The sequence below is a fragment of the Pinus tabuliformis genome, chromosome 4_2 (genome assembly GCF_031772625.1).
Source record: "Pinus tabuliformis cultivar Carrire ecotype Pingquan chromosome 4_2, CPIR1, whole genome shotgun sequence".
NCBI lineage: Eukaryota > Viridiplantae > Streptophyta > Pinopsida > Pinales > Pinaceae > Pinus > Pinus tabuliformis.
The window spans coordinates 1,177,056,737-1,177,128,825 of NC_142304.1; the positions used below are offsets into that span (position 1 = coordinate 1,177,056,737).

General features: G+C 38.2%; 2 protein-coding genes across 2 annotated transcripts; one reads left to right on the forward strand and one right to left on the reverse strand.

Annotated features, from left to right (window-relative positions):
* Window positions 1–3,953: 3,953 nt before the first annotated feature.
* LOC149173863 (uncharacterized) lies at window positions 3,954–4,523 on the reverse strand. The gene has a single exon (XM_089426853.1). The coding sequence runs from the start codon at window positions 4,521–4,523 to the stop codon at window positions 3,954–3,956; it is 570 nt and encodes a 189-aa protein (XP_089282979.1).
* A 22,869-nt stretch (window positions 4,524–27,392) lies between these two features.
* On the forward strand, window positions 27,393–31,253 carry LOC149173864 (peroxidase 51-like). Its single transcript, XM_089428023.1, has 4 exons — window positions 27,393–27,622; window positions 27,712–27,906; window positions 29,848–30,013; window positions 30,827–31,253. The coding sequence occupies exons 1-4, from the start codon at window positions 27,407–27,409 to the stop codon at window positions 31,234–31,236; spliced, it is 987 nt and encodes a 328-aa protein (XP_089284149.1). The 5' UTR covers window positions 27,393–27,406; the 3' UTR covers window positions 31,237–31,253.
* The last annotated feature ends 40,836 nt before the right edge of the window (window positions 31,254–72,089 follow it).

Genomic DNA, 72,089 nt, shown 5'->3' on the forward strand with positions numbered 1-72,089 from the left:
CCTTTCAATTTTACTGCCCAAGACCTGGAAAGAAGCATACTGAATCAGGGAGGGATGTCAGCCACAACAATATCCATCAAAAAATTCTTCATTGGGATTTGATCCAGACTTACGACCAAGTCTTTGATGAGCCCGATACATCTTACTCTGCTGGAATCAAATGAATAGAGATCATGGTAATTCCTGGTGATGTCCAAACCCAGCTTATCCATGATCGCCTTTGGCATAAGATTGTGTGAAGCTCCGGAATCGAACATGGCGTTATGTAACACAAAATCATGCAATCTTAAACTGATATAAAAAGGTGGCACATCACTCTCTGGAGACTCACCATTCAATGCTGGTCCAAAAATCATTTCAGGTTGATCATCTTCGACATTCACCATATCAGACATGGGATCAAAATTCAAAATTTTAGAAACTTTCCCTCTATAACTGTTGTTCCTCATTATTTCAGTCAAGGGAATGGATACCTTCAGTTTAGAAATTTCATTCTCTAAACTAAAGGCTGAAGTCTTTTCTACCTCTTTGGCTAGGACATCTTTCTTCTCCTTCTCTTTCGATACACCTTGCTGATTCGATTGTTCTGCTGATGGTGATTTGCTGCTAACAAGATCAACTGCCTCCTTTCCTTTCTTTTGTGCAACTGATGAATCATTCTTTGATGTTGAAACTTCCTTCCTCTTCTGAATTGGGTTAGCCGACACATCTCTGTTTCTAAGTGAATATCGCTACTGCTAAGCGGACATAGCATTCATATAGCCTATTTGATACTCATCTAATTCTTCTTCCAAAACTGTGTCATTTGTGTAAGAACTGTGCTTAAACTGCTCTTTTTGGTGTTGTATTTCAATTTCTGCCACCAAGGGAAAAAACAAATGCAACAGGGACTATTAGGGATTGTTAGGAAGGGGAAACAATATTGAGGAATGAGAGTTATTGGGATAATTTTATTTAGGGAGAGGAGGGGGATTTTATAGATAGGAATAAGGTTTAGGGTTTGGGATTAGTCACATAGGGTTGAGGAGATTTTAGTAAGGGCTAGGGTTTTGGGATGTTTAGTGTAATGTAGGATTGATAAACTTGGTGGGGGGATAGGAAATGAGGCAACAAGGGAGAATGGGGAAGGAGGAGAGTCCTTGGTGACAAAACTGTGAGCTCTGAAAACACTGGCAGCAAATTTGTTTGTGTTGGGTATGAATTTTTTGCTTCAACCTTTATCACCTTTACACCACCATCTCTTATCATAAAATCTGAAGCAATGTCAAAATAGAGGGCCCTACCTGACAACTCCAAGCAAGGGATGAAAAATTTGAAAATATTTGACACAATTTCGGGCTCTGAACTGTGTGTGCCGCGCCAAGAACTCAGTGCGCCGCGCTCTCTATATGTGTCGCGCCCATTCAAATTAACACTAGGCGGACATCCCCAGTGTGCCACGCTCTCTATATGCATCGCGCCACTCCACCTGTGTGCCGTGCTCCAACCTTTGACACGGTCACGACCTTTCACACCACAGTTTGTTCTTCAACCTCCAAATTCAACTTTTGCTATAAGATTTCATGAATGTAACTTGATGCAAATGATTTATAAACTTGTAGAAATATCTTGTAAGAGTTGGATTTGATTTTTTCTTTCTCCAAAACCCATTTTGTATTGTTTTCACTTTGGCACTTCTTCACAATTAATACAACTCTACTTTTCACACTTCCTTTTGATTTTCTTTGACCAAAATGATGAAATTTTTGGCAATTTTTTTGCAGGGGTAGTCTACATGGAATTTGGCTAAGGAGACCAGGGCTGCGCTTGGAGAAATCCACTAAGAAACTTTTGAAAATTATTACAAATGACGAAATGTTGACATTTCTTCAAAACAGAGTTTTGAAGAACAGTCGTAATCTATCAATATGATGATGAAAATATTTGAATCACAACTTTATAAGAGCCTCCCTCTGGCCTTGCTGGCTTTGTTGGACATTGTTTGAATACCAAATGACTAATCCCTAGACTTAATGACCGAACTGAATCTTGTCCATTAAAAGATCGAACATTGACTGTTATGGACTTTAATACATATTGATGAAAAGACCTAAGCCAGCAGGTACAAGACATGAGGGGAATGAATGATAAGGCCCTTTCGTCAGATCATGGCATGCCCCTAGCGGAATGCAACTGAGTGAATGGAGCAAGACACCTAAAAATGAAATGCAGAAAAAGTTTTGATCTCTGACGGAGGACTGACAAGACTGACTCTAACACCAGCCACAGACTATTATTCCTCAACAAAGGATTTTGGCAGGCTTCATAAGCCTCCTTGAAATCCACATCTGTCTGATATAAGTCTGTCAGGTGCTCGAAACCCAACACTTGTATTGTGCTCTCCTGTAAGAGAAAAGATCGTCTGCTTAATGCATCGTTACCTTGTTGGCCTATCCACTGATATGATTCAAGACAAATGTGAAACTTTGCAAGTACTCAACCCATTTTTCATGCTTGTGGTTCAACTTATGCTGCTACATAACGTATTGTAATGCAGAATTATCAGAAAACAAAACAAATTTCTTTGGGTCCATCTTCAGCTCATTTTCTGCAATCACAAAACCCAAATAGACTAATTCCCTTTGAAAACAAGAACATTTTTTCAGATTTATCAACAACTTGTTTTGTTATAACTTCTCCAGCACACTTCGAACGTGTCGAAAATGTTCTCCTCTAGTCTTACTAAAAATCAGTATATCATCAAGATATACAATCACAAACTTTCCAATGAATTCTTTAACATCTCATTCATTAAGCGCATAAAGCTACTAGGGGAATTGCTTAACCCGAATGGTATCATATAAACCTTCATCGGTCTTAAAGGCTGTCTTCCATTCATCCCCTTCCCTGATTCGAATCTGGTGGTATCCACTCTTTAGATCGATTTTCGAGAAATATGCTGCCCCGCTCAAGCAGTCCATCATGTCATCCATCCGCAGTAGTGGGAACCTGTACCTAATGGTAATCTTATTGATGGCTCTCGAATCGGTGCACATTCGCCACTCTCCTCCTTTTTTTGGAGCTAAAACTATTGGAACTGCATAGGGACTTAAAATCTTCCTTATCAACCCTTTATCCAGCAATTCCTGTACCTATTTCCTAATCTCCTCGTTGTCTTTAGGACTCAGTCGGTACGCTGCCTTGTTTGATAGACTAGCTCCGAGTATAAATTCTATGTAATGACTGATGCTTCTCTTAGGAGGCAGTTTATCCGACAAATTGTCCACTACAATGTCACTGAACTCCTGCAACATGTTCTGAATTTCTTCAGGCAAATCTGCAATTTCGGTGTGCAACAACACTGTTTTTGGCCTCCTCACAACAACATATTTTATCTCACTGTCTTCGATCTGTTTCAAAAATTCCTTTCCTCCCACCAACAACACTTTGGTTCTGCTAGTTTCTGCTACTTCCTCCTCCTTGATGGGTACAAGCATGTGCTTAATCCCATCCTTGACAAACTTGTAACAGTTTGTCTTTCCATCATGAACTACCTTCCTGTCATACTGCCATGGCCTTCCTAGTAGTATATGACATACGTCCATAGGCATAATATCACAAATAACCTTGTCCTTATACCTGCCAATATGGAACTCAACTTCACACTGTTCGTCAACCAACAGTTGATGGCCTTTCTGCAACCACGACACCTTATAGGGAGTGGGGTGCTTCAGCCACTTCAAACCCAACTTCTCCACCATCTCTGTGGCAACCAGATTATCCATACTCCCACTGTCGATAATCAACTTGCAGCATTTTCCGTGTGACTTACAAACTGTCCAGAATAATGCCTTCCTTTGAGTTTGTTCAGCTGTCTCCTTTGCTGGCTTCAGTAGTACTTTATTCAAAATTAAGGCTTCCCCTATTTCCGACACATTCTCTACTTCTTGGGGTGGTGCCTCTGCCTCACCAGGCTATGCAACATACGCTCCTTTGGGACCAGCTTGTTCTCCTTTAGGACACTCAAAAGACCTGTTCCCCCACTTGTGACACTTGTAGCATTGGTAAGCAGCTTCTCTGCCTCTTCCATTTCCCCTTCCTCTCTGATATGGCCTTCCTCCTCTAGTGTTGTCTCCTTTTTCTACTGTCCCTGAAGTCTTGGAACTGTTGCCCTCTTCATTATTGTTGGCAATTTGTCCTCTGCTATAGGATTGTCCTTTTCCCCTACCAGTTCCTCGTCCTCTCATAGCATTTTGTTTTCTTGTGATCTTCTCTTGTGCCTTTATGGCACTCTGGTATGCTTCTTCAATGTTCCTTGGGGAGAGAATGCTTATCTCATCCAATATTTCTAGCCTTAAGCCATTCACATACCTTGCTATCTTTTTTGGGGTGTCTTCCATGTACCCAACTCTCAAATTCACCCAGTAGAATTCTTCAGTATATTCTTTCACTGTCATTCCTCTTTGCTTCAAATTCTGCACTTGTCGATGTAGGGCAATCTGGTAATCTTCGGGAAAAAATCTGCCCTTCATCTTGGCCACCATTCTCGGCCATTCCTTAATTGGCAACTTATTGATCCTCTTTCTTTCTGCTTGGATACTGTCCCGTCACAAGGCTGCGTGTCCTTTCAGCTTGGTTGCAACAAATTTAACTCTTCAATCTTCGCTGACCTCTTCACATTCGAAATATTTGTCCAACTCACTGATCCAGTCCAACAGAACTTTTGTGGACAAGCTGCCATCGTAATTTGGAATCTCTGGCTTTGGATTACTGCTAGCCAACAAGACTAACCTCAACAACCTGATTTCAGGTCCTTCCTCATCTGATCCATCTATCACCACTATAGCTTCCTCTTCACTGTCATCTCCTACCTCTGGATCCCTTCTCCTTCCTACATCTACTGCCGCCAAACATGCATTAAGGGTCCTGATCTCTTCCCGTAATCCTTCCTTTGCTACTCTCTGACATCTCTCCCATGACCTCGTCTTCCAACCTCCATTTCTTAGGAAAACTCAAAACCTAGCTCTGATACCACAATATGATGGGACCAACCCCTTTAGCTTGCGGATTAACAAAAATTTAAAACTGTGATTAGCACTAAGACAAGGTCAGCGCAAACATGATTAACATTATAACAATAATCAATACAAATATTTTTGTTTTTTTGGTTTGATGGCACAGTTAATTGGTGAGTACGGAGTAGGTGTGAGGGGAAACCTATCCCTGCCTCGGACTTCACCCTCCCACTCTTCGACTATGCTCTAACCCTCGTCACTTTTCACTTTGGTACTTTGGCTCTTCTTTGCTTGCAGTGAGGGTTTATTGTTACTATGTTTGTGACTGTGTCAAGTATTGCAATGGTGCTCTGTCCGCACCTGGTTATGGACTCCTCCGCCTGGTGGCTTGGTAACTCTGCCCGCACTTCCTCTTTTTCTACCCGGTGGGTCTCACCTGGGCACTGTATTGATGGCTTCGTCGGTTTGTGAGAGAGTTTTCTTCATTCCTCTGTTGGCTTATTATTCTTCTTCGTGGACGCTGCTATTTCTATTGTTATCTTAACTCTCTCTGTATATATTCTCTGGTTGAGTTTCTGGTTACCCGCTTGATTATTTCTCCAGTTGATCTGTTGGTAATTCTCTATGGCTTGTAGGTTGCGGTCACAATGGACCCTGTCCTTGGCTTCACTCAGCTTTGGCAAGGTAAGTACTTCTCTCCATGCTATAGTTCATTTACACAGTTTTTCTTCGGTGCTAAGGGTAGCCGCTCCTTGTGAGCAGGGCTCCCTCTTGTGGTTTCGACCTGGTTATGGACTCGTTCCTCTAGCGCTGTTTGCTCCTTTTGTAAGTCAAGCTACGAAACCTTACGTTCACTGCCCATTACTTTTCCTTCTGGGTCTTGGAAAGCAAACAACTGACACACCCCTGGTTTTTTCCTATTGCAAGTTGGGGTTGGCTCTAGATTCGGTTGTTGAGCTGGTTGCTACTTAATGGTTCTGGTAGGGTCGCTCCTTACTATGGTTTCTTTTTTTGTAGTCTTCTTTTCTCGGTTCCTACACTGGCGTGGTCCATTATTAGGCTAGGGCTCAAGAGCTTCGGCTCCTCTATCTCTTATCGGGTGTCGAGTGACCTTCGGGCTTTGGCTGTATGTAACTTTTTCTTTTCAACAGTTTTGTAGCCAACTGGGTTTTCAAACCCTGGCCTCACAGTTTGTTTTTCCTGCAGGTGTAGTCGTCCTGCCTTGTTGTGGTTGTCTAAGCACTTTATGATTATTTTTTTGTAAACCAGTATTACATTGTTTATAAAGAGAAAGAGAATTTATATGTGCATGGATTACCACTGTTGTGAATGTATCTCACAGTAACTAGGACTATTGGTCTGTTGAGAATTCTTCCACGACTGTTGTTTGCGCCCGTCTGTCTTGAATTTGTGCCGCTACTGGAACTATGTAATTGGGCCTTCAGTTAATACAATACTTCTTGTTTCGTCCTTCGAATTTAGGAACTGTGTCTCTGTCTGTTAGGAAAGATTGTTGGGAATAGAGAAACGCATTGTTTTGACTAGTTATTACATTCAGTAATTAAGGGGGAAAAGAAAATAAATCATAAAATCATTTGTTACAGATGGATTCAGATGCTCAGGTTTTTTAAAATGATTTTCTTTTGTATGCTATTACTGTTTTGGTGTATCGAACCTCTACAAAATATGATATGCCTTCTTTTGTGCTATTTTGAGACAGTTTCTCACAACTGCTTGCAGTTACATCGGTAGTTACATAGTTGATAACTTTTTTTGGGTTTTCTTGCTCTTTGGAATATATTATATTTTTTTATATGAAAGACAGTTGTTAAATAAAAATAGAACAAAGAATTGTGGTTGTAACAACCTTCATCTAACCGTCATGTTCCTAAATGCCACTTAACTAATAACTCTTAAAAAAAATGCAAACTCCTAAATACTGTTCTAATCAACAAATGTAAAGGAAACCAAACGATAAATGTTAACTTGTTCTCCTTAGCTGAGACCAAACACCCAAGCCATGATACCCTTAGCTGGATGCTCCTACATCATGTTTTCATCTTCGATGTTCATATTCTCATAGAGATGGTAGATCCTTTCCATTCATGGTGTTTTAGGAACTGCCCCATGACCCGTTTCACTTTGGAGGTCATGAGAGTTCGTTCTAATATCGAGTATATTAATTTTCTTCTTTGAGCTAGTTAAAACATAGAGATACTTTTGATCTTCCAGGGTGGGGTTGATGACCTCATAATATCTTAATTTTATTTTAGTTGCTAAATCTTAGAGAAGCCTAGTCATAGCTAGGCTCTTGATAGGGGAAATACCCATTTCTATAAAGAGAATAAGATAGGGTGTATTGCTTTTATATATATATATATATATATATATATATATATATATATATATATATAATAATGTTAGAAGATGCTGAGATTTTTAATACTTGCATTTTTTTTAGTAAACCAAAGGTTTAAAAAATAAATGGAGGAAAAAATATGATGGCAAATTGAGTATAAATAGCGAGATTAAACACACACACACACACACATATATTAAAAATGTACTAAAGGAAAAATATAAAAATGTTATTATAAAAAAGATATTGAATAGTGAAAGTATTTGATATCATTTTTTGGGATTCAACTGCGTTAAGTAAGTCATTCATCCATGACCATTTCCATGAGAGGTAGTCGTAACTGACTAATATCTTATGATTTTTTAATAGTCCACTTAGCACTCATGGCATCAGGTGATACTCACAAGGGTGAAGAAGTGGGATTGAAACTAGTGAAATAATCACATAGTGTCAATCATCACTTCTGGGGCTTGCACTCAGTAACCAGGACTTCCCAAGAGGTCACCCATCCCAGATTGCCTCTGGCTCTAGCGCGCTTAACTGTGGAGTTTTCCCCACAACCAAGCCCACTTAGCTTGCCCTCCTGGGAAGTCCTGGTTATCGGCTGCAAGCCCCAGAAGTGATGATTGATGCTACGTGATTTATTTCACTAGTTTCAATCCCACTTCTTCACCCCTGTGAGCATCACCTGATGCAATGAGTGCTAAGTGGATTATTTAAAAATCATGAGATATTAGTCAATTATGACTACCTCTCATGGAAATTGTCATAGATGAATGACTTACTTAACGCAGTTGAATCCCAAAAAATGATATCTAATATAATGCACTGCGAAAAGCCCCAGTACTTAAGTGAAAATATTTATTTATTTATTTTTAAATTTGAAATATGTATAAAGAATTTAATAAATATATATTAGGAAATTAAAAATGAATTAATATATTCTAATAGCAATTTTATTAGTCTTATGACCTCAAGGTTTGTTAGGTTTCAAAGTGAATTTAATAAAATCTTAATTAATATTAAATTTCAAAATAAACTTAATAAAATCTTGATTAATATTAGGTTTCAAAATAAACTCAATAAAATGTTGATTAATATTATTCCTGAATGTTGCTTCTTTTAAACGATACAACCCAAACTAACAAAGTCATACATAATTGCTTTGATAGAACTAAAATGAAACCCCATCTAATTTAGATGGCTTTTAGTTAACTATCTTCATTAATATTATTGTTAACTCATTCAAATTCTAGATGGCTTTTGGTTGACCATCTTCATCAATATTGTTATTAACTCAAAAATATTCAAGGCAAGTTCACATGTTCTCATGTATTCATCCCAGAGATATCATCAATTAGATATGCTCCACCTTGATCTTTTTATATATTGATTAGTGACAAATTAACTAAAAATTTATTTAATTTAAAGAATAACATATATATATATATATATATAATAATTTTAAAATCACAAAACCAATTTGTAATAGTTAGCAAACTTTTCTTTGACAATGTCTTAACAAACCATTATTTTAAATTAAAACATTTTTTCTTAACATTTAAAAAAATCTTAATAATTTAAAAACAAATATTTAAATTATTTTTTAAATCATATTCAAATTTTATAATAATAATCTATTTAATTCTACACAACTTTCTAAGTTTGATTTCTTTTTAACATTAAATTAAACGCATTTTCACCCAACTAAGATATCAAAATAATATATTAACTTAATTCAAAACATAAATATAAAAATTAATTTTAAATAAATATTAACATAATATTTTATATTTTTAAATTAAAAAAATTAATTTAAATAAACATTAATACAATATTTTATACCTGAAAATAATTAAAAAGAAAATTTTCGTTAGTAGATCTCATATTATTCTGATAAAAAAAATAGTGACCAATATTGAAAGTGATTGGCAAAGACTATTCTATAAGATGGTTTCTGACCATATATTGCATTTGTACAAGGAAATAAAAACATCCCCAGTTTCTCACACAAAAAAAATATTATGATAATAATAATATAAACTCTAATTTAATAAAGTCACCGCTGACCACCCGAACTTCGGTTTAGAAGCAAATTTTAATGCAACGTTTTATTAATGTTTATTATGACCGTCTCGCTGGATATGGATGTCAGTCGCTTGGAAGTATTTCGAAATCCGCTTTCACTGGATTTCCAATGGATTTGATTCTTTTTCGCCTTTGATTTCATTGTTTTTCTTTGGTTTATTATTCATTATTTCCTGTGAAGTTGATAGTATTTGAAATTTTTTAAAGTTAGGATAAGTTATCGTCAAAGATTTTAGTTTATTGGTTTTACGAATAATTTGTATCTTAGTGATGCAGGATTAGTGTTTAGAGATATGTTAAGAAAATGATTGAATTGTAAAAATTGAAAAATATGGAACCATTGGTTTTATAGACTATTTTTAGTCCAATGGACCTTAAAATATCATTTCATTTATTGTAACTTATATATTAGTATACAAGCAATAAGAATGCAAGTCTCACCACCAACTCTGGCTTCTAGAATTTTGGTGTTTGGAATCGATTTGCAAGTAATTCTACCTGTATTCAAATCCCCTTAGCTGAGACCAAACACCCCAGCCATGATACCCTTAGTTGGATGCTCCTGCATCAAGCTCCCGGGGTAAGAAAAATTCATGGCTCCGGTCCATGAGGTCCTCGACTGAATAGCCTGCCCGTTGTATTTGTCTCGCGTCAAGCCAGGAACTGTCCTCAATGGGACGGTTCTTGCATTTGACAAGATACTGTAGGTACTCCTTCCGTCGAGTTCGCCTGGTCACCTGAGTGTCGAGGATCCTCTTGATCTCAAGGGGTTGAGCTGAAGGCATTTGCCTCATCCAAGTGTCTCTTCCTTCCTGTGTGTCCCGTGTAGGCCGTGCTGTATTGTCGTCTTCAGGACTGGCAGTATATGGAAACAAGTCTGCCACGTTGAAGATGGGCGATATGCCTATCCTTGGAGGCAGCTGTAATTCATAAGCATTGGCTAAAAAATTATGCAGAATTTTGCATGGGCCAATCTTTTTGTATTTCAGTTTGTTGTATTCTCCCCTAGGAAACCGTTCTCTATGTAAATGTGTGAGGACTTCATCCCCCACATTAAATTGTACCTCTCACCATTTCAGATCTGCCCACTGCTTATACTTTTAACTGTTGTCCTGCAACTTCATCTTTACCTGCTCGTGTAGATCATTCATTGCTTTGGTGAAATCCTCCCCATCCACACTCTATCTTTCCCGCTATCCTAGATCTCGTAATTCATGCACTCCGTGGGGATGCATGCCATATAAGATTTGAAAAGGACTATATCTCGTGCTGCGATTTGGGGAGTCGTTGTAAGAGAACTCCGCCTGGGCAAGTACACGATCCCATATCCGTGAATTTTGTTGGCATTATGTTTTCTGGTATGACTGTATGTTACAGATGTTGTACTTGATGGCAACTCCAGTGGTAAAGCTCTCAGTTTGATGAAAATTAAGAAGGACGCAGGCAATCGGTTCAGAAAGTGCGTCCCCGCAGGTATACCATGCAGAACCCGCGTCCAAGGACGCAGGCCAACCGTTCAGGGGGTGCGTCCACCTAGTGCACACATTTCAAGGCAGAGAAAAAGCACGTGGGGGCTTCTTGTGTGGTATCTAGCCGACGGTTTTGTGTTTCTATGGTGTCGGCTCGTGGTATTGTTCCATGTTTTGAGGAGAAGCTTGCCTATATAAAGCAAAGGAATTCATTTGGATGATTCATTGTCTTTGGTTGAATATCTTATTTGGTGAGATCTAGTCCAGATCTAAGAGGGCGAATCTTCTAATGGACTGTGATCTCTATGGCGCATGATCAGATCTGTAGATCTGACTGTTTGGGTTAGTCCTGAAGTCTTCATATCATTTATATCTGAAAGGACGCAGGTTCAGTGAAGGGCAAGTGCGCCGGGACGCAGCGCAGCAGAGAGAGACCTGCGTGGGGACGCAGGGCAGACGTGGCTCAGGTGCGTCTGGGACGCAGCTCAGTAACGGGAGATCTGCGTGGGGACGCAGGAAAGACGAGGTTCAGGTGCGTCCCTGAGGTAAAAGGCGCGGCGCGATAGTATCTCTGGGTGCGTCTTTGGGTTAACAGGACGCGGCGCGATAGTATTTTTGGGTGCGTCCCTGCAGAAAAAGACGCAGTACAGTTGAAGGAACAGTGCGTGGGCACGCAGGGCAGCGGAAGGTTAACTGCGTCTGGTCGCAGACCACAGAAGGGAAAACTGCGTCTCTGTTCTGTTGATTATATTTCTCTGTTGATAAGGTGTTCTGGGTTAATTCTGTTATTGCTGATCTGATATCTGTAGTAATTTGTAACTATTATGTACTTGTTGATCATCTGATGCTTTATGAAAAGAAGTAGGGGGTTGTAGCTCCCTTCCAGGAGTAGACTGGAAAACGAGAGAGAGTTGTAGCTCTCTGCAGGTTGCAGCCTGCGTACTGGTAAAGGACTGCACCAGTACAAAATCATTGTAAAAGAAGTTTCTAAATTGAAAGAAGATAGAGACATATTGCAGCAGGTGGTTTTCACCCACATTGGGTTTCCACCTTACATCTTGTGTTCTTTGGTGTGACTATCTGTTTTTCATGCTCATTATTTTATGGTACTAACATGCAAACATAATTCAAAGATCAAATAAGGAAGATTTATTAATTTGCTAGATAATACTGATTCACCCCCCCTCTCAGTATTATTTCCAACAATTGGTATCAGAGCAGGTCCTTCAGAGAAGCTTGATCGCTTGAAGGTAGATCGTTCATCATGAGCAACTACGAGAGAGAAGCATCAATCAGGCCACCGATTTTTGATGGGACAAACTTCAATTATTGGAAGGTAAGAGTTACTGCATATCTTCAATCCCTTGGTACAGAAGTTTGGGACATTGTAGAAACAGGCTATGCTTTTCCTTCAGCTACTCCTACAGATCCTGCTGAGAAAAAGAAGTATGAAACAAATGCAAAAGCAGTCAGTACTCTATTAGGAAGTATATCCCAAACAGAATTCATGAAGGTAATGCACTTCAAATCAGCAAAAGAGATATGGGACAAAATGGTCACGAGCTATGAAGGAGATGAACAGGTAAAACAAGCTAAACTTCAAACTCTCAGGATTCAATATGAGACTCTCAAGATGTATAATGATGAAAGTGTGGCTAATTATTTTCTTCGGGTAGATGAGATTGTTAATTGTATGAAAAATTTGGGTGAAGAAATAAAAGAGACTATAGTAGTTCAAAAGATTCTAAGATCATTATCCCCCAAGTTTGAATCTAAAGTATCTGCAATAGAAGAAAAGGAAAATCTCCGTGTTCTCACTATGTCTCAGCTACATGGAATTCTAACTGCTTATGAAATGAGAAAGGGAGGTCCATCAGACAGAAGGGAAGCTGCTTTTAAGGCATCAGGCAAAGAAGATTACTATGAAGCAAGACATGTTCCAGAAGAAGAGGAAGAAGAATCAAATTTTGTTAGAAATCTTCAAAGGGGTTCTGGAAGGTTCAGAGGTAAGCTACCTTTCAAATGCTTTGCTTGTGGAAGAGTAGGTCATTATGCTGCAAAATGTCCTTATAAGGATAAAGGAAAGGAACCTGCTAGATGGAACAAGAAACAAAGTGCAAATAAGAAAAGCTACTACACCCATGAAGATAGTGATGGCTTATCAAACAGTGATGAAGATGAACAAGGTAATAAATATACGCTGTTAATGGCATTTGAAGATGATGATTATGAGGATGTTGTAGATGTGGATAATCTCTATGATGAAATTACTAGACTCAAGAGATGTATAGAAGAAAAGAATGTGATCATTGATACTCTACAATTTCAAATTGATGAAAAGGAAAAACATCTTGAAAAACTAGAAGGTGAAATTGTTGGTCTCAGAAAAGAAATTGAGAAAACAAAAGCTATTAATCTTAAGTTTGTCAAAGGATCTGAAACTTTGGATGAGATTATCAATGTGCAGCGGTCTCCTCTAAACAAGACAGGTTTGGGCTATAATGGAGAAACCTCTCAAGCATCCACCTCAAAAAGTTATCTTGATGCAGCAAGAAGAAATGAGCAAAAGAACAATGAAGATAATCAGGTAAAGCAGGGACGAATTACAAACAGAAACTATCAAGGGCAATCCATCTTAAGGGTGAACAAAAGCTACAACCAGCCACAGGTAAAATCTTCTCAGTTTGGTTCAAGAATAGATGAAAATAGAAATTACAATCAGTTGGCTGGTAGATTCAATAACCGCAGAAGCTTCTTCAATGGACAATGCTTTTCTTGCCATAACTTTGGTCACAAAGCAGCTCAATGTGTTGCATATAAAACAATCATGACTAGGGAAGCTCAAAAACAAAGAAGTATGATTACAAAAAGGACCTATAACAACTTTTCGGCCCTTGAAAATGAAGTTGAATGTGTTATTTGCAGTAATTTTGGTCATGAAGACTCTGAATGCAGGAGCAGGTTTCAGGAGAAAAAGGAACAAGAAGGGAAAAAGGAACAAGCCACAAGCACCAAAACATGGAGAATAAAGGAACCTCAAACAGAAAGATGTGGGATAGCATTTTATGCAGAAGGACAGGAAAATCTATGGTACATTGACAGTGGATGTTCGAAACATATGACAGGTGATAAAGAAAAACTTGAATCTTATTCTACTTTAGGAAAAGGAAAGAAAGTTTCTTTTGGAAATGATACTCCTGCAACTATAAAAGGAAAAGGTATTGCTCCTTTAAAAGAAAAGGTCAAGGCTGGAAATGTTTTGTATGTTGATGGATTGAAGCATAATCTACTAAGTGTCAGCCAGATGTGTGATCAAAGAACCGAGGTTATTTTCAGATCAGATGGATGTCTCGTTCGTAATCTTGATACAGGTAAAATAGTACTCAAAGGCAAAAGAACTCCAAATAATCTGTACATATTTGAAGAAGGACAACAACAATGCTATCTAAGCAAGGATGAAGAGCACTGGTTATGGCATCGAAGGTTGGGACATCTAAGCTTCTCACAAATAAGGAAAGCATGCAAATATCAGGCAGTTCGCGATCTTCCAGATATCAAAATTCCTGACAACACCATATGCAGATCATGTCAGTTTGGAAAACAAACCAGGACTAACTTTCCAGAGAAAGAAGGATCAGCTAGCATGCCTCTTGAGCTAGTACATACAGATACATGTGGTCCATTCAGGAAAAGAACACCTAGAGGAGAGGAATACTTGATATTATTTATTGACGATTTCTCCAGGTTTGTCTGGTTAGGACTTATGAAGCACAAAGATGAAGCATTCGAAAAATTCAAGTCCTTCAAAGCCTTGGTTGAAAATGAATCAGGTCACAAAATTAAGTGCCTCAGATCCGACAGAGGTGGGGAATTTACTTCAAATGAATTTTTCGATTTCTGTGATGAACATGGGATAAGGAGAGAATTCTCTACAGCTAGAACTCCTCAGCAAAATGGAGTTGTTGAAAGAATGAACAGAACAATCCAACAAATGGCTCGTGCTATGCTTGATGAATCAAGAACTCCCGCAACTTTCTGGGGTGAAGCTGCACATGCTGCGGTTATTATTCTCAACAAGACAAATGTCCGCGTGAACAGCACTCAAACTCCTCATGAGCTCTGGAGTGGTAAAACTCCTTCGGTAAAGCACTTCAAAATCTTTGGGAGAAAATGCTATATCAAGAATACTGATGAGCAGCTTGGCAAACTTGAACCTAGAGTAGATGAAGGCATTCTTCTTGGCTATTCTCCACATAGCAAAGCATACAAATGCTACAATAAAAGACTTGGCAGAATTGTTGACAGCATTGATGTAGTGGTTGATGAGAAGGGATATATTCCTAGACAAGTACATCATGAAGATATAGAAGAAGATGAAGGCTACCCTCAAAGACAGAATGATGAAGAAGAAGAACCTCAAGAAGAACCAGAGGAGCAGACAAGAATAGAAGAAAAAACTCCATCCAGATATGTTCAGAAGAATCATCCAGAATCTCAGATTGTGGGGCAGAAAGAAGCAGGTGTACAAACAAGAAGAACAGTTGCAGAAGCCTCAAGCTATTTGGCATTACTCTCCTCTACTGAACCACAAAATGTGAAAGAAGCATGCAAAGATGAATGTTGGGTGAAAGCAATGAATGAAGAACTTGAGCAAATCGAAAAGAACAACACTTGGGAGCTGGTTCCTAGACCAAAGGATAAAAATGTTATCGGAACAAAATGGGTCTTCAAAAATAAATTGAATGAAAATGGAGAAGTAATTAGAAACAAAGCCAGACTTGTTTGTAAAGGGTATGCGCAGCAAGAAGGAATAGACTTTGAAGAAACTTTTGCTCCTGTTCCAAGACTTGAGGCCATTCAAATGTTCCTTGCTCTCTCAAGTTTTCAAAACTTCAAAGTATTTCAAATGGACGTGAAATCAGCCTTTCTGAATGGAGACTTGGAAGAAGAAGTGTACATTGAACAGCCAGATGGGTTCATTCTTGGAAATGATCCAAATCTTGTATGCCGATTGAAAAAGGCTCTCTATGGTCTCAAACAAGCTCCAAGGGCTTGGTACTACCGGTTGGACAAATATCTTCATCAACAAGGTTTCTCAAAAGGTTCAGCAGATAGCAATCTGTATATAAAAGTTGAAAATGACAAATTGCTAATACTTGTTGTGTATGTAGATGACATTATTTTTGGCAGCAATGAAGAAGCTATGAGTCAAAGCTTTGCCTCGATCATGCAGAAAGAATTTGAAATGTCCTTGCTAGGAGAACTGACATATTTCCTTGGTTTACAAATCCAACAAAAGGAAGGAGGAATCTTTTTATCTCAAACCAAGTATCTCAAGCAGATTTTGAAGAAATATGGCATGGAAGATGCAAAACCAGTATGTACACCCATGGTCACAGGATGTAGTCTCAGTGCAAATGATGAATCTACAGCAGTACATCAACCAACCTACAGATCTATGATTGGAAGTTTACTATATTTGACAGGTACCCGACCGGACATCATGCATGCAGTTGGAATAGTTGGAAGATTTCAGGCAAATCCGAAGGAGACTCATCTTCAGGCAGTAAAGAGAATTTTCAAATATCTTCAAGGGACTCAAAATTATGGCTTATGGTATCCTAGAGATACAGATCTTACTCTTCATGCTTATACAGATGCAGATTGGGCCGGAAGCGTGGATGACAGGAAAAGCACAAGTGGTGGTGCATTCTTTATGGGTTCCAGACTGGTATCTTGGTTCAGCAAGAAACAGAGTTCGATTGCCTTGTCTACAGCTGAAGCGGAATATGTTGCTGCTGCATCTTGTTGCACTCAACTCCTTTGGATGATGCAGACTTTGCAGGATTTTCAAATCACTTGTACACCACCTATTCCCATCTTATGTGATAACACAAGTGCAATCAGCATATCAAAGAATCCGGTTATGCATTCAAAAACCAAGCACATACCAATCAAGTACCATTTTCTCCGGGAACAAGTGCTTGAACAAAAAGTCAAGTTGGAGTATGTTCCTTCCAAGGAACAAGTTGCTGATATTCTTACCAAACCATTGCCCAGGGACACGTTTGAATACCTCAGGCAAAAGTTGGGGGTTGTTGATGCATCATCTTGTTGAACCTCTTCTTATTGGTGGTACAGGCTCAGGGGGAGCACATAATGCATTGTTGGCATTATGAGAAGGAGATCTTGGAAATAGCTGCAATATGTCTCTATCTCTTTCATGGTGGTGCGTTGCTGCAGATCTGGTTCATATTCAGGGGGAGCATGAGCTTAGGGGGAGCATACCCTTTGCCCTTGATGTCAAAGGGGGAGAATGAAGCTGACGTTTGTGAGGTTGCCATCAAGTCCAAAGGGGGAGATTGTTGGCATTATGTTTTCTGGTATGACTGTATGTTACAGATGTTGTACTTGATGGAAACTCCAGTGGTAAAGCTCTCAGTTTGATGAAAATTAAGAAGGACGCAGGCAATCGGTTCAGAAAGTGCGTCCCTGCAGGTATACCATGCAGAACCCGCGTCCAAGGACGCAGGCCAACCGTTCAGGGGGTGCGTCCACCCAGTGCACACATTTCAAGGCAGAGAAAAAGCACGTGGGGGCTTCTTGTGTGGTATCTAGCCGACGGTTTTGTGTTTCTATGGTGTCGGCTCGTGGTATTGTTCCATGTTTTGAGGAGGAGCTTGCCTATATAAAGCAAAGGAATTCATTTGGATGATTCATTGTCTTTGGTTGAATATCTTATTTGGTGAGATCTAGTCCAGATCTAAGAGGGCGAATCTTCTAATGGACTGTGATCTCTATGGCGCATGATCAGATCTGTAGATCTGACTGTTTGGGTTAGTCCTGAAGTCTTCATATCATTTATATCTGAAAGGACGCAGGTTCAGTGAAGGGCAAGTGCGCCGGGACGCAGCGCAGCAGAGAGAGACCTGCGTGGGGACGCAGGGCAGACGTGGCTTAGGTGCGTCTGGGACGCAGCTCAGTAACGGGAGATCTGCGTGGGGATGCAGGAAAGACGAGGTTCAGGTGCGTCCCTGAGGTAAAAGGCGCGGCGCGATAGTATCTCTGGGTGCGTCTTTGGGTTAACAGGACGCGGCGCGATAGTATTTTTGGGTGCGTCCCTGCAGAAAAAGACGCAGTACAGTTGAAGGAACAGTGCGTGGGCACGCAGGGCAGCGGAAGGTTAACTGCGTCTAGTCGTAGACCACAGAAGGGAAAACTGCGTCTCTGTTCTGTTGATTATATTTCTCTGTTGATAAGGTGTTCTGGGTTAATTCTGTTATTGCTGATCTGATATCTGTAGTAATCTGTAACTGTTATGTACTTGTTGATCATCTGATGCTTTATGAAAAGAAGTAGGGGGTTGTAGCTCCCTTCCAGGAGTAGACTGGAAAACGAGAGAGAGTTGTAGCTCTCTGCAGGTTGCAGCCTGCGTACTGGTAAAGGACTGCACCAGTACAAAATCATTGTAAAAGAAGTTTCTAAATTGAAAGAAGATAGAGACATATTGCAGCAGGTGGTTTTCACCCACATTGGGTTTCCACCTTACATCTTGTGTTCTTTGGTGTGACTATCTGTTTTTCATGCTCATTATTTTATGGTACTAACATGCAAAAATAATTCAAAGATCAAATAAGGAAGATTTATTAATTTGCTAGATAATACTGATTCACCCCCCCTCTCAGTATTATTTCCAACAAATTTTCCCTGATCAAGCTTCATAGTAGGTCTCCCAATCTCCTGTTTACCACCTATGTTTGTCCGTCGGTCTGTGGGTGATGAGCAGAGCTATAACTTAACTGTGTTTCCATCTTCTTCCACAAGGTGTGCCAGAAGTGTCCTATAAATTTCATGTCCCTGTTGGAAACAATGGACTTAGGAAAGCCATGTAGCCTGACTATCTCTCTGAAAAACAAGTGGGTCACGTGAGTTGCATCGCTTGTTTTTTTGCAAGGGATAAAATGTGCCATTTTTTATAACCGGTCTACTACCAACATCACAAAATCGTAACCCCACTGCATTCTGGGTAGACCCAAGACAAAGTCCAAGCTAACTGAGTCCCACAATCTACTCGGGATAGGTGGTGGTGAGTAGAGTCTTGTATTTTGATTGTGTCCTTTCGCCCACTGACACACTTTACATCTGGTTACAAATCGCTACACATCCCTCCGCATCTCTGGCTAGTAATAAAAATGGTTGAGCTGGTCTAAGGTCTTATCAATGCTGAAATGTCTAGCTAGACCTCCGTTGTGCTTCTCCCTGATGATGTTCTCCCTCATCAAACAGTTAGGAATGCATAGCTGTCCCCCTTTAAACAAAAACTTCTCCAGTAAATTATAATCTAGCCACAGACTATTATTCCTCAACAAAGGATTTTGGCAGGCTTCATAAGCCTCCTTGAAATCTGCATTTGTTTGATATAAGTCTATCAGGTACTCGAAACCCAACACTTGTATCATGCTCTCTTGTAAGAGAAAATCTCTTTTGCTCAATGCATTTGCTACCTTGTTGGCCTGTCCACTGATATGTTTCAAGACAAACGTGAAACTCTGTAAGTACTCAAACCATTTTGCATGCTTTTGGTTCAGCTTATGCTGCTGCATAACGTACTGTAATGCAGAATTATCAGAAAACAAAACAAATTCGTTCCCCAGCAAATAGTGTCTCCAAAACTTCAATGCTTAGACAATAGCATAGAACTCCTTGTCGTAAGATGAGTAATTCTACCTGCTTTCGTTCAGTTTTTCACTAAAATAAGCAACAGGTTTATCTTCTTGGCTGAGTACAACCCTAATGCCTGTACCACTAGCATCACAACGAACCTGGAAAAGCTTGTTAAAATCTGGCAATCTCAGGATTGGTCTTTCGGTGATCTTCTTCTTCAGCATTTGAAATCTTTTCTCTGCTGCCTCAGTCCAATGGAAAGGCCGACTTGTCTTTTTTATGGTATCCAACATAGGTGCACAAATCTCACTAAAATTTCTTATAAACTTACGATAAAAACTTGCCAACCCATGAAAAATACGTACCTCAAACAGACTTTTTGGGGATGGCCAACTAATGATTGCTGCAATTTTCTCTAGGTCCATCTTCAGCTCATTTTCTGCAATCACAAAACCCAAATAGACTAATTCCCTTTGAAAAAAAGAACATTTTTCCAAATTTATCAACAACTTGTTTTGTTGTCACTTCTCCATCACACTTCGAATGTGTCAAAAATGTTCTCCTCTAGTCTTACTAAAAGTCAGTATATCATCAAGATATACAATCACGAACTTTCGAATGAATTCTTTTAACATCTCATTCATTAAGCGCATAAAGCTACTAGGGGAATTTCTTAACCCAAATGGCATCATATAAACCTTCATTGGTCTTAAAGGTTGTCTTCCATTCGTCCCCTTCCCTGATTCGAATCTGGTGGTATCCACTCTTTAGATCGATTTTCGAGAGATATGCTGCCCCGCTCAAGCAGTCCATCATGTCATCTATCTGCGGTAGTGGGAACTTGTACCTAATGGTAATCTTATTGATGGCTCTCGAACCAGTGTACATTCTCCACTCTCCTCCTTTTTTTGGAGCTAAAACTGTTGGAATTACACAGGGACTTAAACTCTTCCTTATCAACCCTTTATCCAACAATTCCTGTACTTGTTTCCTAATCTCCTCATTGTCCTTAGAACTCATTCGGTACGCTGCCTTGTTTGGTAGACTAGCTCTGTCTATAAAGTCTATGTAATGACTGATGCTTCTCTTAGGAGGCAGTTTATCCAGCAAATCATCCACTACAATGTCACTGAACTCCTGCAACATGTTCTGAATTTCTTCAGGCAAATCTGCAATTTCGGTGTGCAATAGCACAGTTTTTGGCCTCCTCACAACAACATATTTTATCTCACTGTCTTCAATCTATTTCAAAAATTCCTTTCCTCCCACCAGCAACACTTTGGTTCCACTAGTTTTTGTTGCTTCCTCCTCCTTGATGGGTACAAGCATGTGCTTAATCCCATCCTTGACAAACTTGTAACAGTTTGTCTTTCCATCATGAACTACCTTCCTGTCATACTGCCATGGCCTTCCTAGCAGTATATGACATACGTCCATAGGCATAATATCGCAAATAACCTTGTCCTTATACCTACCAATATGGAACTCAACTTCACACTGTTCGTCAACCAATAGCTGATGGCCTTTCTGCAACCATGACACCTTATAGGGAGTGGGGTGCTTCAGCCACTTCAAACCCAACTTCTCCACCATCTCTGTGGCAACCAGATTATCCGTACTCCCACTGTTGATAATCAACTTGCAGCATTTTCTGTGTGACTTACAAACTGTCCTAAATAATGCCTTCCTTTGAGTTTGTTTAGTTGTCTCCTTTGTTGGCTTCAATAGTACTTTATTCAAAATTAAGGCTTCCCCTGTTTCCAGCACATTCTCTACTTCTTGGGGTGGTGCCTCTACCTCCTCGGGTTGTGCAACATATACTCCTCTGGGACCAGCTTGTTCTCCTTTAGGACACTCAAAAGACCTGTGCCCCCACTTGTGACACTTGTAGCACTGGTAGGTAGCTTCTCTGCCTCTTCCATTTCCCCTTCCTCTCTGATATGGCCTTCCTCCTCTAGTGTTGTCTCCTTTTTCTACTGTCCCTGAAGTCTTGGAACTGTTGCCCTCTTCATTATTGTTGGCAATTTGTCCTCTACTATAGGATTGTCCTTTTCCCCTACCAGTTCCTCGTCCTCTCATAGCATTTTTTTTTCTTGTGATCTTCTCCTCTGCCTTTATGGCACTCTGGTATCCTTCTTCTATATTCCTTGGGGAGAGAATGCTTATCTCATCCAATATTTCTAGCCTTAGGCCATTCACATACCTTTTTCTACTGTCCCTGAAGTGTTGGAACTGCTGCCCTCTTCACTATTGTTGGTAGTTCGTCCTCTGCTATAGGATTGTCCTTTTCCCCTGCCAGTTCCTCGTCCTCTCCTAGCATTCTGTTTTCTTGTGATCTTCTCTTCTGCCTTTATGGCACTTTGGTATCCTTCTTCTATATTCCTTGGGGAGAGAATGCTTATCTCATCCAATATTTCTAGCCTTAGGCCATTCACATACCTTGCTGTCTTTTCCGGGATGTCTTCCATGTACCCAACTCTCAAATTCACCTAGTAGAATTCTTCAGTATATTCTTTCACTGTCATTCCTCTCTGCTTCAAATTCTGCACTTGCCAATGTAGGGCAATCTGGTAATCTTTGGGAAAAAATCTGCCCTTCATCTTGGCCACCATTCTCGGCCATTTCTTAATTAGAAACTTATTCATTCTCCTTCTTTCTGCTTGGATACTGTCCCATCACAAGGCCACGTGTCCTTTCAGCTTGGTTGCAGCAAATTTAACTCTCTGATCTTCGTTGACCTCTTCACATTCGAAATATTTGTCCAATTCGCTGATCCAGTCCAACAGAACTTCTGTGGACAAGCTGCCATCGTAATTTGGAATCTTTGGCTTTGGCTTACTACTAGCCAACAAGACTGACCTCAACAACCTAATTTCAGGCCCTTCCTCATCCGATCCATCTGCCACCACTACAACTTCTTCTTCACTGTCATCTCCTACCTTTGGATCCCTTCTCCTTCCCTCATCTACTGCCGCCAAACGTGCATTAAGGATCCTGATCTCTTTCCGTAATCCTTCCTTTGCTACTCTTCGAACACCTCTCCCACAACCTTGTCTTCCAACCTCTATTTCTTAGGAAAACTCAAAACCTGGCTCTGATACCACAATATGATGGGACCAACCCCTTTAGCTTGTGGATTAACAATAATTTAAAACTGTGATTAGCACTAAGACAAGGTCAGCGCAAACATGATTAACATTATAACAATAATCAACACATATATTTTTGTTTTTTGATTTGATGGTGCAGTTAATTTTTGAGTACAGAGTAGGTGTGAGGGGACACTTGTCCCTGCCTCGGACTTCACCCTCCCACTCTTCGACTATGCTCTAACCCTCGTCACTTGTCACTTTAGTGCTTTGGCTCTTCTTTGCTTATGGTGAGGGCTTATCGTTACTCTGTCTGTGACTGTGTCAAGTATTGCAATGGTGCTTTGTCCGCACCTGGTTATGGATTCCTCCACCTGGTGGCTTGGTAACTCAACCCGCGCTTCCTCTTTTGCTACTTGGTGGGTCTCCCCTGGGCACTGTATTGATGGCTTCATCGGCTTTGTGAGAGAGTTTTCTTCGTTCCTTTGTTGGCTTATTATTCTTCTTCATGGACACTGCTATTTCTACTATTATCTTAACTCTCTGTATATATTCTCTAGTTGAGTTTCTGGTTACTCGCTTGATTATTTCTCTGGTTGATCTGTTGGTAATTCTCTGTGGCTTGTAGGTTGTGGTCACAACAAACCCTGTCCTTGGCTTCGCTCGGCACTGGCAAGGTAAGTCCTTCTCTCCATGCTATAGTTCGTTCACACAATTTTTCTTCGGTACTAAGGGTAGCCGCTCCTTGTGAGCAGGGCTCCCTCTTCTGTCTGCGACCTAGTTATGGACTCATTCCTCTAGCGTTGTCTGCTCCTCTGGTATGTCAAGCTATGGACCCTTACCTTCACTGCTCATTACTTTTCCTTTTGGGTCTTCGAAAAGAAACAACTGACACACCACTAGTTTTTTCCTATTGCAAGTTGGGGTTGGCTCCAGATTCGGTTGCTGAGCTGGTTGCTACCTAATGGTTCTGGTAGGGTTGCTCCTTGCTACAATTTCTTTTTTCTGTAGTCTTCTTTTCTCGATTCCTACACTGGCGTGGTCCACTATTAGGCTAGGGCTCGAGAGCTTCGGCTCCTCTGTCTCTTATCAGGTGTCGAGTGAGCTTCGGGCTTCGGCTATATGTAACTTTTTCTTTTCAACAGTTTTGTAGCCAACTGGGTTTTCAAACCCTGGCCTCGCAGTTTGCTTTTCTTGCAGATGTAGTCATCCTGCCTTGCTGTGGTTGTCTAAGCACTTTATGATTTTTTTTTGGTAAACCAATATTACATTGTTTATAAAGAGAAAGAGAATTTATATGTGCATGGATTACCTCTGTTGTGAATGTATCTCATAGTAACTGGGACTATTGGTCTGTTGAGAATTCTTCTGTCGCTGTTGTTTGCGCCCGTATGTCTGGAATTTGTGCTGCTACTTGAACTATGTAATTGGGCCTTCAGTTAATAAAATACTTCTTGTTTCGTCCTTCGAATTTAGGAACCGTGTCTCTTTCTGTTAGGAAATATTGTTGGGAATAGAGAAATCTACTGTTTTAACTAGTTATTAAATTCAGTAATTAAGGGGGGAAAGAAAAAGAAAACAGAAAATCATTTGTTACGGATGGATTCAGATGCTCAGGTTTTTTAAAATTATTTTCTTCTATATGCTATTACTATTTTGGTGTATCGAACCTCTACAAAATATGATATGCCTTATTTTGTGCTATTTCGAGACAGTTTCTCACAACTGCTCGCAGTTACATTGGTAGTTACATAGTTGATAACTATTTTTGGGTTTTCTTTCTCTTTGGAATATATTATATTTTTTTTTATATGAAAGACAGTTGTTAAAAGAAAACAAAGAAGTGTGGTTGTAACAACCTTCATCTAACCGTGGTGTTCCTTAATGCCACTTAGCTAATAACTTAAAAAAAAAATGCAAGTTCCTAAATATTGTTCTAATCAACAAATGTAAATGAAACCAAACAATAAATGTGAACCTGTTCTCCTTAGCTGAGACCAAGCACTCCAGCCATGATACCCTCAGTTGGATGCTCCTACATCAGGTTTTCATCTTCGATGTTCATATTCTCATAGAGATGGTATATCCTTTCCATCCATGGTGTTTTAGGAACTGCCCAACGACCCGTTTCACTTTGGAGCTCATGAGAGTTCGTTCTAATATTGAGTATATTAATTTTCTTCTTTGAGCTAGTTAAAACATAGAGATACTTTTGATCTTCTAGGGTGGGGTTGATGACCTCATAATATCTTGATTTTATTTTAGTTGCTAAATCTTAGAGAAGCCTAGTCATAGCTAGGCTCTCATAGGGGAAAGACCAATTTCTATAAAGAGAATAAGATAGGGTGTATTGCTTTTATATATATATATATATATATATATATATATATATATATATATATATATATATATATATATATATATATATATATAGATATAGATATATAATGTTAGAAGATGTTGAGATTTTGAATACTTGCATGCTTTTTTAGTAAAACAAAGTTTAAGCATGTTTTAGTAAACCGAAGGTTTAAAAAATTAACGGAGGAAAAAATATGATGGCAAAATGAGTATAAATAGTGAAATTAAACATACACACACACACATATATATTAAAAATGTAATAAAGGAAAAATATAAAAATGTTATTATAAAAAATATATTGAATAGTGAAAATATTTGATATCATTTTTTGGGGTTCAACTGCGTTAAGTAAGTCATTCATCCATGACCATTTCCATGAGAGGTAGTCGTAACTGACTAATATCTTATGATTTTTTAATAGTCCACTTAGCACTCATGGCATCAGGTGATGCTCACAAGGGTGAAGAAGTGAGATTGAAACTAGTGAAATAAATCACATAGTGTCAATCATCACTTTCGGGGCTTGCACCCGGTAACCAGGACTTCCCGGGAGGTCACCCATCCCAGATCGCCTTTGGCTCAAGCGCGCTTAACTGTGGAGTTTTCCCCACAACCAAGCCCACTTAGCTTGCCCTCCCGGGAAGTCCTGGTTACCGGGTGCAAGCCCCAGAAGTGATGATTGACGCTATGTGATTTATTTCACTAGTTTCAATCCCACTTCTTCACCCTTGTGAGTATCACTTGATGCAATGAGTGCTAAGTGGATTATTCAAAAATCATGAGATATTAGTCAGTTATGACTACCTCTCATGGAAATGGTTATAGATGAATGACTTACTTAACGCAGTTGAATCCCAAAAAATGATATCTAATATAATGCACTATGAAAACCTCCAATACTTAAGTGAAAATATTTATTTATTTATTTTAAAATTTGAAATATGTATAATGAATTTAATAAATATATATTAGGAAATTAAAAATGAATTAATATATTTTGATAATAATTTTATTAGTTTTATTCATATTTAATTTAGAACGATCTCAAGGTTTGTTAGGTTTCAAAGTGAATTTAATAAAATCTTAATTAATATTAAATTTCAAAATAAACTTAATAAAATCTTGATTAATATTAGGTTTCAAAATGAACTCAATAAAATCTTGATTAATATTATTCCTGAATGTTGCTACTTCTAAATGATACAACCCAAACTAACAAAGTCATACATAATTGCTTTGATAGAACTAACATGAAACCCCATCTAATTTAGATGGCTTTTAGTTAACTATCTTCATTAATATTGTTGTTAACTCATTTAAGTTCTAGATGGCTTTTGGTTGACCATCTTCATCAATATTGTTATTAACTCAAAAATATTCAATGCAAGTTCACATGCTCTCATGTATTCATCCCAGAGATGTCATCAATTAGATATGCTCCACCTTGATCTTTTTATATATTGATTAGTGACAAATTAACTAAAGATTTATTTAATTTAGAGAGTAATATATATATATATATATATATATATATATATATATATATATAATAATTTTAAAATCACAAACCATTATTTTAAATTAAAACATTTTTACTTAACATTTAAAAAAAACTTAATAATTTAACAACAAATATTTAAATATTTTTTAAATCATATTCAAATTTTATAATAATAATTTATTTAATTGTACACAACTGTCTGAATTTGATTTCTTTTTAACATTAAATTAAACGCATTTTCACCAAATAAGATATCAAGATAAAATATATTAACTTAATTCAAAACATAAATATAAAATTAATTTTAAATAAATATTAATATAATATTTTATATTTTTAAATTAAAAAAAAACTAATTTAAATAAACATTAGTACAATATTTTATACTTGAAAATAATTAAAAAGAAAATTTTCCTCAGTAGATCTCATATTATTCTGATAAAAAAAAATAGTGACCAATCTTGAAAGTGATTGGCAAAGACTATTCTATAAGATGGTTTCTGACCATTTATTGCATTTGTACTAGGAAATAAAACCCTCCCCAGTTTCTCACACAAAAAAATATTATGATAATAATAATATAAATTCTAATTTAATAAAGTCACCGCTGACCACCCGAACATTCATGCAACGTTTTATTAATGTTTATTATGACCGTCTGGCTGGATATGGATGTCAGTCGCTTGGAAGTATTTCGAAATGCAGTTGTCATTTGAATTATTCAATTTTTTGTTTTTTTCGGTGACGGTGAAGATAGGAAATCGATAGCAGCTCCATCTCTAACATTTTCCTTGACTGGTCTATTTCCTGCTATAAATTTGAGAGCTCTGAGAGTCCGGACCTGACTGGCATTAGCGTTGATAATGGCCTCACGAAATATGAGGGCAGAGATGCATTGTGCTTTCAGTTTTATATCGCTCCTGATGGGTCTTTATTTTGGCCATGCGAGAGCTCAACTGAGCGAGACTTTCTACGACCAGACGTGCCCAAATCTGCAAACCATAGTTACGAAAACAGTCACAGCTCAATTTCAGTCGAATTTTGCTACAGGCCCTGCAACTCTGAGGCTCCTCTTTCATGATTGCTTTGTTCGGGTAAACAAAAATGGAGTTCATATAAAGAGTATACGTGAAATGCTTCCTGGGAATTATTTAATTTTATGGTTTTGTTGTCATGTTTGCAGGGATGTGATGCATCGGTCCTTATTGACAGTACTTCCACCAACACAGCTGAGAAAGATGCCACGGAGAACTTGACGCTCAACCCGGCTGGAACTAACACTGTTGTCGCCGCAAAGGCCGCTGTGGAGGCAGTCTGTCCCAACCTGGTCTCTTGTGCAGATATTTTAGCATTGGCTACCAGAGATGTTGTTGGGTTGGTAAGTTTAATGTCAGCCATTTTTATAGGCAGATATTTTAGCGTTGGGTACTAGAAAATGTTATTGTGTTGGTAAGTGGGATATTAGTCGCAGATTTTGAAAATGTTTTGGAATCTAGTTATATTAATTAGTTGAATATTTCACAATATTTTCAAAATCTGCAGTTCAATAATAATCATCTATATCCAAGGAATCTATCCGATCTAGCTTTTTAAAAATTAAATTTCTTAACATGTAAACTGAGTGCAAAATTCGAACAAAAAATTGTGCAAGTTGAAAGATTATATATATATATATATATTAAATCATATACACATGGATAACCATATATATAATTTAGAAAAAAAATAATTATAAATATTGAAATTTAATAAGTTTATTATAGAAATTTATGATGATGATGATGGTGGTGGTTAACGTTTGCTGAGACCAAATAATGGTCTATCGAACGTAAAGAAGTAAATTATCTATTTTGATTTAAGATTTTATTCCTATGCTCAAAAAGCTTGGAGAGAAGCCTCCCAAGGTCACTATAATTTTGACATTGTAAAAGGCTAGGAAGGTCAATATTGTAACAAAGATTGTGAAACTGAGATCTAATGTGGTTATATGTGGCGCACTCTAAGAGGAAGTGCTTTTCATCCTCGATGTTTCTATTCTCACATATATGGCAGATCCTTTCCGTCCATGGCGTTTTAGGAACTGCCCAAGGACCTATTTCACTATGGAGCTCATGAGAATTCATTCTAATCTTTGCTATATTAATTTTCTTCTTTGAGCTAGTTAAAATAGAGAGATACTTTTGATCTTCTAAGGTGGGGTTGATGACCTTCATATAATAACTTAATTTTCTTTTAGCCGCTAAGTCTTTCTCACACCACATTTTTTCTTTCAACTTAGAAGTAACAATATCTTTAATGTTATATATATATATATATATATATATATATATATATATAAATATAATAATTTAAAAAATAATAATAATATATATTTTTAATTAAATTTATTGAGTTTTTATATATTTATTAATTATGTTGATAAGTATTGTTTTTGTTATTGGTAGATTCAAATTAAGATGGATGTTTTGAAAAATAATATATTATTTCATAATTGGAAAGTTTTTTTTTTAATAATTATATGTTTATTAATTAAAATTTTAAATTTCATATAATTATATGTTATGAAATATGAATAATTATAAATAATTATTATTTAATTGTGATTAATATATTATGATTAAAGAAAATGTTTATAATTTTATTAATAAAGAAATTCCAATATAATAAAATGAATTTAATGATTTATAATTTTTATTATTTTTTTAATTGACTTTGTATATTATGGTGCAGTGAAATAGGAAAAACATTTCACTTCGGAATGTGATGTATTCAAAGATATGAGAGAAAGTTAAGGAAATATATTAGAATGAGTTTCATGGCATTCTTTTTTTAGCTAGAAGATTGTTGGAAGGTTGAGTCAACTCATCATCAATCTGAATAAGAAAATGATTGATTGAATTGCAAAAAGCTAAAAACAAGAAACTACTAGTCTTATAAATTATTTTTAATTTGATGAACATTAAAATATCATTTATTTTATTTCATTTCATTATATATTTATACTCATTTACAACCACCACAACTTATCTCAATATACTACTATAGATATGATATTAAACTATTAAAATACTGTATTACATAAAATAAATAAACATGAAATTCAACCCAACTTAATTTACACTCATTTAAAATACTACTATAGATATGGTATTAAACTATTAAAAGCTGGTGTTACATCAAATGAATAAACATGGAATTCAACCCAACTTAATTTTTATATATTGAATCAATATGAGCGCTTCTTGGTGCAGAAAATGAATCAGATTCAACGACACTTAATTTTTATATATATTGAATGGTATAGTATTTTTGGTTGCAGACAGGAGGTCCTTCCTATAGCGTGGAGTTGGGCCGTAGAGATGGATTAGTATCTCTAGCCTCTGAAGTGGCGGCCAATATACCTCCACCGACCTTCGATTTGGACCAGTTGAATGCTTTCTTTTCTGTAAAGGGCCTCTCACAAATAGACATGATTGCTCTTTCAGGTAACAATTTTGAATTATACCTATCTTATAGGAGGTTCATAAGTACGTAGTTTTCAGTTTTCACTGTGAGGTTCATGGGAATGTCAGATCAAGTTTCTTTATGAGTTTATTTCAATGAAATCTTTTTATGAGCTTATTTCAATAGCAGATTTTGGAAACATGATGAATAGGAAAAAGTCAATAGTTTTTTTAATTTTTATTTGTATTTTCAGATCAAGTTTCTTTATGAGTTTATTTCAATGAAATCTTTTTATGAGCTTATTTTAATAGCAGATTTTGGAAACATGATGAATAGGAAAAAGTCAATAGTTTTTTCAATTTTTATTTGTATTTTGAAATTTTTAAAAGTTAAGTTCAAGATATAATGTTAATGTTATTTTTGTTAAACATTAAAATTATATTGGTTTATTAAATTTAATTTTAAAATACTGTTTATTTGAGCAACATTTGACTGTTTTCTTTATCTGTTATCTTTTAAAAAAATTTCAAAATTTATCATCAATTTTGTTGGAAAAGTAAAGAGAAGAAACACAAAAATTAACACACACTAGACTCTTCTCTATTGATCACACAAATTTGATTATTTAACTTTTTTTAAACTTTAACTTAACTAAAACTCACCTTAGTTGACTCAGTTAACTAACTCTCTAAATTTAACTAATTCTGACATGCCCAAGTAATTACAATTCTAACCAACCCAATAAACCTAAATTACATTTCAAAAATATTTCAAATTCTACCATCAACCAAATAAATCTAAATGCAGATAGTTAAGCTTTACATGCTAATAGTTGCTTTGTTTGTCTTGTGAAGGAGCTCATACTATGGGAGTTAGTCACTGCAGCGGATTTTCCAACAGACTATATAACTTTTCATCCTCAAATCAAGTTGATCCCACGCTGGATCCTTCTTATGCCACGCAACTGCAACAGGAATGTCCCGTGAACGCAAATTCTAGCATCTTCGTATCCATGGATCCACGAACGCCCACACAGTTTGATAATGTTTACTACAAACTTCTACAATCTTCTGAAGGTCTGTTCAGTTCTGATGAAATCCTGTTCACTGATTCGCGTTCTTCAAGTACTGTGAAAAGGTTTGCAGCGAGTGCGCATTCTTTTCAAACTGCTTTTGTGACTGCCATTACGAATATGGGTCGAGTAGGAGTTAAGACGGGCAGCGATGGCGAAATAAGGGTGGATTGCACTGCCTTCAATTCATAGTTTGATGTTCTCTGGATTTCCCGTTTCATAGTGATTTTTTTATGTGAATAAGAAATTTTACATAATCACAACAGAGTGCAGGGAGACATATATGTCCACCCTTATCTTTATGGGAGATTGTGTCAATTTTAATTTTAATTAAGGTTTTTCAAATTTAGTTCACAAATAGTTTGTGTGAAATTGTAATAAAGTTAGGGAGACATATATGTCCATCCTTATTTTTCTTGTAGATTGTGTCAATTTTAATTAAGATTTTTCAAATTCATTTCACAACTAGTTTGTGTGAAATTGTAATAAAGTTGTGTAATTTGAAATTTGATATCAGTGAACATGTTATTATGTGTTTAGGAGAGTGGTTTTTGAAATTATTATATTTTATTTTCATATTTGTGAACATTTATATAAAAATAATATATTAGAGTCGTTGTAGTTAAAAGAAATCTGGTTTTCTAATCAATGTTTATTTACAAGTTTAACTAAATAGACATTTACAAAATTCTCGCTCTTTAAAAATTGGAAACCTTGTGTCCTCCCTATGGAAAGTGAGACTTCTTCTAAGGATGAGGGTCTTGATGATGTTATGGTTTTAGGAGATCAAGATTTGACATGAGGACTCAATAGGAACCCAATAACCAATGCAAACACATAGTTAGTAAATAGAGAAGTATCCTTGAGTATTTCCAAGCATGCTTATGAATAGACATCTTCTGACACCTATAAGGGGTCTCTTTCAGCTCTCTTGGCATTCCACATACCACTGGAATCAGTTCCACGAGGAGAATCCAACAAGGATGATCCGACTCAAGACACCATGATTTTCCATGTTATTTAAGTTAACAAAGGAGGGGCATCTCCTGGTGTTGCTTGGGTTGACATATAACCACATTCCAACATGAACCAATGATGTTTTCACCACAAAGTGCCTTAACAGGATACCTGTCACTTCTACTCTACACCTAGGCAACATGAAATAATATACTTGTTTAATATTAAAAATTTAATTAAAACACTCAGAAAGATAACCACATATAAAGACAATGTACACAATTATTTAATTAATATATAAAATCTCAATTACAATTAGAAACAAAATATATATATTTTATTTCTAAATTATAGAAAAATAAAAAAAATGACTCATTGACCTATTGTGCTATTTTGATTAGTGTGGTCCTTGTGAATGCCAAGACAAACTCATTGTTGCTAGGACAATAATCAATTGTCATATTGATAATATCAATCCTTAATATGTTTGTTCCATGCATGAACACAAGAAGAGTATTAATCATCATTTAAAACTTTTAAACAAATGTCTAATATTTTAAGATACTTAAAATATCCTTCACAAAGCCCATCCTTGGCATATAAATTTTGCATGAATATTTTCAAAAAATTTCACCAGATTTTATATTTGTTGTCAAACACTTTCAATTCTCTTGGAATGGAAATTTTATCAAATAATTCCTTAACCTTTTTCACAAAATCTATCAAATAAAAACTTTTGGTGCATTTATGAACATAGAAAGTGACATGCTAGTTATTGTTGTAACTCCCCATAAAAATCAAAGGACATGTACCCAACATCAACAACCTTAATTGTAACATTGAAATAATAACATGTAACCAAACATGAATTCACACTATAGCAATAACTTATACAAAGTCAACCATTCATGTCAGAGCAATAACTTATACTAAATTAACAGATCATTACTATATCAATTAGTTATCTTAAAGTAATAATTCATATGAAAAAAAGGAAATTTTTTATTTAGGAAACTGTTGTAACCACTATGGATTTATTAGATCCATAAGTAGATTGCACTCTAAAACCACATTCAGAATGAGATTCTCCCTACTCGGGGTTCATGGTGGATGCTCAAATCTTGCCTTCTGACTCTCCTCGATTTCTTGTTCATTCCAAGCCCTCCTTGGTTGAGCATTCTTAGCTGCATCTCAACCCAAGGAGGAGGGGCCATAGGTCCCTCCAACCCCTTGAATAAATATACCTTGTCTGTCAACTCTGGCCCATGCCGATTGATAGATCTGCACTCCTCTACCAACCCTAACCCTAATAACACCAAATTTGTTGATGTCATCGAGTCTAGCACGATGAAAATCAATGGCCAAGAACAAATCACATCCCCAACACAAAGGAACACCAATACATGCATAATGAAATCAACAAATACTCCACGGGTGCATGTCCCCCCAAGAAGATTGAATGGCAATATGCAATTAATACAACTTTGATTTGTAAGTTCATTGGAATTTGGCCAACCAAAAAATCCCTTCTTCACTGGATTTTGTAGCACTAGAAACCCAAAGCTCACTTTGAGGTCAAACTTGGTTCCAAGAGTTTCTTCATTGTGATCTTATCCCGTCAAGAAGATCAAAAAGATGTTATGGATTTAGGTCCATATTTTTAAAAATCAATATGTTTTTACATGCACCAATGGATGGCACACTTTAATCCAAGTCAGGAATATTTCTCATGGGTCTTGTTTGGATACGCATGTACTCCCTCCCATTGAATAATTTAACCCAAAAACTTTGCAAGACATGGGTAACAAGTTGGGAAAATTTTTCTACTTGTCAGAGAAAAAAAAGCATAACTTTTACACATCCTACACTTGAATCTACATCTATATGAACATATCAAGCTCCCTTCTTGAAGCAATAGCTTTTGAATCTGAAGATAGGGACTAGTTATAGACACTTGAATATGAGCACGTTCCTTTTCATTGTAGGAAATGCCACAAGAATGGGTACCTCTACTAGGAATGCCCACTTAATGAACTTGAGAAAGACTCTAGAGATTCTAGAGCCACAGATGGAGAAGGATTCACTAATATTCCCTCCAAAAAGCACCACAATTTTTTTTTGGCCCCTTGTAGCCCCCAAATTCAAAGTTACCAACAACAAATTTGAAATGTTGGGACACCTTCTAGAGGAATTAACCAACCTAGAGCAAGAGCCCATTGTGGAAGGCCATCCTGAATTTTTTTCCAAAAATTCCATTGAAGAACATAGGAAAGGAAAATTCGAGTCCAACCTAGATGATGATCAGGTGCATATGAATCCACATCCAGAGGAGGACACACCTATGACAAAGGAGAGGGAAATTTAATAACATTGAAGGGTTAGATCTAATGGCCTTCAAAGGTGCATGTGGTCATAACGAATTGAACACCATCCCCCCTTAGCATATCAATCTCCTGGCCATAATGCTTTAAAAGACTAAAGAATTATAACAGTTAGGCATCCAAACCATCACCACCAAATATGTGAAGAAAATCAATAAATAATTCAAGAAGGGAGGTAGAAAATATGCGCTTACACCTATTGATACCGTAGGAATGAAGCTAGTAGTATCCGAGTAGTGTAAGAATATCTTTGAGATCTACAATCCCAAAGCATTGTTTCATCATGAAGGTAATTTCCTAGAACATAAGGGGCCTGAAAAACCCCTCAAAGCAACACATTCTTCTTGGGAAGATCCAAAAAGATCTCTTGACAGTTATGCTTATTCAAGAAACTAAATGCTCATGCTTATATTTTAAATCTATCATGTCTATATTATGGAAGAAGGAAAAAACCATAGCCGTCTATGCTAAAGGTGCATGTGGAGGCCTTGGGATTACCTAGGATCTCACACAACCCAACATATAATTTATTTTCAGAATACTTATGTTCTCTTAGTCACCTTCCACCTACTGGGCACAAAATTGCATAGATTCCTCTCCAACGTGTATGGACCTCATACCTCAGCCAAGAAACATGGAATGCTTAGGTATCTCCACTCCCTACAGAACATGGTGTATACACACAAATGGTTATTACGTGGATATTTCAACATAATCACCTCGCTAAGCAAGAAGAAATGAGGAATAAGGCATCTAAAGATCAAGTCAGAGGATCTTCAAAATTTTATTGATGAGACAAACATGGTGGGCATGAAAACCATCAATGGCCTTTTCATATGGAATAACAAGAGAGGAGATACTACACAAATCTCCTTGCATCTAGAATGCTTTTTGGTAGTAGAACAACTCCTCACTAGAGGCCATGAACTCATCATAAGTCCTCCCATTAGAAGGATTAGATATTTGACCCATCTATCTCTCATGGAAAACCTTTAGCAAGCCACTCAAACATCCTTTCAGGTTTGTGAAATTATGTACGTCTTTAAAAAAATCTCAAACAAATAAAACTTCTCCTAAAACAATGGAACAAAACTAAATCCGATAATATTTTATACGAGAAACATACTCTAGAGAAGGAGGTTTCCATCCTCCAATATGATATCATCAACAATGGTCATTTAAGGGAGCTAGAGGAAACACAAGCCACTCTCACTAAGCTATTGGAGGATCACTATAAACAAGAGGAGAGCCACTGGAAACAAAAATATAGAACTGAATGGTTGAAGGAAGGAGAGAAAAAAACATCTTTCTTTCATTGATCTACCATCCAACATCACTCCAACATTCACATCAACTACCTTTGAATGATGCCAAGGAAACCTTACATAAATATGAGGACATTGAAGCATTGTTGATAAGGTACTTATTGGGTCTATTAGATATTCCTCAACCACAACACAAAGAGGCCATAAATTAGATATAACCAACATCCCTAAATTAATTACAGAAAATCAAAACACCACTCTCATCAAACACATCAACATAACAAAGGTCAATGAAGCTCTCCACTAGATGAGCATGGAAAATCCCTAGGGCTTGATGGATTCATAATAGCTTTCTTCAAGTAATGTTGACATTTTATTCACAAGGATGTCCTATAAATCATATAGGGCACAAGAACCGGCCGATGTATCCTTAAGGCCTTCAATGCCACTTTTCTTTCTCTGGTGCCCAAGGAGGACAATGTTGCTTCTGTAGGTAAATATCGTCCCATTGTTCTATGCAATGTTATTTACAAAATTATAAATAAAGTAATTTCCAATTGCCTTAATACCATTATCCCTATCCTCATTTTCATGGAGCAGTCTAGTTATGTGGAAGGAAGACATATCCTATATGGTATCATTCTAGCTCATAAAACCATCCACTCCCTCAAGACCCTCAAAAATATGGTTATTCTCATCAAGGTCGATATGTCCAAGGCATTTGATAAGCTTAACTAGGAATACATGGAAATCATCCTTCTTTCCTTTGGCTTCAAAACTCACTAGACTCAATGGGTTATGTCTATATTCTCCTCGACTTTATTCTCCATCCTAGTTAATGGTTCCCCTTCTGAAAAATTTAAACCATCTCGAGGTATTATATAGGGTGATTCCTCTTGCCACTTTCTCTTTATCCTCATGGCAGAAGGCTTGAGAAGATCCATTAAGATAACTTTACAATAGGCCATTATGATTGACATAATCTTGCATGATAATTGACCTTATCTCACAAGAAATTTGTTGATGACACCCTTCTTATGAATCACCCATTAGTCAAAGAAGCTAAAACTGTGAAATCCATCCTTGATTTTTTCTCAAAATCCTTAGGCACTTCCATCTACTTAGAAAAGTAAAAAATATTCTTCTTTAACACCTCTCTCATCGCCCAAAGAAACTTCAAACAAATTTGAGGCTTATCCTCTACCTCTCTCCCTTCCAAGTACTTTGAAGCTCCCCTCGTTGACTCTTCCATTAAGAACTCTTCATGGAAATTCCTTCTTGACAAACTCAATAATATGTTAACTTGTTAGACCTTCATATCCTTAAACATTTCCAACTGCCTTGTTCTCTTTAAATTGGCCCTTTAATCCATGCGGACTTACCTCTTTTTCATCCTCGTGGCTCCTAAAAGGGTCCTCAAAAGCATTAGAAACATCCAAAGAACCTTCTTATGGGGGGATCCCACATGTTGTCGCTGCAACAATGACCCTCCAAAAAATTTTCCTATCTCAATTTTGGAGCCTACGTGAAATATCATTCCAAGCTACCTAGCATCGTCACATTGTTTTCTTGAATATCCCAGTGCTTTCCCCAATTTTCATTTCATCGTAAGTCAATGTTTTCTAAGTGTTGTCACCTTGTCTTTAGGAGCACTTGTGTTATCTTATTCAAGGATAGCGTAAGGCATACATTTTCTTGACTTAGTAACTAGCTTTGTTCAACATGCATCACACACACAAACTTCAGGAAAAGGAACATCTTTTTCACAACTATATTTGTTAGGGGCACTGTTTATGGAAATTTTTCCCTCCTTGGGTAAAAGCGCACTCCAAGATGACTAAGAACCACACCCTTGTTGAGCGCACTCCTTTTGGGATGAGAAACTACACCCTAGTGGAGTGAAATCCTTTAGGATCAGTGAGTGTGCTCTCCAGTTGAGCGCACTTTTTCATCATAAAGAACTATGCTATCTTCATCCTCATGAATGCAATTTTCTTGTTGCATGTGGGCGCACTCCTAGAAAATAGGAGTGCACTTCACTTCAGTTAACTAAATCACTTATATGTCGACAAGTGGAAAGCATGCATGGATTTGTTTTGCATGTAATATCTTTATAATCAACGCATTTAATCATTCCTTCACGTAATAATTCTCATCTTGGCTTAGTACACTTCTTTGAATCAAGGAGCTCTTCTCTTTCCAAGTAATTTTTGCATGTCAATTCTATTTCTTTCCTTTGATGTTTTTGCTATCGATCTTGCTTTCTTTGTTGGTGTTTCACTTCTTTTTAGCTTCTTTACTGGAGTTTTATTCCTTTTTTCCTAGTACAAGTGTCAATATGCTATCCTAAGTTGTGACTCTTCGCAATCTATAACTCTTCACATTTTGGTCATGATTTCTATAGAACCTATAATAATTTGTAGATCCTTCCTCAAAATTCCAATCATTTAATCTTTTTGTTGGACTTTTTCTCAAGCCATTTCAAGCAAGAGTGCACTTCTGGAAATCAAGGCATGATTGTCCCAAAAAACTACGCCCAAAAATCAAGTTTTCCTCTTGAGCACACTCCTATGACTCGAAGAACTTCACCCTCCTTTAGTGCACAAGTGCACCTTGAACCAAATAGTTATTTCACCTTCATGCTTCGACTATGTTCCCTGTGCCCTCCTAGTTCCTCTTGAGTGCAAAAGCACACTGGGAAGGCTCAAATCCTGATCCCTTGTTCCTTCAGTGTGTGCCCTTGCACCCACCTTAGTCCCTTTGAGAGCATAAGCGCACCCGAACCCACAAATGACTTCACTTTGTGCTTTCACAATGCACCCTACACCCTTGAGATCTCTCTCTCTCTTTCTTGAGCACACAACCACACCTTGAAGGCCTCTTGTGAGCCTTGACCTTTCACTATTGCTCCAAAAGGCACCCTCCTTTTTTTTGAAGCAGTTTTCTTTCCTAAACAACGACCATGTCCTATCTTTGATAGGCTTACAATATTAACTCCATTGGATGGCTCTTTGAACATGATCTACTGAGTTATTGTTTATTATAGATAGAGGATTTCTTGAATCTATTTTGTGTTGCCATGAATGTGCTTCCATGTGCACGTGTCAGAGCTAGTAGTCTTATTACTCTTTCATCATTCGTTGGAACAATGCCTCCCACTACCCATCGAGTGGCCTCAAAAGAAGCTTTAGAAGCAAGTACTAAAGAATTAGTGGAAGTTACAAAGCCTACCATTCCTGTTCTTACATACACACAATGTTTTATAGACAAATCTTCCAAGTTCACGTGGAAGGATATTAAAGACACTTTCATGTAGCAATGAGTGCTTGAGAATTTAGAAGACAAGCAAGTCTACATCAACATAAAGCAGTCCATGATACATAATATTTCATGCAAGTTCCAAATCATACCTTGATTAGAGGAAATTGAATGAATCCTATCACATATGAATGATTTAGATCTGGTGTTGCATATTGAAAGTGGTGGCCAACTTGCCACCTACCATGGAGAGGACATGCATACTTATTAGATGATGCTGAAATCCACATAGTATGCCAATAAAAAATTATGCACTAGATGGGACAATCTCCACACAAGTGATATCATCAAGTCCTAGTGTCAAGAGCCTACCAAATTCTGACACTTCTTGAGTGCATTTTTCCCAACTAGGATTTTGATGGAGGTTTACTAGTATCATTTTGTTATGTTTTGTAGGTTGCATGGGTGAAAGAATGTAGAATGGTATCATTCTAGCTCATAAAACCATCCACTCCCTTAGGACCCTCAAAACGATGGGTATGCTCATCAAGGTCGATATGCCCAAGGCATTTGAAAAGCTTAACTAGGAATACATGGAAACCATCCTTCTTTCCTTTGGCTTCAACACTCACTGGACTCAATGGGTTATGTCTATATTCTCCTCGACTTCATTCTCCATCCTAGTCTATGGTTCCCCTTCTGACAAATTTAAACCATCTCGAGGTATTAGATAGGGTGATTCCTCTTCCCCCTTTCTTTATCCTCGTGGTAGAAGGTTTGATAAGATCCATTAAGATAAATTTACAATAGGCCATTATGATTGACCTAGTCTTGCATGGTAATTGACCTTATCTCAAAAGAAATTTGTGTATGAAGCCCTTCTTATGAATCACCCATTAGTCAAAGAAGCTAAAACAGTGAAATCCATCCTTGATTTTTTCTCAAAATCCTTAGGCACTTCCATTTACTTTGAAAATTCAAAACCTCTCTCATTTCCCAAAGAAAATTAAAATTTGTTTGAGGCTTATCCTCTACCTCTCTCCCTTCCAAGTACTTTGATGCTCCCGTCGTTGACTCTTCCATTAAGAACTCTTCATGGAAATACCTTCTTGACAAACTCAATAATATGTTAACTTGTTAGACCTTCATATCCTTAAACATTTCCAATCACCTTGTTCTCTTTAAATTGGCCCTTTAATCCATGAAAACTTACCTCTTTTTCATCCTTGTGGCTCTTAAAAGGGTCCTCAAAAGCATTAGAAACATCCAAAGAAATTTCTTATGGGCGGATCCCACATGTTGTCGCTGCGACAATGACCCTCCAAAAAATTTTCCTATCTCAATTTTGGAGCCTACGTGAAATATCATTCGAAGCTACCGAGCATCATCACATTGTTTTCTTGACTATCCTAGTGCTTTCCCCAATTTTCGTTTCCTTGTAGGTCAATGTTTTCTAAGTGTCTTCACCTTATCTTTAGGACCACGTGCGTTATCTTATTCAAGGATAGGGTAAGGCATACATTTTCTTGACTTAGTAACTAGCTTTGTTCAACATGCATCACACACACAAACTTCAGGAAAAGGCACATCTTTTTCACAACTATAGTTTTTAGAGGCACTGTTGATGAAAATTGTTCCCTCCTTGGTTAAAAGTGCACTCCAAGATGACTAAGAACCACACCCTTGTTGAGCGCACTCCTTTCAGGCTGAGCAACTACACCCTACTAGAGTGCACTCCTTTAGGATCAGTGAGTGCACTCTTCAGTTCAACGCACTCTTTCGACACAAAGAACTGTGTTATCTTCATCCCCATGCATGCAATTTTCTTGTTGCATGTGGGCGCACTCCTAGAAAATAGGAGCGCACTTCATTTCACTTAACTAAATCACTTATATGTCAACAAGTGGAAAGCATGCATGGATTTGTTTTGCATGTAATATCTTTATAATCAACCCATTTAATCATTCCTTCACATAATCATTCTCATCTCAGCTTAGTGCACTTCTTTAAATCAAGGAGCTCTTCTCTTTCCAAGTAAGTTTTGCATGTCAATTCTATTTCTTTCCTTTGATGTTTTTGCTATCGATCTTGCTTTATTTGTTGGTGTTTCACTTATTTTTAGTTTCTTTACTATAGTTTCTTTACTATAGTTTTATTCTTTTTTTCCTAGTACAAGTGTCAATATGCTATCATAAGTTGTGACTCTTCGCAATCTATAACTCTTCACATTTTGGTCATGATTTTGATAGAATCTATAATAATTTGTAGATCCTTCCTCAAAATTCCAATCATTTAATCTTTTTTTTGGACTTGTTCTCGAGCCATCTCAAGCAAGAGTGCACTTCTCAAAATGAAGGCCTGATTGTCCCAGAAAACTATGCCAAAAAAATCAAGTTTTCCTCTTGAGCACACTCCTATGACTTGAAGAACTGCTCCCTCCTTTAGTGCACAAGTGCACCTTGAACCAACGAGTGATTTCACCTTCGTGATTAGACTGTGTTCCATGTTTCCTCCTAGTTCCTCTTGAGTGCGAAAGCACACTGGGAAGGCTCAAATCCTGATCCCTTGTTCCTTGCTCAAACTTACCTCTTTTTCATCCTCGTGGCTCCTAAAAGGGTCCTCAAAAGCATTAGAAACATCCAAAGAACCTTCTTATGGGGGGATCCCACATGTTTTCATTGCAACAATGACCCTCCAAAAAAATTTCCTATCTCAATTTTGGAGCCTACGTGAACTGTCATTCCAATCTACCTAGCATCGTCACATTTTTTTCTTGACTATCCCAGTGCTTTCCCCAATTTTCATTTCCTTGTAAGTCAATGTTTCTAAGTGTCATCAACTTATCATTAGGAGCACTTGTGTTATATTATTCAAGGATAGGGTAAGGCATACATTTTCTTGACTTAGTAACTAGCTTTGTTCAACATGCATCACACACAAACTTCAGGAAAAGGCACATCGTTTTCACAACTATAGTTTTTAGAGGCACTGCTGATGAAAATTGTTCCCTCCTTGGGTAAAAGTGCACTCCAAGATGACTAAGAAACACACCCTTTTTGATCGCACTCCTTTCAAGCTGAGCAACTACACCCTAGTGGAGTGCACTCCTTTAGGATCAGTAAGTGTGCTCTCTAGTTGAGTGCACTCTTTTGACACAAAGAACTGTGCTATCTTCATCCTCATGCATGCAATTTTATTGTTGCATGTGGGCACACTCCTAGAAAATAGGAGTGCACTTCACTTCACTTAAACTAACTCACTTATATGTCGACAAGTGGAAAGCATGCATGGATTTGTTTTGCATGTAATAACTTATAATCAACCTAGTTAATCATTCCTTCACATAATCATTCTCATCTCAGCTTAGTGCACTTCTTTGAATCAAGGAGCTCTTCTCTTTCCAAGTAAGTTTTGCATGTCAATTCTATTTCTTTCCTTTGATGTTTTTGCTATCTATCTTTCTTTCTTTGTTGGTGTTTCACTTCTTTTTAGTTTCTTTACTGGAGTTTTATTCCCTTTTTCCTACTACAAGTGTCAATATGCTATCGTAAGTTGTGACTCTTCGCAATCTATAACTCTTCACATTTTGGTCATGATTTTGACCGAATCTATAATAATTTGTAGATCCTTCCTCAAAATTCCAATCATTTAATCTTTTTGTTGGACTTTTTCTCAAGCCATTTCAAGCAAGAGTGAACTTATGGAAATGAAGGCCTAATTGTCCCAAAAAAATATGCCCAAAAAATCAAGTTTTCCTCTTTAGTGTGCTCCTATGACTCGAGGAAATGCACCCTCCTTTAATGCACAAGTACACCTTGAACCAAAAAGTGATTTCCCCTTCGTGCTTCGACTGTGTTCCATGTGCCCTCCTAGTCCTCTTGAGTGAAAAAGCACACTGGGAAAACTCAAAGCTTGATCCCCTATTCCTTTGGTGTGTGCCCTTCTGCCCTCCCTAGTTCCTTTGAGCACATAAGCGCACCTCGGACCCATCAATGACTTCACTTTGTGCTTTCATAATGCACCCTGCACCCTTGAGATCTCTCTCTCTGTTGCTTGAGCATACAACTGCATCTTGAAGGCCTCTTATGAGCCTTGACCTTCCACTATTGCTCTTAAAGGAACCCTCCTTTGTTTTGATGGAGTTTTCTTGCCTAAATAATGACCTTGTCTTGTCTTTGATAGGATTACAATATTTAATCCATTGGATGGCTCTTTAAACATGATCTATTGAGTTATTGTTTATAATACATAGAGGATTTCTTGAATCTATTTTGTGTTGCCATGAATGTGCTTCCATGTGCACTTGTCCCATCTAGTAGTCTTATTACACCTTCATCATCTGTTGGAACAATTCCTCCCACTACCCATCGAGTGGCCTCAAAATAAGCTTTAGAATCAAGTACTAAAGAAGTAGTGGAAGTTACAAAGCCTACCATTCAAGTTCTTACCTACACACAATGTTTTATAGACAAATCTTCCAAGGTCACGTGGAAGGATATTAAAGACACTTTCATGTAGCAACGATTCCTTGAGAATTTAAAAGACAATCAAGTCTACATCAGCATAAAGCAGTCCATGATACATAATATTGCATGCAAGTTCCAAATCATACCTTGATAAGAGGAAATTGAATGGATCCTATCACATATGAATGATTTAGATCTTGTGTTGCATAGTGAAAGTGGTGGTTAACTTGCCACGTGCCATGGAGAGGACATGCATACTTATTACATGATGCTAAAATCCACAGAGTATGCCAATAAAAAATTCCGCACTAGATGGGACAATCTCAACACTAGTGATATCATCAAGTCTTGGTGTCAAGAGCCTACCAAATTTTAATATTGCTTAAGTGCAGTTTTCCTGACTAGGATTTTGAGGGAGGTTTACCAGTATATTTTTGTTATGTGTTGTAGGTTACATGGGTGAAAGAATGCAGAATTATTTGAAGAGAATTAGATATTCATTCTCAACTTGGTTGTTTCCCGAGGCAAAATCTTTAAGTAGGTAGATATACTTTCTTTTGAATTGTAGCTTCATGCTGGGTAGGCCAAAGCAGCTTTAAGAGAAAACCAAGCACTAGAATTTTATATGTCAACATATCTATTAGATGGGATTTGTGCCCGATATGAATTCACACAAATGTATTAGAACTGGACGCCACAAGACAAGTTTCCAATCTACTTCCATTGCAGGGTGTTGTTAGAATTAATTTTTAGATGAGCATATGACAAATTGGAAAATAATTTATTTGTAGACATATTTCAGATGATTTATGAGATTGACCCTCCTTGCATGACTGACCAAGTGAAATAGGCATTGCATGATATCACATATTGGTTTGCTGCACTAGACAATACATATATTAGATGCTTCAAAAGTCAAATTTCTCCCCATGTTATGCCATGATATGTGACTAACAAGGTGGTCTTGCAAGAAGTTGTTTATCAGTTAAATAAACAGTTGTCAAGAGTTTTTCATAGAAGGAAGAAGGCTCCTTGGCCCACTTTCCCTTTGAGGATTGGAATGTACGAGCTGAAGAGACTCAAGGTGACAAATGCTGAAATACAAGAGCTAGACTGCTTGCACTTTGTAGTCAAGGACTTTCACGGGTATGACCCTAGGAAAGTGTGCAAGCAACATTGTGACAGGATTGGATTTTCTTGGTGATATACATCAATGAATACTATAGAGGATGAAAAGGTGAACAACTAGTACAATGCATGATCCAAACTTTCTCAGATACCATAATTAACCAGGATCTTTAACTTCTGTGATGTTAGCAGAATTGCATATGAAAGAGTATGAAAAACCACATGTGCATATTTTAAAGAAGAGGAAACATAACAACAACCATCAAATCAAAGAAAATGCATAAGTTGATAACGGAGTTCACCCAATGTGGGTTACGTCTCCGGGCCTGGTGTCAGGAGTAGGGAGGCTGCTTCATTAAACACTATTAGATGATGATGAGTACATGATGTATTCTTTGTCAATATAGGGAAGAACTCCCTTAGCTAAAGTGGCATGTATATCCACGAGACACTCTTATATAATAACTCTCACTCATAAAATCTCTCCTTTAGCATGAAAAAATATGAAACCCTCACATAAAGTGTCATACAAGGATCCTCCAACAAAATGGCAAACAAGGATATCAACATCAAATGATCAACTCAAAAAGAATCAAAAGAAGACATGGCATCAATGGATATTATATCTCCACTTATGGGGATAGCCTAAAAATGCACACCTATACTGAATAAGCAAACTGTGTGGTTGAATTCCTAGTGAAAAATCATGAATTATGGTTGTAAACTCAACTCCCTTCTGACTCAGTCAAATTTGGGTTCCCAAGAATATCAAAGATTCTCTTGTGTGGGCTGACTAAAATTTGATTGTTAGATGAAGAAAATGATCACACCATCATGTTCCTTATGAAAAACTAAGAAAAATGAGTATAAAGCTGGCATGGTTCTGAAACTACCATTTTTAGGCCTCTACATCATCTTTCAGATTCCTCATGTAATCCCTACGTTAGGGTTTTTCTCCTCGATTTGCATGTCGGATCAAGGTTTTTCCCCTTGGAATGCGTTTTGGCTTCCACAATGTGTCATTGTTCTACTGCTTGACTTCCATTGTTGGGCGATTGAGAAAATGCCTAGTTTTTTACATGTGTTAGGTAGCATGACTTTCAATTCTAGACTAGCTGGCGATTTGATTGGTGGTACCCCATTTAAAAAATGGTTGGGGGTTGGGATGGGTTCAAAACCTACAAAACACAATTTTCGTTATCGTTTTTATTTTGGTTGGGCACCATATGTTAGATGGGGTCACCTATTGGCAGATTGACCAATGGCCGGCGGGTTCAAATCCCACTGGCCCTGAATTATCGGTGGTCAAACAAGGTCGTTGGCCCATATTTTATTTTTAATATATATATGTGTGTGTGCGTGTGTGTGTGTGTGTGTATGTGTGTGTGTGTGTGTGTGTATGTATATATATGTATATATAGATATGTATATATATATATGTATATGTATATATATATATATATATATATATATATATATATATATATATATATATATATATATATATATATATATATATATATATATATATATATATATATATATATATTCAAAATAAATTGGTGAAAATTCATTGGTGGAATTTTTGGGGTTACCAGAAAAATTAAGTAGGCGAAAATTTCGCGAGTTCCGGCTAATGGAAATAGTTGCCATAAAGTGTCAATTTCTCGCCTTGTTAGTGTCTGCCAAATTTTGTGGACCTCCAGATTTGGCAAGCCTTCAAATTTAGTTGGCTCTCTACTAACTTTAGCCAATGGGCCAAGTTGACCAAAACTTTGACTAGCCATAACTTTGTATACGAACTCGTATTAAGTTGTCATTTGTGTCATTGGAAATACTGCGATGAGCTCTTTGATCCGACACAAGTTTCATTGTAATCCAAGTATTTTTACTTTTGAGCCTTTCTTGAGTCATCTTTGATTTATGAGCATTTCTAGAGCCACTCGGATCATTCCTCCCCACTGAAGAGCTTTTAGTCCTCCAAAAGCATGAAAACTATCTATAGTATGATGTACTCCTTCATTTGGAAAACAAGTTCCCTAACATGCCACACTTCCTTCTCCTTCACCTTTGTTCTTCAGAGCCATACATGATGAACCAACACTTGCCCCCATGCAAACCTATAGTATAACTCACAACATACATGTTCTTTTACAAGAAAAATCATGACCCAAGTAACCCCATACTTTCTAAGATTTTATAACACACTCTTTGGTCAAGTTTACAATAGAAACATAACAAAAACCAATAACCCAACTATCAAAAAAAGAGCCAAAATCATCATCATGTTGCATTCATAAGTGATGTAAAACACTTCATCACTTTTACATTCATTTCACAATGTGTGATTTACGAAAATGCAGCCATGACAAGCTGCTATATCTAATAAAACCATCTCTCACTCAAAAAAGTTAATAGGTCATCATTCTGGGGTTGATTCGCTTGTTGAACAAATTTAGCGGTTGGTTCCTTTGTAGGTGCTTTGTCCTTCTCGAGACATTGCTTTGGATGGAGCCTACAACATGTGGATCTCTGATGTCCATGCTTGTTACAATGGATGAAAAAATTATTCTTCCTCCAGACCTGTTTCACCTTCTTCCTTCCTTGATGTGGAGAAGGCCTTTCACGTCTTTTCCTCTTTCGTGTTGCCATTATTTTCCAACACTTGGCAACAACATGGTTATACAAGCCACAAAAACTACATGGTTTTCTATGCCATGATTTCTGCTCATCAGTAACAATATGCCTATAATCAAAAGGAACATTAGCATATTGAGATTTTTATACCTTGCTTGGTTGTCTTTGGTGCAATCTTGGCGATGAGGGCTTGCCTTAGCTCTTCCTATGCAATGTGCACTATCATGGGAAGATTGTGATGTGTTCCCATCATTTTATTTCCTTGATGATTTCAAAAATGGCTTGGATTCTTTGAATGAAGAACTCTTAAAAATAACAACAGTAAAAACTGACTTAGTTGGCTCATTAAATTCGAGTTGGAAGTCTATCTAGAGTTGTGTAGAGTAATTCCTAAATTTTAGGGGTCCAAGTTGATTTCTTATTGAGTTTGAATTATTTAATTTAGTTTAACTGAGTTAAATTCAGTTAAACTAGTTCTATCTGTTGGAGGAACTAGTGAGTGGTTAAGTGAATTAAATTGGATTTAATTCACATGTAGTGATCAATCAGATAAATGATAATTCACTCAAAAATAACTCGTGCATGCCATTTAAGAGGAAGACCTAGTTTAGATTAGAGTTCAAGTACAATGTACTATGAGTTTTAAAATCATCTAAATTAAATCGATGGTGCATGCAACCAGAGGAATGCCTATGGATGGATTGTGCAGTTATGAGTGAGGAATTTCCCAATTAAATATGGGCTAGTTCCAAGGGAACAACACAAGAAAAGAGGATCTCGGTAGGCAACAGATTTGGCTAAGTATTGGCTTGAGTTAGTTTGTCAATTAGTGATTGAGATTGTACTTGTGAAAAGATTGTTCAGATTGAACAAGCATTGTATTTTCTTCTCAGATATTCTGGTTCATGCAATATATATACAGTAGGGGTTTTTAGCTAAGGCTTTCCCTAGAAAATTAGTGTGTTATGTATGATTGAAATTCTTCCTTTTCTACTTCATGATTTCATTGATCAATTTTTGTTTCCGCTGATGAGTAGAGTATATTCAAGTCAATTATTTTAGAATACGACAATATACAGTTTGAATCTACAATAAAAATATTCATGGTATCGAAGCTAAAATCACTATAGAAGAGGAGAATATGAGTTTGTTGTGTAGGTGAAATCGAATTTTTCAGTTTCTTACATTAGAGTTAACAGGATTTCATTCTACGGTTTGAGACTTGACTATGCCCTTAAGGGCAACTTGAATTATATAGATTGGAAGGACATCATGGAGGTAGTGTTGGAAGGCAACGAGCTGAAGGAATTCATAGATCATGATATTATGAAGCCTCCAACATCTAAAGCTAAATATCTGGAAGAATGGATAAAGTGTGTGGCAAATGCGGGAAGGATTATACTAGAAGGATTTCGATATCATATTTTCTCAAATCTCCATGGTAAGGAAACTCCATTTGCAATGTGGAAGGCATTGATAGACATGTTTCAAAACAATAGTGATCATAGGAAGCTGGCACTGAAGGGCAAGCCCAGAAAGATCAAGATGGAGAAGTGTGACTCAATTTCGAAGTACTTGACAAAGTTCACCCAATGTCGGGATGAGCTTGGGAGTGTCGGGGTTACAATTACAGAAGATGATCTGGTGAGCCTAGAACTTCTAGGACTTCCCAAGAGCTGGCATAGCTACCAAGACTCAGTTAATGGGAGGGAGAAGATATCAAAGTGGGAGTGATTGTGGTATGACTTTGTACAGGAAGAGATTCAGCGGAACACCAGAGACATATCCTCATCAAAGCATGATGATGAGGAGAGTTGTGCCTTAGCTAGAAAGGAAAAGAAAGGGAAGGGGAAGTCATCCCATTCCAAATCAGATTCCGGTTAGGGTGGCAAGAAGAAGGAAATGTTGAAAATTAATTTTTTTCATTATCACAAGCTGGGACACTATGTGACAAAGTGTCCTCACAATAAGGTTGGTAATAGGCCCTCATGAGGGGCGGTAGGTGAAGCTCTTACTTCACAATTCAAACTAGATTTCACCTTCATCGTTTGCATGGTGCGTTGATGATATGTACTGTGTGGTACTTGGATAGTGGAGCATCATTCCATATGATTGGCAAGAAATAGCTCTTCAGTAACTTGGAGGAGAAAGACCTCCATATGCACATCGAGATGGGAGATGATGGGAGGTATAGCGCGACTGACATCGATATTGTTACTTTTTAGAGGGATTTTGGTTCTCCCCTCACATTGAGAGATGTCATGTATGTTCTGGGTTTGAAGAAGAACTTGACTTTTGTTTCCATGTTGGAGGATCGAGGCTATGATGTGATATTTAGTAAGGGAAATGATTTCCTTCGCCACATGGTCATAGGATAGGTGAAGCGGATCAGGGTTCGAGTGAAGAACCTCCACAAACTAGAGGTGGAATATTGTGTTGCTTTGAGCACTAAAGTAGAGAAGGTGCACAACCAAGACATTGGTGAGTTGTGGCATAGAAGATTTGGTCACTTGCACCACGGAGCTTTGAAAATTATGCAAAAAATTTCTAGAGGACTTCCCAAAGGTACACTAGAGCATAGAGACGCATGCAAAGGATTTACATTCGGGAAGTACACCAAATATTCCTTTCATGACAAAGATAGTTAAGCGCAAGTGATCCTTGATTGAGTTCACTAGATGTGTTTGGACTGTTCTCGACAACATCCATGACCAAGCACATGTATTATGTAATATTTGTTGATGATTTTTCTTGTAAGTCCTAGATTTTCTTCATGCAGAAGAAAGATTAGATGTGATCCGGATTTAAACAGGAATGCAACAAATTATAGAGATAACCATATACACAAAGATGCAGCGGAAATAATACTTCATTTCATTAATGGAAAATACTGAAATATGCTTACAACCAAAAATGGAAATAAACCAGCTAGGGCGATGGTAGCTTATCTCTGAGAAGAGATGTGATGGCTACATGCCTCTGAACTGTGTTACAATGAGGCTCGAAGGCCTATTTATTGTTGAGAAACAATGGAAAAACCCTTCACATTCCAAAACCTAACCCTAGGAGATGAAACGCCAAACTGTGGGCCCCGTTTGGGGTAAATTGGTACATCAACTTCCCGGGGTCGTAACTTTGGCATATGATCTCCGTTTGACGCGTACAATAGCTCATTAGAAAGATCTATCTGAGCACTATCATTGTTGGAAAAAGCAACATATCATTGTTGGAACGAGAAACATCGGTCCATTCCATGGACCCATGTTGCCCCCGGATTCCCCAAAAAACGTCGTTTAGGGCCTCAAAACGGCTCCAGAAGTTCAGGACCCGAAAAACTGCTAAAAATAGTAAGTTGTGCTACAATTACGGAAACTGAAAATGATGATAAAGAAAATGGTGGGGGTCCAGGTGGACTTGGCAGGTGGCCACCAATATCCACCTAGATCATTCCTCCCCCCTTAGGAAGCAATGGTCCCCATTGCGTTGAGCTCCTCCATGAGATGAGGAAACTTTTGTTGAACTTGTTCCCTGGTGAACCACTTTCCCTGCTGAAGGAGTAGGCCTGCTTTGACAACTCGATACAGTTGGATATTCTGTTGGCGAGTGTTATTGATCTGTGTGTCCATGATCCGATCAGTTGCAGCTTGTTCCATGCAATCTAGATTTAATTCTGTGGGTTTGAGCTGTTCTGCAATGTCGGATGTGTCTAGCAATGGTGGAAAGTATGGCCGAAGGCGGTCCACATTGAACACTGGGTGCAGGCCAAGGAATGGGGGAATGCTGAGCTCAAATGCATTGTCTCCCATAGCCTTAGTAATGGTGTAAGGACCATATTAGAGTGGTCTCAATTTCCAATATGCTCCAGTAAGGCGTTCCTTCTGCAAATGCAACTAGACTTTGTCGCCCACCTGAAACTTGTGTGGCACCCGATGTTGATCATGTCGTTGCTTGTACTTGGCATTTGATTTCTCAAGAATGTCATGGACCTACTGGCGAATATGTTGGATGTGCTCAATGAAGCTGGTGGCCTTATCTGTTTCGGACTAGACATGAGCTGAATTCATGTGAGTAGCTGCAAGTGGCATGGCCACATCAATGGGGCATAGTGGCTGGAATCCCAAACCCACCTGAAAAGGGCTATGGCCAGTGGAGCTGTGAAGAGCTCGGTTGTAGCTGTGCTGAACATAGGGGAGGCTCTCGTCCCATGTGTGTGGATGCTTTGAGTTATACATGCGCAGAATGTGCACAATCATCCTATTGACAACCTCTGTCTGGCCATCAATTTGAGGATGGAAGGCTGTGGACTTCGTGAGTTTGGTGTCCAGCATTGACCAGAGACTGGACCAAAATGTGCTGAGAAACCGACTGTCCCGATCCGAGATGATAGACTGCGGGATCCCAAAGTGCACCCACACTCGTTCAAAGAAGAGTTTAGCAGTGGCTTCTGCTGTGATATTCTTCTTGCAGGCCATCATAATGGCCATCTTTGAGAACCTGTCGACGACCACAGAAACACAGTCATTTCCATGCTTAGTGGAAGGAAGGCCTGACATGTAATCCATGGAGATGGATTCCCAAGGTCGACTAGGGGTAGGCAACGGGGTATAAAGGTCGTGCTTCTTAATGGTTGGTTTGGCAATGGCACAGGCAGTACATGATCGGATGTACTTCCCAACATCCTGTCGAAGATTTGGCCAATAGAAATAATTTTGCAGTACTGCCACTGTTTTCTCAACCCCGAAATGCCCAGCAGCCCCACTGTAGTGTGCTTCCCAAATCATCTTGGCACGCTCGCTTGAAGGAACACAAAGGTGACCGAGGTGGCATAATAGGGCATCCTGGAGATGAAAATCGGCAACATGCCGACCCTCCAAGAGTGTCTGGTATGTGTGGCCAAATTCTGGGTCGCTTTTGTAGAGAAGTGGCCAATCAGAAGTCTCATGCCCACAAGAGTTGAGCACGGTGGTTAGTGCCATGATCGGTGGTCGACTGAGGCAATCTGCAACATTATTGGTGCTGCCCTTTTTATACTTGATACTCAAGTGAAACTCTTGCAGGTATGTAGACCACTTCTGATGGCGATCATTCTGCAATTTCCCTTGGGTCTGTATGAACTGCAGAGGTTGGTGGTCTGTGTGGATGACCGTTTCCTTCCCCAAAATGTAATGCTTCCATTGTCGGCAGGCCTGTACAATGGAATACATCTCTTTATCATAAGTGGGGTACTTCCGGACTGTGTCTGAAAGTGTTTCACTGTGATATGCCACTGGATGTCCATGTTGAGTAAGGACTGCCCCAATAGCATAGTCAGAGGCATCTGTCTTGACCTCAAATGGTTGTTGTAAATCTGGTAACGCGAGCACTGGTGTCGTGCAGAGGCGATCCTTCAACTCCCTGAATGCCTTCTGTTGAGATTCATACCAAAAGAATTTTGCTTTCGCCCCGCCCTTGGTGACTTGACTCAAGGGCCAAGAAATATGAGAAAACCCCAACACAAACCTGCGATAGAAGTTGGCAAGACCTAGAAAGCTGCGGAGCTCTGTTAGAGTGGTTGGAGAGGGCCAATCCCGAATGACTTGGATCTTGGCTGGATCGACATGCACCCCCTATTCATCAATGATGTATCCCAGATACTGAACCTGGGTCATGCCAAAAGTGCATTTCTCCAAATTGGCACATAGCTTGTGTTTCCGCAGTGTTTGGAGAACCTGTCGGGTGTGGTGGAGGTGCTCTTCCCAACTCTGGCTGAAGATCAGAATGTCATCCAAGTATACTACTACAAAGGAGTCGGTGAACGGCCGCAAGATGTCATCCATTAGCCTCATAAAGGTTGTAGGAGCATTCGTCAATCCGAAAGGCATGACCAACCATTCGAAGAGGCCCTCCTTGGATTTGAACGTAGTCTTCCACACATCGGAGGGTTCGATTGGTACCTGGTGATATCCTGACTTCAGATCAATCTTGCTGAAATATTTCGCCCCCTTTAGCTGGTCTAGGAGGTCATCAATCCACGGGATCGGGTACCTATTACAGACAATGATCTTGTTCAGTGCCCGATAGTCAATATAGAGTCTCCACGTCCCATCCTTCTTTTGTACCAACACGATCGGACTCCCACAGGGCGATGAACTCGGACGGATGTGACCTTACTGCAGGAGCTCCTGAATCTGCCTCTTGATTTCATTGTTCTCCAGAATGGAGCACCGATAAATTGGTCCATTGGGTAGCGCCGCACCTGGGGTCAGATCGATGGAGTGCTTGACTTGACAGTACAGAGGAACCCCTGTCGGGGAGGTGAAGGTGTCCTTGTACTCCTCCACAATCTTGTCCATCTGTAGTTGTCGTGCAGAGGGACCCCGTTTGGAGGCTACGGCCAATGTCTTCTTCTTTCCTTGAGGGCGTATCATTAGGAAAAAAAATTTCCTGGTTTTGGAAATGATCTTACTGCATTGTTTTGTAGTAATCAGAGAGATGGCGGCAGGTGGTGCTACCTCTGGTATCCTGAACAACTTATTTCCCAATGTAATAATAACAACACGGGGCCTTGATTCATACACAGCATGTCGCTTCCACAAGTATGGTTGCCCTAGTAATACATGACAAACTTCAAGGGGAGCAATGTCACACAATACCTCATCCGTGAAGGGCTTGATGTTGTATGGAAGGCGACACTGCTGGCTCACACGAAGATCTCGTCCTTGGTGAAGCCACCCAATGGTGTATGGTTGTGGATGTGCTGTGGTCGGTAAGCCCAACCGCTTCACGACCTCTGCCGAAATTATGTTCTTTTGACTCCCGCTATCAACAATGAACTGTATCGGGGAACCCTTTACCCACATCTGGGATTGGAAGAGACGCTCCTCCTCCTCTGGATCTTCGGGTTCATTTTTCTAGATCTTTTCGGTAGCAACAGTGGCGCTGGGATCCGCATCAATGATCTGCTTCCCTTTTTCATACCCCTTATCGGGTTTTGACTCAGAGTCAGAACATGCATCTGATTCTGAAACCTTTAGCTCAGCCACCAGTGACTGCTTGGCCCGACACTCACTTATGTTGTGAGTGGAGCTCTTATGGAACTCGCACCATTTTCCAGTGTCCTTTCTCGGCTTCGCGGCACTGTTCTTTTCTTGCAGCTTCGGCTGGTCGTCTTGGGCTGTCCCGCCTTGGCTTTGTCCTTTGTTCTGTGGTTTAGGGGCACCTTTCCCCTGCTTTGGATTCGTAGATCCAAAGTCTCGCTTCTTTTGTTTAAACTTCTGCTCGACCTTGACGGCATATCGGTATGCTACGCCGAGCGAGGGGATGTTTAGGAAATGTATTTCTTCCTGGATGTACTTGTGCAGGTAGCCACAGTATTTGAGTATCAAATGTTGCTCTGAATCCTTGATACCCAACTTTGTGCGAAGGGTATGGAAAAGATTGGTGAACTCCGGCACGTCTTGGCCCCTTCCCTGCCGCAGCGTGGTCCACTTTATGTATTCATCCTCATAGCTTCTGACAGGGTAGTACTGCTCCTTGATGGTATTCCAGAACGAATCCCAGGTGGGTGCGGCTGAAATAGTGAGCCAGTACTTTCATCCTTCTGCTCGCAGTAGGTTTTCCACCAGTCCTTGACGTGGGGGGCTGCTTTAAGAAGAGCAAAAACAATCTTTTCCCGACTCGAAAATTCATGAACAGAAAAATAACCCTCTAGCAGATTTAACCATTTATCTACGGCCTCTGCGTCTATCTGACCCTTGAATATGGGGATTTCAAAATTAACTTGTACCTTAAAGGTTGTGGCGTTTCCAGAGTAGCTGCTGGAAGCCGATGTGTCGCTTCTGGGTAGCCGCTGAAGGATCTGGGCAAAGTTGTCCATCATCGCGTTCCGTTGTCGCTCGAGGGCTTCTTCGAGCAAGATTTTGATGGGATCTCCTGCCCCCTCATCTTTCTTCTCGTCCGCCATGGGAGGTCTTCGTGATTTGCGAGGCTGGTCTTGCAAAGGTTTAACCAGTTCAAGCCCTAACTCCTTATATCCTGACCTTGTTGGGGACATGCAAAGAAAAACAGAGAAAAAGCAGACCGCTCTAATACCACTGATCCGGATTTAAACAGGAACACAACAAATTACAGAGATAACCATATACACAAAGATGCAATGGAAATAATACTTCATTTCATTAATGGAAAATATCGAAATATGCTTACAACCAGAAATGGAAATAAACCAGCTAGGGCGATGGTAGCTTATCTCTGAGAAGAGATGTGATGGCTACATGCCTCTGAACTGTGTTACAATGAGGCTCGAAGGCCTATTTATTGTTGAGAAACAATGGAAAAACCCTTAACATTCCAAAACCTAACCCTAGGAGATGAAACACCAAACTGTGGGCCCCGTTTGGGGTAAATTGGTACATCAACTTCCCGGGGTCGTAACTTTGGCATATGATCTCCGTTTGACGCGTACAATAGCTCATTAGAAAGATCTATCCGAGCACTATCATTGTTGGAACGGGCAACATATCATTGTTGGAACGGGAAACATCGGTCCATTCCATGGACCCATGTTGCCCCCGGATTCCCCAAAAAACGTCGTTTAGGGCCTCAAAACGGCTCCGGAAGTTCAGGACCCGAAAAACTACTAAAAATAGTAAGTTGTGATACAATTAAGGAAACTGAAAATGATGAGAAAGAAAATGGTGGGGGTCTAGGTGGACTTGGCAGGTGGCCACCAATATCCACCTGGATCAAGATGTTTGCTAAATTTTGTGAATTTAAAGCACTTGTTGAGAAAGATACTGGTAGGAAAGTTAAAGCTCTCAGAAGTGATAACGATGGAGAATATGTGTTGAATGGATTCAAGAACTTTTGTGCTTCAGAAGGAATTCGATGGGAGTTTATAGTAGCTCATAACCCACAACATAATGGGGTGGCTAAAAGGAAGAACATAAGTATTGTGGGAGTGGAATAGGCAATGTTACATGATCAGGGCCTACCGTTGAACTTGTGGGCCGAAGCATGCAACACAACTGTTAATTTGAATTGTTGGAAATACTGAGAAGGGGGTGAATCAATATTTCTTTTTAATTGTTACTTTTATAAGTTAGATCATTTATATTTAGAACACAAAATGAGCAATAAGAATAAAGTCTTTTATTAATTTCTTTTTCACAATAAATCAAGTACAATGTATATAGGGCTCCAACCCTAGATGAGGACGCCAATCTTCAATATCTCAGGCTCCAACCTGTTGCCAAGCACCAACTTGTACTTTTGTGAGGCTCCAATCTATAGGGCACTAACCCTATCTTCTCAAGGCACTGACCTTGTGTTTAGAGGCTCCAACCCATAGTGCACCAACCATTCTCTGTTACAGACACCGATCCGGTTTCTTGAGGACTTCGATCCTCTAGGGCTCTAGCCCTATCTTACCCAAGGCACCAACCTTGAGTTTAGGAGCACCAACTCCAAGGACACCAATCTTATATTTTCCAAGCACCAACTTGGAATTTCCAAGGCACCAACCCCAAGGTATCAAACCCTATAGTTTCAATTTTTCAAGGTGTGTTTGGTTGCACTTCACGGCGCCCAATGTCTTCCTCAATGATCCTTGCCTATCTTCGTCTTCATCTTAGTCTGCACATTGTGTCATCAATGACAACCTTGTTTTCTTAGAAGGTGTCACCACTGCTCTTCATGTTACTCAAACAAAACTTCTTCAAGGTTACCTCATGAGGGCATCATCATGGTCTCCAATAATATCTCCAAGACAAGCTTCTACAAGTCTTCCAAATACCTTCAAGTATCCTCGAAGGTATCTTTAATAGGCATCTCTACGAGTGTCTTATAAGTCCTTCAAATGTCTTCAAGAATTGATCAAGGTGTATTTAGTAGACTTCTCCAAGAGTACTTCAAAAGGTGCTCCAAATTCCTGCTCCTTTAATCAAGGTTCCAAATTTCTTCAAGGTTCTTATCTAACAATAGGATTTGTCCACTTCAAGTATTCTTCAAGGTTTCCTTTAGTTTTTCCCAAAATTGCTCCTATAGCCTAGGCTTCCAAACTGCTTTCAAAATTTACTCTAATAAGGTTGTCTCCAATAGTTCTCCAAGTGGAGACAAGGATGCCCGCTCTATATTAGCTCAATAAGAAGGATTAGATCAAAGTTTTGGTCAAGAAATTCTGCTTCAAAACATTTATGCACAAGGTTCAACAACTACTCCAAAGTTTGCATAAGTCTATTCTAAAACATTGCTCAGTAATGCTTCAAAGAACTATATACAAAAAATTTGGTTGTAGCTTCCAGAAGGTCCTCTAAATAAAGTGTGATCTTTAAGAGTGATAGGGTCTGCTTCAAATATGCCAAATAGAAGCCTTATGACCAGGTCTATTCTAGAAATTAAATGTTTTAGGTCTGCAGTCAATACAGGCATATTATCACACTTGACTGTGCTCATGAAATTCACGTAGATGGGATTCAGATAGAATGTTAATTTCCTTTATATGGAGGCCATAAGAACATTGAATTAGGCCTCTGTCGGATTTGGATAGGGCCTCAAAAAAGGCGCTTGTTTCTCCACAAATTTGACTCTAGATATCAAAAAAAAATATGTCGAGAAGACTTCCTTAATCAGAGATCTTGTTCTTCTTACAAACATTAGAAAAATACTCCTCCTTTTACCCTTGATCTCTCCCTTTTATTCTCCTTTGTCCTCTTTACAACTTCTATACCTTTTGTTTCCTCCTCGGCTTTTTATCTCCTTTTGTGGTTCTTCTCTAAATTGATCACCAAAATTTGATGGTTAAAATGAGGAGTCTGAACTCATATTAATACTAGTTTGACGTTTAAGATGAATAGACGTGTCTTATGGAGGGAGGCTGACGTGACAGGCCTAGCACAGGTTAGCTCAAGGACCAGATTAATATTCCTAACTTGAAAAATTAATATCTACCAAACTATTTGGATTTTTGGGCCAAGTAATAGCTCATTGGAAACATAAACATATGCTCTAAAGGATGATGAAGGTTTCATAGATAAATTCATCATCTAAGGTAGTAAAAAATACTTTTTAATGTGACTAGTCATTTATTAGTGCAAAAATGGAGGTAGGGCAGAATGCCTTTGAGTGTTGGGCTTCTTCATAGTTTGATTTCTTTATTGTTTGCTTTCTTCATCATAGGGTCATAATGTCATTGTCAATGTCATCAATTCACCATGTCATTAAGATAGTGCAGTGATATGTCATCAATCATATGCAGAATCATGTCATCATGTAGTCTTCCATCATCAAGATCACCAGAGGTAAGGACATTTAAGGTTATGGCTTCACAGCATCATCAAGACCATCAAAAGTAAGGGCATCATTTAGTCCTTCATCAAGTGTGGTAATTCATCCAGGTAGTCCACATAAGTTATGAAGAGCTTATACATCATCAAGGTACATGATTGGTACTTGGTACTTGGCACTTCTTCATGAGTGACTTGACATATTCCTAGATGGATATCATCATCTGGCATCTCAAGAATATTTTCCATCTCGGCCAATGCCATAATGACATCAATGACAACCTTGATGAATAATCTCCCCCTTTGTCATTGATGGCAATATTCTTTCCCTTTCAACATTCTCTCCCCCTTTGACATCAATGGAAAATGGAGTGCCCAAGTACTCCCCCTATCAAGCTACTTCTTTTATTCACAAATAGTAGTTATTCATAGGTATGTTACTCCCCCTAACATGATGCTCTTCTTTCTGGAAATATGGTTCATGATAGATGTGTTTACATTCCTTTATGTGATGAACCAACTCCCCCTGTTTGTACAACCTCCTCCAACTCAGGAAATATTACCTGCTTAGTGATCAAGTGGAAGACATCTTCAACAACATTACATTGTATAGATAAGAGATCACATTCTTCAATGGAGTGTTACTGAGAAATGATATATCAAATAATGATTGTCAATATAGCTCATCAAGGATTTCACAAGGCCCATTCACATATGGCTTCTGCAAGAATGATTAATCATCATAAGCTCCCCCTAACTGTATGCATCGTCTTCCTTTTGGTAGAGTCTCCCCATCAAATACTTGGAATATGAAGGATAAATTCATCAGGTCAACAACATGTGTGTTGGCTGGAGTGTTCAACAAACTTCTAGATTCAATTTTCTTCCTTCTCCATACTTTTGTAACTTTCTTCTTTGGCATGGTTCTATATTGTGTAGGGACCCAAGTCAAGTTACAATCACGTGCCATGTGTCCAATGTTATGATACTTGAATCACTCTATGTTGTTAATGAATAAGAATTCACGACTTCTTGCAAATTTCTTCTCGAAGATTAACGAGGACCATTAAATATGTCGTTGTGATATGCCCTACAATCTTTTTCCATGTGCCCAAAGTTTGTACAAGAATAGCAATAACCAAGAAATATACTTCGGCACCTGGGAGAAGAAGGTTTCCTTGATGTGCTTATGAAGTCATTTTTCCTTGGGATCCTTTAATGATAGCCATTTCTTCTTGCATCCTTGACACCATCTGCATTTCTTCTTGGAGTAGGATATCTTCCAATGTCAACTTGACTCTTTCCTTTCATGGAACTCGGAGCATCAACATTTCTTTTTAGCTTCCTCACACCCTTCTTGTTTGAAGCATTAGGGTTTGCATCATTCTTTCTTGAGGATTCACCTGCATAGCCAAGACCCGATTTATCAAGGGGAGACCTTTGATGACTTAGAATGTCATCTAGGGTTTGAGAACTTTTCAAGTTCTTATTCAGCAAGTCAACTTCCTTTTTAAGAAAGACAATTTCTTCCTTCAACTTTTCACAATATTCATATTTCATAAATAGTTGCTTCTTCATTTATTCCATCATCCTTTTTACTTCATGTCTTTTGATTTTTAGAGAGATGACATTTGATTTTAGTAGTAAAATATCTTCATCCTTTTCTTTTATTTGACATGTCATAGTATTTCTTTCTTTTTCTGCTTCATCAACTTGTCCTTCTATGAATGCCAAAGCTTCCATTTTCTTCTCATCTCCTTGTGCTTGTTTCCTTGCTTCTTCTAGTTGAGATCTAAGGGAGGAGAGCTCTTCCTTGTATTGACCAATCTCTGCTTCAAGTTTATTCAAGCTCTTGTGCCTTTGTTCAAGGTGGCTTGATAAGGTATCTTCCTATTTCTTTTCCTTATCTAATTGATTTGTCATGGATATGACTTCTTCATGATGCTTTCTCTTATTTTGATGAAATTATTCTTTAATCTTGGTGAGATCCTTATCTCTTTCTTGTACTTGAAGCTTGAAAAGTTCAACTTCCTTCCTTGTCTTGTCCTGATCACCAACTTGCACTTTATTCTTAAGTTCCTCATTTTCGTTTTTCAAATTGTTAATCTCTTCTGTGGCAGCCATAAGTTTAGTGAGGAGATATTCTTCAAAATCTTCTTCATTATCTTCATTTTCTAGGTCTTGTTTAGCCTTGATGTTATCACTCTTATCTTCAGCTTCCTTGATGGGCTCTCGATTTCCTTCTTGTTTTCCATCATTTTCTTGACTATAGATCATTGTTAACACTCCTTTTGAGTGAAGATGATGAATTTTATCCCATATGCCTTTTGTTGATGAACATTTTTCAAAATTTGCCTTCATAAAATCAGGTAGCCCATTTAAGATTGCTATTCATTCCTCTTGTATTATGTTCCTTGGATTCTCTATCCATCACGATACCAACAATCACCAATTTCTAGACTTCAATGGCTTGAGTCTTTAAGAAATTCCTCATTCTCGCCTCCCATATATCAAAGTTTCCATTAAACAATGGAGCCTTCACAAATTGATTGACTTCAATTTCAGTGGTTGAGGGAGACACATCTTCAGGAGGATTGGAGACTTTCTTCATTGGCTTCACCGTTTGTGCTTTAATGATCAACCTTCAAGCTATTAGGCTTTGAGTGAAGGTACTGACTCTAATACCAATTGTTACAAATACTGAGAGGGGGTGAATCAATATTTCTTTTCAGTTGTTACTTTTACCAGTTAGATCATTTATATTTAGAACAAAAAATGAACAATAATAATAAACGATTTTATTAATTTGTTTTTCACAATAAATCAAGTACAATGTATATAGGGCTCCAAACCTAGATAAGGACAATGATATTCAATATCCCAGGCCCCAACCTGTTGCCAAGCAACAACTTGGACTTTTGTGAAGCTCTGACCTCTAGGACATCAACCCTATCTTCTCAAGGCACCTACCTTGTGTTTAGAGGCTCCAACCTCTAGGGCACCAACCCTTCTCTGGTAAAAACTCCGATATGGTTTCTTGACGACTCTGATCCTCTAGGGCTCCAACCCTATCTTATCCAAGGCACCAACCTTGAGTTTAGGAGCACCAACTCCAAGGACACCAATCTTATATTTTCCAAGCACCAACTTGGACTTTCCAAGGCACCAACCTTATCAATTATGAGGCACCAACATAAGGGATCCAACCCTATAACTTCAATTTGTCAAGGTATGTTTGCTTGTGCTTCACGAACCCCAATGTCTTCTTTAATGAGCGTTGCCTATCTTCTTTTTCATCATAGTATGCATGCTATGTCATCAATGAAAACCTTGTTTTCTTAGAAGGTGTCACCACTCCTCTTCATGTTACCCAAACAAAAATTCTTCAAGGTTACATCATGAGGGCATCATCATGATCTCCAATAATATCTCCAAGACCAGTTTCTACAAGTATTCCAAATATCTTCAAGTATCCTCCAAGGTATCTTTAATAGGAAGCTCTACGAGTGTCTTATAATTCCTTCAAATGTCTCGAAGAATTAATAAGGTGTCTTTAATAGGCTTCTCCAAGATTACTTCAAAAGGTGCTCCAAATTCCTAATCCTTTGATAAAGGTTCTTATCCAACAACAAGATTTGTCCACTTCAAGTATTCTTCAAGGTTTCCTTTAGTTTGTCCCAAAACTTCTCCTATTGCCTGGGTTTCCCAAATGCTTTCAAAATTTACTCTAATAAGGTTGTCTCCAATAGTACTCTGAGTGGAGACAAGGATGCCCACTCTATATTAGGTCAACAAGAAGGATTAGATCAAATTTATGGTTAGGAAAGTCTGCTTTAGAACATTTATACACAAGGGTCAACCACTACTCCAAAGTCTGCATAAGTTTGTTCTAAAATAACGCTCAGTAATGCATCAAAGAGATACATGTAAAAAATTTGGTTGTAGCTTCTAGAAGGTCCTCTAAATAAAGTATGATCTTTAAGAGTGATAAGGTCTGATTCAAAGAGGCCAAATAGAAGCCTCGGGACCAGGTCTGTTCCCGCGATTAAATGTTTCAGGTCTGCAGTCATAACAGTCAGATTTTCACACTTGACTGCTCATGAAATTCACTTAGATGGGCTTCGGATAGAGTGGTAATTGTATTTAGATTTGGATAGGGCCTTAAAATAGGCCCTTGTTTCTCCACAAATTTGACTCTAGATATCACAAAAAATATGCCCAAAAGAATTCCTTAATTAGATATCTTGTTCTGCTTACAAACATTAGAAAAATAATCCTCCTTTTACCCTTGATCTCTCCCTTTTATTCTCCCTTGTCCTCTTTACAACTTCTATTCCTTTTCTTTCCTCCTTGGCTTTTTATCTCCTTCTGTGGTTCTTATCTGAATTGATCACCAGAATCTGATGGTTAAAATGGGGCGTCCGAACTCATATTAATATTGGTTTGACGTTTAAGATGAAAGGACGTGTCCTAGGGAGGGAGGATGACGTGAAAAGTTTAGCACATGTAAGCTCAAGGACTAGATTAATATCCATAACTTAAAAAATTAATATCTCCCGAACTATTTGGATTTTTGGGCCAAGTAATAGATCATTGGAAAGAAAAAAATATGCTGTGAAGGATGGTGAAGATCTTATAGATAAATTTAGCATCTAAGATAGTAAAAAAATAATTAATGTGACTGGTCATTTATTAGTCCAGAAATGGAGGTAGGGAAGAATGCCTTCGAGTGTTGGTCTTCTTCGTAGTTTGATTTCTTCATTGTTTTCCTTCTTCATCATAGGGTCATAATTTCATCATTAATTTCATCAATTCACCATGTCATTAAGATAGTGCAGTGATATGTCATCAATCATATGCAGCATCATGTCATCTTGTAGTCTTCCATCATCAAGATCACCGGAGGTAAGGACATTTAAGGTTATGGCTTCACACCACCATCAAGACCATCAAAGATGAGGGCATCATCTAGTCCTTCATCAAGTGTGGTCATTCATCAAGCTAGTCCACATAAGTCATTAAGATCTTCTAGACCATCAAGTTACATGATTGGTACTTGGTACTTGGCACTTCTTCATGAGTGACTTGACATATTCCTCGATGGATATCATCATCTGGCATCTCAAGAATATTTTCCATCCCATCCAATTCCATATCGACATCAATGAAAACCTTGATTAACATGCATAAAAAAATCCCACATTGTATTATTGGTATGAGTACACCAAAATAAGATTTTTCAGGGAAGAAATCAGATGAGGTACACTTCAGGATCTTTTTTTCATCAGTCTATTGTCATGTTACCAAGGATGCATGGAAAAATATAGAGCCAACAATTGAGTTGGGAATATTTGTGGGGTACAATGATACACCTCACAACTATCAGGTGTACCTTCCAGCCAATAGGATGATAGTGGTTCATAGATATGTAAAGTTCAATGAAGAGATGGCCATGAGATGTTCCTATGAGAGGGAGCTTTAGCTACAAGAAGTTGAGGAGATTTTAGCTCCAAAGGAGGAACTCGAGGATGATGTGGAGAAACCACATGTAAAAAAGCAGAGAGTGAATCGCCCACTCATGTAGAGACTTCCAAAGATGGGAGAAAGCTCACCAGAGAGGCTGGTAGGTTATTGCATGATGCTAAAGAGAATGTGGGGGCATCCACATCACAGCGCAGGCAAAGGAGGTCACCATAGAGGTACAGTGGCTACATGGATCTCTTGAGTGAGAGTGTAGATATTGAGACATCCTAATTTGGGGAAGTAGTGCAACAACCAATTCGGGTTGATGTCATGGTTGAGGAGTATGAATCCATTATCAAAAACAATGTTTGGGAGGTGGCCCTAAGACCAGCCGACAAGTTAGTGGTGAGTTATAGATGGATTTACAAGGTAAAACAAGCAACATATGGGAGTGTGGAGAAACACAAGGCCATATTTGTGGCTAGATGGTTCTTTGAGGTGGAGGGAATTGATTACGAAGAGACTTTTTCTCCTGTAGAAAGGCACTAATCAATTAGATCTATTCTAGCACTTCCAGCGCAGATCGGATGGAGGATACATCATATGGATGTAAATACAACATTCCTCAGTGGCATGATTGAGGAAGAGGTGTATATTGAGAAACCAGAAGGATTTGAGACCTTCAACAGAGAGTTGCATGTGTCCAGACTCAAGTGAGTGTTGTATGGACTGAAACAAGCACCATGTGCTTGGTACACTAGGATTGACACCTATTTCACTAGGTTGGCTCACTTCACCAAAAGTGAAGCAGATGCGAACCTTTACAATATTATGGTTGAAGGTAAATTGTTGATTATTATATTATATGTCGATGATTTCATTCTAATAGGTGATGAGAAGCTAATTAAATTTTACAAAGAGGATATTGCAAGATAGTTTGAGATGAAAGGCTTGGGGCTCATGCATTGCTTTCTTTGTATGGAAGTATGGCAAGGAGATGAGGAAATGTTTGTCTCTCAAGGAAAGTATACCAACGAGATACTGAAGGAGTTCCACATGGAGAGCAACAAACCCATGGAGATTCCTCTAGATGGTAATTGGAGGAAGGAGGATCCTACTTCAGGTCATGTAGTTGAGGCTACTATTTATAGACATCTTGTGGGCTCAATTATGTATTTGGTGAACACACGACCATACGTGTTTTGCAATTAACCAGCTTATTCAAGCCATGGTTAAGCCAACTAAACTTGTGTTGAGATACCTCAGAGGCACCACTCAGTTTGGTCTTTAGTACAAATGAATAGATGAAGTGAAGCTTCAAGGCTTCACAGATGCAGTTTGGGAAAAGATTCTATCTGACAGGAAGAGCACATTAGGGGGAATCTTCAGTCTTCGATCAACAACAGTTTCTTTGTACAACCGGAAGCAAAGATCAATTTCACTCAGTTTAGCAAAAGCAGAGTACATGGTTGTTAGTCAAGAAACTTGTGAGGCTATCTGGATGAGGAAGATCTTTGTTAGATTGTTTGGTCAGCAGATGGATCCAACGGTGATTTATTGTGACAATCAGAGTTGTATCAAAATCTCTGAGAATCCAATTTTTCATGATTGGTCCAAGCATACTAACATCTAGTATCACTATCTATGAGATTGTGTGCAGAGGAGAATCATGTTGCTAGAGTACATTCCTATAGAGTAGGATGCATATATTTTGACAAAGGCATTGCCAATATGAAAAATTGAGTTTCACGGAGGAAGGATCAGGGTAGTAGATAATCCATTTTTTTTGTGAGGGACTGTTAAAAATAGAAACAAGAAAATCCTAATTGAATTTGTCCTTGAATTAAATTGTAATTATATTCTCATAGCAACTTGTAGCAGTTAACTAAGTTAAGTTGACTTAGTTGGCTGAGTAAATTCGAGTTGGAAGTCTATCTAGAGTCATGTAGAGTGATCCCTAAATTTAAGGGCCCCAGGTTGAGTTCTTATTGAGTTGTAATTATTTAATTCAGCTTAACTGAGTTAAATTTAGTTAAACTAGTTCTAACTATTGGAGGAACTAGTGAGTGGTTAAGTGAATTCAATTGGATTTAATTCACGTGTAGTGATCAATCCAATAACTGATAAATCACTTAAAATTAACTGATGCATGTCAGTTTAGAAGAAGACCCAATTGAGATTAGAGTTCAAGGAAAATGTACTATTAATTGTAAAATCATCTAAACTAAACCGATGGTGCATGCAAACAGAGGAAGGCCTATGGATGGATTGCACAGTTATGAGTGATGAATTTCCCAATTAAATATGGGTTAATTCCCAAGGGAACAATGCAAGGAAGTAGGAGCTTGGTAGGCAACAAATTTGGCTAATTATTGGCTTGAGCTGGTTTGTGAAGCAGTGAGTGAGATTGTACTTGTGGAGATATTGTTCAAGTTGAAAGAGCATTGTATTTTTCTCAGATCTTTTGGTTGATGAAATATACAGATAGTAGGGGTTTTTAGCTGATGCTTTCCCCATAAAATTATTATGTTATGTGTGATTGAAATTCTTCCTTTTCTTCTTTGTGATTTCATCGATCAATTTTAGCATATCACAATATGTAGTTTGAATCTACAATAAAAATCTACCAGAACCCCTTGCTTCTACTACCTTTAATCATTCTCCTTCAGTGTACCCCAATCCGGAAATGGGTACCTTAAGGCTTCCAATAGAAATAAAATCATGTGAAATTGAAACTGAATAATTATCAAAAAAAATTATGTCTAAAGCAGGCATTGGTGACTTCATTAAGCCTTCGTTGCACTTCAAATTTTCCAAGGCCTCTTCCATGGATTGTAATTGAACATGCAATCTCTACTTCTCCTCTTCCGCTTCTTGTAGAATCCTCTGGAAGTAGTAGAGGAAAGCTTATGAGTACTATAGATAAAGCCATCAACATAACTAACATTTGGTTGAAGGGACATCATCATCTTCAAATCAAATGTAATCCAAGATTAACAGAGGCAATAGGAAACTTCGAAGGAAACACACTTACACACCTATACTGTATGTACATAGTGACTATGCAAAGATGATCTAAGCATAATATTTTTTGAGGTACAACCCATTTCCAGGTTGTACCAAGGGGATTCCATAAAAGTCAATGAGGTCATAAGCCCCTTTAGAAAGAACATGTTTAACTATGTATGGGCCTAACCACATTAGTTCGAACTTCCCAACCCCTAAATTATCGACTTCTTGATTGTACAAAAGGACTAGATCACCTTCTGAGAAGCCACGAGGTTTAACATTCTTATCATATTGTGCTTTGGTGCATTTCTTGTGGACCTAATTGGTCATTTTCACATCACACCAGGTTTCATCTAAATGTTCTAGATGCAAGAGATGCTCTTCTTCTATAGAAGTTGCGAGGAGAAGTTCAACAACAAGCTTCAAAGATGGAATCTCACATTCGATGGGAAGGATTGCCTCTAGACCATACACCAATTAAAAAGACATGAATCCAGTGGCAGTCTAGGCAGAGGTTTGATATGCCCACAAAGATGCATAAAGGATGAGGTGCCAATCCAATTTGTGGATCCCTATCATGCATAGTAGAAATATTTCATAACTTTGTTAATAGATTCTACTTTCCCATTTTCCTATAGGTAATAGGGAGTTGAGTTGTCATGTTGAAGGCCAAGCTTGGCAGTAAGCTCATTCATCATGTAATTTTGAAAATTTTTCCCATGGTCTATAACAATGGATTATGGTACAAAAAACCTAGCAATGACATGATTAAAAAGAAAAAGGGCAACTATTTCACTAGTGTTATTATATGTAAGCATCGCTTCGATCCATTTGGTAAAATAATCTACCATCATAATGATGTAGCCATGCCCCTCGACTGAGTGAGGGTTACATGTCATAAAATAAATGCTCCATTTTTCAAAAGGTACAATAAAGATAAAAATATGTAGAGGAGAAGGTGGTGCATTGGTTTTACGATGATAGATCTAGCAAGCATGACACTTTTGGACCACAATGATGAAATATTGAAACATAGTAGGCCAAAAGTAAGCAACACACAAAAGCTTCTTGGCAGTGGCATACCACACATATTTCCACCACATGCACCAACATGGAATTAATTTAGAACTTTCTCAACCTCCTCATTCGTGAGGCACCTTCTAAATATGGTATTGATACCATGAAAGTGTTGCACACAACTGTTTAACACTTTGTGGAGACTCCAAATTAATTATGACTGTGATCTTAGTAGGGTCCACCATAAGTCCTTTCCTGCATACCACATGACCCAGCAAGATTCTGAAAATGATGTAGAATAAGCATTTATTTAGGTTTAGCGCAATCTGATACCTTCGACATGTATCCAACATCAAGTGCAAACTAGCTACATGGCGCTTTACTAGCCCAAACATTGTCCAATCATCAAAATATACCTCCAAGAATTTGTGAATGAACTCTTTGAATGTCGTGATGACTATGCGCGAGAATATCGTTAACGTGTTCTTAAGTCCAAAAGGCATTACTCTATACTGGAAACATCCCCACTCTGTTTTGAAGGTGGTCTTACTCCTGTATTCCAGCGTGATCTTGATCAGATGGTATCCAAAGAATCCATCAATGAAAGAGTAAGCTTCCTGCCCTCCAACATTATCCAATACTTCGTCTGTGAACGAAGTAGGAAAAGGATCATGAACAAAAGCATCGTTAAGCTTCCTAAGATCTATGCAAATCCTACTCTCATCCTTCTGCTTCTTTTCTTGAACAACCATTGGAATCACCTAATTAGATTCCTCCACCAGTTCAATAATACCTACTTCCAGCATCTTATCCAACTCTAAGTGGACCTTTTTTTTATGCTTGGGATTAAGGCGGTATAGTCTCTAGTTGATCGGCTTCGCGTCCAGCTTCAAGGTAATATTCATGACACCCAATTCTCCTATGATACCTTTCTAGTCTGAAAATATGGTAGGGAACAAATCCTAGTATTCCTGGAGAAACTCAGTGACCTTATCTACCATGGCATCATCCCAATAATCTCCAATCTTCGCAAATTTTGGCTCTACTTCTGTGCCAATGTTCACTTGTCTAGTCTTCAATGGTGCAGTGATTTTTGGATTCTCTATCTACAATCCCTCACATTTGCAGTGGCCCTCTGCCTCTGGGATGTTAATATTCCTCAGATACTCATCATCTTCTTTAGCGGTCACATTGTAGGACTCCAGCGCATGGTGCAGCTAGGTGCTCTAATCTGGGTGAATAAAGTCTAAAGGATCCTGCGATATTCTAAAGACTACTACCTTAACCTCTTGTAGTGCTTTGTCGATTCTTTCAAACCCATACTCAAAGTTGAAGGTCATAAAAAATCCTTCTCTTAAGATGTCCCACTCCGCGGCACCATGGCGGAGCTCTGTTTCTAGGTACCAATTCATAGGAACGATGTCCACAGTGTGACAGAAAATAGGCGCCCACCCTGGCTGCAGCTTTGTTCCATAGACCTTATTCCATTTGGCTAAATGATCACGTGGATAATTTCTCCCATCGTATTTTTTAGCAAGTCGAGATTTTGGGCGACCAAACCCCAATATCATCATTCTTCTGTACTCACGCCATTCATCAAAACTGTCTTTATGGTACTCCACCATGCATCCATAAATTTATCAGGCACCTCCCTTTCAAATGCATCCATAAATTTATCTACATCAATTAGACCATCGTAATAAGGCAAACTTCTTACCTCAAATGATACACAACGCATCGATTTAGTCATCATATTACAACGCAGCGTAAATACTTCGTGCAATCTATTCTGCTAGTGCTCCAATTCTTTGTCCAAATCTGATGTATAGGAGCTTTTGTGTTCCCATGCAATTTGTGCACTGACTATAAGATTAACGCAGTCTTGATCTCGCATTTTTATCTTATACATATGGTCCAAATCATCATCATTTTCCTCATAGTCGCGGACTGGTTCAGTATAGTGCGGTCCTTCTACAGGGTCCAATGAGACCACTACGCAGAGTAATTTCCTTTCAAATGACATCGTCCACTTCTTCAAATTGATTACCCCGTTCATATAAATGGCCCAATCGATTCCTAGGAGCGTGGGGTATGTATTGTTGTCATCAACAATCTCAATTACTTCAAAATCGGCCAACGCGCTTACTCCTTCTATATCTATGGTCACTCCATGAAATCTCCCCATAGGGATAATCTTTTGTTGATTTTTCATTCTCAATTTAAATGGAGACCACTGCAGTGCAGGTCTCCCCATTCTTTCCCATGTCTATTTAGGCAAAACATTCACATCTAACCCCATATCTAAAATAACTTGATCCATTTCATACTCTCATATTTGCGCGGAAAGCCTAATTTCGCGCCCTGTTCTTGTCTTGTGTTTGCCTATCTTCCTGATTGTGCGATGTCCCTCAGGAGAACCTTCCTTACCGACACACTTATTTATCAATTCCTTAAGCCCTTTCACTGCCTTTCTATCATGCAGTAGCTTCATACAAGTTTCCAAGAAAGTGGTAAGCATGGAGGAGTCAACTTCTTCAGATGGCTTGTCTTGACTTCCTGAGGTAGAAGCCTTGGCGAAGCTTTTCTTTGCTTCCATGAATGTTTCCTTCTCGTGCTCCAATTCAAACCCAACCTCTTTCCCTGGAGCCTTGCAGATCCACAAATTTATTTTCGGTAGCTTTCCTTTATCATCACCAGTCATCATCCCACTTCGTAGCACAATATTCACGTTGGGATCCTCCTCGCAGGGCTCAACCCTCATCATCTATAAATTCTATGTGGGCTACTGAGGTTGCACCTTCTTCTCCTACATCTTAGCTATTAGTATAGGGCATTGTGTTCAAACTGAGTACAGTATTGGCAAGATGGGTGAGTTTGTCTCGTACATTCCCATGTGTAGTGTCCTTGCACTGTGCAATTGTAGAAATTAACTTGTCCTCAACCTCTACCAAGTCCTCCTCCTCCTCGAACTCATCTATGCCCCTGATATCCTCTACGCACTCCCCCAGTGCCTTAATCTAGAGGTCGATTTTTTGTCTACATTCGATGCGCTAGCATTCTATCCATCATCAACTCATAGCTATGGCACTTATGCTCATCGTGAGCAATAAATAATGGAGAAGGTGTTAGTTCTACAAAATAGGTAGAACAAGAGGGAGTTACAAGGGCATAAAAGCTCAAATGGAGCTAACTCTGATACCATGTCAGTCCAGGAGGTAACTCCACAATGTGAATTGCGATTTATCATTAAGATTGCTCATGGATATATACATGGAAAGAGAGAGACTCTTGGGCTTCACCTCCCAATGTCTCTTTATATTCCTAATATCCTTAATTTATATTTACATTATTTTACATGAATTTCCTAATCCCAAAGATTAGGTGTTAACAGTTGGTTTTTCTAGTTTGTGTTTTGAGGATAAAACCTGTGTATTGTGTGTGTGCCACTACATCTTTTCTGTTTTATTAATAATGTATTTGTAGTGATTAATTTTATATGGTTAAAATCAAAATTTTAGTATTAGATCAATTTTGGCTTTAAGGTGCCACCTTTGTGGCTAAGGGGTTTGGCTCAGGCCTATGGTAGACCTTGTTACCATGGGATATCTGCAAAAGTGATCCTTATGGTGAAAGAAATTGACAAGTAGCTCAAATATAGAGATCAAGAAATTTAATGGGAAAATTTTTGAGCTTTGTAAGTGCAAAATGGAATATTTATGCAATGGACAAAGATTAGTGGATCACCATGGATCTGGGTTATGCATTGTTGGGGATGTCAGCAAAAGACTAGACCGAGTTGGATGGAAAAGAAAAGAGCACAATACAGTTCTGTCTCTCAAACTTAGTATCACTCATTGTTTTAGGAGAAGGTACAAAAAAGGAATTGTGGGTCATGTTATGGGCTTTGTATCAGTCTACGTCCCTAGTAAACAAGTTTTACTCATGGGAAAAGTTGTATAACTTTAGTATTAAGGACGAAAACACAATGAAAAAGCATATAAACACCTTCAATACTATGGAAAGTTAGCTATTATCTGTTGATATTAAGATTTCAAATGAAAATAATTGCATCGGTCTGTTATGTTCTTTAATAGACTTGCAGGGTAGTCTAACCAAGAAAAAATACAAAGATAAGAGGCGAACCAATAGTAAAACAAATAACAATAATAATTAAGGAAGATATATATAATTTACCTTTTGAGA

Bases quoted from the DNA above. Each gene is read 5' to 3' on its own strand.
- LOC149173863 (XM_089426853.1), bottom strand. From the start codon at position 4,523: ATGGTGGCCAAGATGAAGGGCAGATTTTTTCCCGAAGATTACCAGATT.
- LOC149173864 (XM_089428023.1), top strand. From the start codon at position 27,407: ATGAGGGCAGAGATGCATTGTGCTTTCAGTTTTATATCGCTCCTGATG. The intron at 27,623-27,711 runs GTAAACAAAAAT...TCATGTTTGCAG, and splicing joins TTCATGATTGCTTTGTTCGG to GGATGTGATGCATCGGTCCT. The intron at 27,907-29,847 runs GTAAGTTTAATG...TTTTGGTTGCAG, and splicing joins CCAGAGATGTTGTTGGGTTG to ACAGGAGGTCCTTCCTATAG.